The sequence below is a fragment of the Silene latifolia genome, chromosome 1, assembly GCF_048544455.1.
Source record: "Silene latifolia isolate original U9 population chromosome 1, ASM4854445v1, whole genome shotgun sequence".
In the NCBI taxonomy this organism is placed as follows: Eukaryota; Viridiplantae; Streptophyta; class Magnoliopsida; order Caryophyllales; family Caryophyllaceae; genus Silene; species Silene latifolia.
The window spans coordinates 172,549,830-172,621,918 of record NC_133526.1 but is presented as its reverse complement, the minus strand read 5'-3'; the positions used below and the strand labels follow the sequence as shown (position 1 = coordinate 172,621,918).

Sequence of the window (72,089 nt, the reverse complement as noted above, 5' to 3'; positions counted from 1 at the left end):
GGGTGTGGTGTGTGGTGGGGTGGTGGTGGGTCGGGTGTGGTGTTTGGAGGAGGGTTATTTTGGGTTTTTTTTTTTGTTTTTTTAGTTTGGTTTTTATTTTGTATGAGTTTGATTTCTTTTTTGTTTAGAGAGGGTGGGAGAAAATGAGAGAGAAAGAGTGAATGTGAGAAATGAGAGAGGATGAGTGAATGAGGAAGTGAGTTGGGAGATTAGAATGATGGTAGAGTTGTACAAAATTAGGTAGAGTTATACATAATTAGGGAAGGAGATTAGGGAGGGAGAATTGTGACCCTTCAATGAGATGTAATCTCATCCCTCCATCCCTTCCATCCAAGGGCTCTTATAAGGACTTAGGGCCTTATTAGATGTAGGAACCCTTCTCTCTCTCTATATATATATATATATATATATATATATATATATATATATATATATATATATATAGAGAGAGAGAGAGAAGGGTTCTTATAAGGTCTTCATACCTTATAAGGCCCTAAGTCTTTATACAATAAGTCTTGCTTGTGACGGATCGGATCTTGCGACGGGTATTTTGTGAGTGGAAATGGGTAGAGGGGACAAGGTGGGCACCCACCCCATGTGCTCCTTCTCTCACCCCCTATGGGTTTTTTGTGAGACAATATGGTACCCGTCTCTTGTTTGTGACGGATACCCTCCGTCACAAATAAGAATTTGTGGTCTTTATAAGAGCCCTTGGATGAAGGGATTGAAGGGATGAGATGAGGAGAGAGGGCGTGTTTTTCAGAGCAAAAAAAAAAAAAGAAAATGCTGATTGTGTGAGAGAGGGACCACTTCCACTGTTTATGTACTGCCACCATATCAAATCCCGCGGACATTATGAATAAACAAAGCCTCCTATATCATTTTGCATGCTTCTCTCCACTTTTCACCATTCAAAACCTCTGAACAAGCAAAAACCCATAAAAATCCCCAGAAAAACGATCCTAAATCCTGTAAAATACAATATAAATCATCAAAATAATAAGAAAAATGTCAGCGCTAATGGAAAACTACGTCAGTGATCGTCGGATAAAAAAATTGTTATGAGATAAAGTACGTTATTGTTCATCCGTTAAAAAAATTGTCATTCTTCATCAGAGAAACAAGCAGGAAATGACAATCAGTGTTTGTGAAGTGGATCATATGCAGATTGAAGTTGCCGTCGAAGGTGAGTTGTTTACTTTCTTATTTGTGTCTAGGTTATTATTCTTAATACTGTTGTACTTTCATGATGTTCATCAGAATTGTTATTTCATTTTGGTAGCTTGTTGTTGATGGAAAAAAATGATCGAAATTTAAAAGCTTGATCAAGTAGGAATTATAACTCCAGTGGGTTTTTGTAAAACTCTGGCCCAAAATATGTATAACTTCAATAATACAGTGTACACATGCAGTTCTTATTTTCATCGTGTTATAACTCCAGAGGTTTTTAGTAAAACTCTTTGAAGATTTCCTGCAGCTTCAGGTAACAGGGTAATTCAAAACCTAAATTGTGCGTAAAAATCTTACTAAAGAACCAATTTTGATATAGTTATTCATGTTATAGCTGAAGTTATAAATTCATTAAGTGAAGTTATAGGATGTGGATGGTTGTACATGATATGCCTGGAGTTATACATCGTATGAATAGAGTTATACATTGTATAGCTAGATTTATACATTGTATGACTAGAGTTATACATTGTATAGCTAGAGTTGTACATTGTATGATTAGAGTTATTCAGACTGTGTATGGAGTTGTACATTATATGCATAGAGTTATTCAGACTGTTTATAGAGTTATACATTATATGCATAGAGTTATACATGCTGTCTCTAGAGTTGTACATTGTATGATTAGAGTTATTCAGACTGTTTATAGAGTTATACATTATATGCCTGGAGTTATACATGTTGTAGCTAGAGTTATACATCGTATGAATAGAGTTATACAGACTGTTTATAGAGTTATACATTATATGCCTGGAGTTATACATGCTGTAGCTAGAGTTATACATCGTATGAATAGAGTTATACAGACTGTTTATAGAGTTATACATTATATGCTAAGAGTTTTACATTGTATAGCTAGAGTTATACATTGTATGACTAGGGTTATACGTTGTGTACCTAGAGTTATACATCGTATATGACTAGAGTTATACAGACTGTGCCTAGATTATACATTAAATGCATAGAGTTATACATGCTGTCTCTAGAGTTGTACATTGTATGATTAGAGTTATTCAGACTGTGTATGGAGTTGTACATTGTATGATTAGAGTTATTCAGACTGTTTATAGAGTTATACATTATATGCATAGAGTTATACATGCTGTCTCTAGAGTTATACATCGTATGACTAGAGTTATACAGACTGTGCCTTGATTATACATTAAAAGCATAGAGTTATACATGCTGTCTCTAGGGTTATACGGACTGTGTCTAGAGTTGTACATTGTATGTTCTTTGCTTGTGTTTTTCTCCGTCATGGTTTTGTCTGTAATTATTAGTCGCTTAGTTTTTCTGAGTTTGTTAGCAAAACAAATTAAATAAAATAAAACAAAGAAGATGATGGCCAGGATAGTAAAACAAATCCACATTTAACATAGATGAACTTAATTAATAGATATATAGATACATAAACTTAATGCATTGCTAAAAATACAGTTCTTAGATGTTCATATAGGGATGCAGTCTCTTCTATAATATTCATCCTCTCCTCCTTTGCTATTTGGAGGTTTCGTTCCGCAGATGCAATATCTTCTAACAAGCTGCAGATTCACGCCGCTCCGACAAGCCATTTTCTTTGGCGTCCTTGAGTGCGATCCGAGCATCCTCAAGGAATTCCCTGTACTTCCTCTCGATTTCCCTCAAGCGGCTTATGAAACTTTTGTTGTACTCGGTCATAATGCATGTTAAACGAATGGTATCATTCATTCTTGAAGGAAGTTTGGAGTTTATTAGGTTTTAAGAATTTAGGTTTTTGAGTTTAGGGTGGAGATAGGGAAATAATGGACTGGTTATTGAGATAGTGGAATGAATTTATAGTTAGTAATGTGTCCTTTGAGTTGTTTTTTAATTAATATGTTTGGTGGTTGATGCTTAAATTAATATGAATTTTGTTTAGGAAGTTGTGCCATATCCCTGCTTCAAATCTTATAACCCTTCGCATTCCAGATATTGTGCCGTTTAATTCAAATCTTATAACCCTTAGAATATAAAGTATGCATAGAGTTATGCATTATATACCTAGAGTTATACATTATATGGACAGAGTTATACATTGTGTAGAATGAGTTATACATCAAATGGACTCGAGTTATACATCAAATGACTAGAGTTATACATTGTATGTCTAGAGTTATACAGATTGTGACTAGAGTTTTACATCTTTTGACTAGAATTATAAATACTGTGATTAGAGTTATACATTATCAGCCTAAAGTTTTACAGACTGGCCAGACTTATACATTGTGTAGCTCGAGTTATGCATCATATGACTAGAGTTATACAGACTGTGCCTAGAGTTATACAGTGTGACTAGAGTTATACATCAAATGACTAAAGTTTTACATTCTGTGCCCAGAGTTCTACAGTGTGACTAGAGTTATAGATCAAATGCCAAGAGTTATACATTGTATGTCTAGAGTTATACAGATTGTGACTAGAGTTTTACATCTTTTGACTAGAATTATAAATACTGTGACTAGAGTTATACATTATCTGCGTACAGTTTTACATTCTGTGCCCAGAGTTCTACAGTGTGACTAGAGTTATACATTAAATGACTAGAGTTATACATTGAATGACTAGGGTTATACATTGTATGACTAGAGTTTTACATTGAATGACTAGGGTTATACAGAGTTTGACTAGAGTTATACATTGAATGGTAAGAGTTATACATTATATACCCAAAGTTATACACTCTGTGCCCAGAGTTATACAGTCTGTGCATAGAGTTATATAGTATATGCGTAGAGTTTTGTATTTCTTAATCATTTCATGGATGTTTGATTCTGCTCAGATGGTCGTAAGGCAAATGGAAACCGAGTATTGTAAGCATTTGGCGCGGAGTTTACACCTTGTGTAGGGCAACAATTTTTTGAAATCGACGAGGCAGTGACATTCTATAAAGTTTATGCATTGGCGTCCGGGTTTGATGTTCGGAAGTACTCGACGAAAAAATGGCGCGACGGTGAAATAAAGACAAAGTTCTTTGGTTTGCAACAGAGAGAGGATTCACATATGTCCCAAAAGGAGAGGCGGTAATTAAAAAAAATGAGACCGGGATTAGGGAAGAAGAAATGCAATGGGGAAGAAGAATCGCAAACCGTAAGAAATATACAACGATCAAGAGGGTAGGGTGTAAAGCACATGTCGAGGCTATTTATGAAGAATGGAGTACTAGTAATTGACCGATTCCACAAGGGGCATAATCACGAGCTTGTATCGAGTGAGGATCGTCAGTTTCAAAAGATGTCGCGGAACATAGAAGATTTTCACAAGTACTTGATAATGTACAACTCAAGGGTTAGTTTACTATTAAACAAACATCCACTAATTGAATGGCAAACTTCTAAAGTTATTCACCGAGATGATAGAGTTATGTAACCTAAGAGTTAAAAATAATAAGTAGGTGCACAATAAATCAATGGAGTTATGCATATGTTTCATGAAAATATAAGAATAGCTGAAAGGGTTATAGTTGAGGAATTCTTGGTTATTAATAAGCACTGATAAGGATTTGTTGTCCACTGCAGTTGAGGATAGGAGCAACTAGGACGTACAACATGTGTAAGGAGTTCGTAAACGGGTTCGAGAACATTGGTGCATCCTTAACTGATTTTAAGAACTTCCACAGAGATGTGAAGTGCTTCATCCATAAACGGGACGGTCAATTGTTCATTGACCGGTTCAAGAATATGGCATTGAGAATAGGCAGGAGTTTTATTTTGATTATGAAGTTGACAAGGATAACAGACCTTGGTGCGCAATATGGGCCGACAAAACCGCTAGGAGGAACTACTCCGTATTTGGAGATGCAGTGTCGTACGACCCAACATACTCAACAAACAAGTACGATATGATTTTCACGCCATTCATTGGCATAGATCACCATAAGCGATCGGTGACATTCGTGGGGGCGTTGATTGCCCATGAAGACCATGAATACTTCCAGTGGGTTTTCAACAGGTTTTTGAATGCTATGGGAGGAAAGGAACCCAAGTACATTATCACAGATCGGGATCCGGCATTATTAAGGCCGTACCCTTGCCTTCAAGATCGCACGCCACCGATTTTGCATGTGGCATATAATGAACAAGGTGCCATCAAAGGTCGGGGTGACAAGGGAGGATTATAAGGAGTTCGTTCATAAATTGAACAACATTATATGGGACGACAACATAGAAGCAGACGACTTTGACGCTAGGTGGGCAGAAATAATGGACGCGCATGGTCTTGTGAACAATGAGTGGTTTACAGAGGCGTTCGATAAAAGGAGACAATGAGTGATGGCACATTGCAGGGACTTGAACATGGGTGGTGTAATGAGAACAACCCGAGAGATCGAGAGAGCATAATAGTTTTTTAAGAAGTTCGAGCAGAATTCAGCACGTTAGTGGAGTTTTGGATGCGTTTTGAAAGCGCTATGGACCATCGACGGCATACGCAGAAGAGACTTGACCATGAAAACCGACACTCAACACGCACCGGCACGCATTTACCCATAGAGGAATATGCGGCAGATGTTTATACCCGTGAGGTTTTCAAGGAATTCCAACTAGAGGTCATTTGCTCAATCGATACATGTAAGACCGGGGCTATCTTTGAAGTAGATGGGGTTGAAGTGACCGCCGTAAAGGATTCAATCGATTAAAAGTTTCAACGTAGAGTACAACCAGGTAACAACATTTTGGCATCAACTTTATGTGGTAGTTGACTAAAGTTGGTAGATATTGTGCCAAAAAGTTACATTGTCGAACATAGAAGTTATACAATTGTTCGTTGAACTGCAGATTATCTATTGTATAAATCGACAACATTTTGAATAACTAAAGTTTTCTGAATGTATAACTTTTCTTATTATATGCATAACTCTAGTTCCATAATGTATAACTCTTGTTGCCATATGTATAACTCTTGTTGCCATTAGGAGTTATTCAATTTTTCATCGAATCGTTGTCATTTGCAGTATGACTCACGATTACATATTGAATAACTTTAGCTTTAGAATGTATAACTCTACTTCGAGAATAACATTAGAAATTCAATTTTTAATCGAATCAGACTATTTGTAGTATAACTCTGATTAGAGTTTGAATAACTGTAGCTTTCAGAGTGTATAACTCTTGTTGCCATATGTATAACTCTACGTGATAATGTTTAACTGTTATTATATGTATAAGACTACTGACGGCATAATTTAATTGGATTACAGGGACACAGACTACACAGTGCAGCTGTATGATGTTTGAAAGAATGGGATTTCTGTGCCGACATATAGTATGGATTTTGTCGGCTAACGGCATGAAGACAATTCCGGTTGATTACGTTTCTACAAGATGGAGAAAGGATGCATTGCAATTGATTATCGAATGTGATGGTGAACAAATGGAAACAAATAGTAGCGCTGATGCAAAAGAAGTTGCGATGGTGAAGTTGTGGTCGGAAGTTCATGCAACCATTGGTTTACTTCGTGGCACGAGTGAGATTGAAGTTGTGAACTTAAGCTCGTTAATTAGAGAGTTCAAGGAGAAACTTTTACCGTACAAGAAAGATTTAACAAAAAACAGGAATTTGAGCGAATCCTTGGTTGCTCCGCCAAAGTGACGAGGTAACAATACTTCCACCAAAACAATCGAAAAACAAAGGCGGCGGTAAAAGAATGGTGTCAGCTAAGGCTAAAGCCATTGCCTTGGCTTCTAAGCCAAAGCGCATGTGTAATAATTGTAAACAAATGGCACACCACGATAAACGGAATCGCCCTAACCCATTCTCTCGAGCATCCACCGTCTTCACCAAAGATCCAAGCAAAGAGAAGAAGAAGAAGAGAAGAAGAAGAAGAGAAAAAGAAGAAGAAGAAGAAGAAGAAGAAGACGAAGGCGACGAAGAAGAAGAATAGAGAAACTTAACATGTCAGTAGTAGTAGGCGGTAGAAAAATACCCCGTCTCAACAAATTATTTACAATCTTTTTTTCTTTAAAAGGTAAAAAATCTGGTGAGACGGAAGGGGTCTTTAATAGCTAGCTTTTGTCTATTTTGAAGGGGGGTTGCACCTTCCAGTTTGTATAACTTCAGTAATATGGTCTGTGAAGTTTCAAGCTAATGTTGTATAACTCTTTTACATTATTTTGACGACTTCTGTTCATGGCAACATATCCGATATTGAAAAGTGGCTTTAAGAATGAATTATAATTTCAGTGGCTTTAAGTACAACTCTTACCCATATATGGATAAATGTACTTCACAGAGTGTATAACTCTTGTTCACAATTTGTATAACTGTTGTTATTTTTTGTAAAACTCATAACTGTCTAATAACAATTGCCTTTTACATAACTGCCGTCATATGTTGTATAACTCTGGTACACAGTTTGTATAACTCTTGATGTTTTTTCTATAACTCTTAGCTGTCTGATAAATTTTGCCTTTTTTTCACAACTGCAGTCATGTGATGTATAACTCCTGCACATAATTTGTATAACTTTACTTCACAGAGTGTATAACTCTAACACTTATCTGTAAAACTTGGATTTTAATTATGACTGACCAAGATGATATAGTAACAATCTATTCCAACAAGTTGTCTAAGTTGTTAAGGAGTTTCTTGACAACATTCTAGAGTAGACAAAAAAAGGGAATGCAGAATCAAAGGTATACATTCTATTTTTTCGCAGGTTTTTTATCTCCTCTCCGCGCTGTTCTCCGTCTGTTTTCGACTTGCTTCAGGATCTGTAATTTCTCGTCAATGAAACCATTGACCTTGGTCAGAACTCCTTCCCTGATGATGTTCATGTCAGCTAGGAGAAGCGTCGCTGCCAACTGGATCACCAAATATCGACGGTTCACCTTCCTCTCGAGATCAACGTGACCAAAACTCTCACCCTCGTACATTAACATGTGCATCATGCAGAACAAGCCAGTCTCGGTGTCGTTTATCGTTTGCGGATGCCAGGTAAACGGGATCTGACGGAACTGGAACGACGGTATGTCTTTCGCTCTGCTCTTCGCGTCGTCCCTAGCCTCCACGTAGTCGCTCATGAGGCTCGCCTGGTAGGGACAAGAACGTCAAAAAGTGAGAAAGCGGTGAGAACACTTTTTAGGTGAACATAATTACAATTTAATTCCACTTACAATAACGTTACATGCTTGGCATATCTCCGATTGCCGCGGACTTGAATAGTACTTACTGTCCAGGAGATCAATCGTCCTAGAATTAAAGTTGATACACACACATGCATAATGCGCTTCAATCTTAATGGGTACGAAGATTAAATCAGCCTTCAAGCTGAAATCTTTGCCACAGTCGGTTCGGAAGACGTCCCACGTATGGTACAACCTCTCGGTGTCCGGTGTTTGTTGGACAGGGTTTCGTACAAGGCTCAAGATTATTTCTTGTTCAAGTAGCAGTATATGTGTGAGGATACCAGTGGAGTTATAGGGGTTGTGCATTGGAGTTTCACAAAGAACTCTTACAAAGATAATGAAGAATGCCTAAGTATATACTGGTTGTTAATAACTTCTCAAAACAAAATGTTTAACTCCAGGGAGGGTATGTATAACTTTATACTTACTTTCCACTGTGAAAGTTTTAAAGAGGGTATGTGCAACTCTTAAAACATATTAAAGGATTGATTAGGACCATACCATATGACGGATACCGAAGAAAGACGAACGAAAAATCGCGCAATCCTCTGCCTCCAACCGATTAAGCAACAAGGACCAACACTCAATAACTTTTTCATCCATTGGCGTCTCAGGGAGCATAGACAACATTTTCAACCTATTAATTGTTCCGTGTCGGTACCGTAACTCACAAGTGGTTCACCGTAGTTCGGGACAGCAGTGTTAATCGAGCTATGACGTATACTAAATGGGAAGGTAAATCGCTATTAAAATGATCGCATAACTTCATCGCCGTAACGTATAATCATAGATTTAGGAATGTGTAACTCCATTAACGATATATATAACTTCAGTGATGAAACATATAACTCCATGTATTACTCTAGATATAACTCCAGTCCTCTAATGTATAACTCCAAACTATAAATTGTACAACTCTGAGCATATTATGTATAACTCTACGAAAAAAACGGTAGAGTTCCAGTATGGAAATGTGTCTATATTGATATAGCTTAATATGATAAAACATTAGGATTTTAGACAGCTTACTCATTTGGATATTTGTAGTCATCAAGCAAAACGTAATCAGCCACTTGTTTGCGATACACCGGGATATCCCTAGTTAATGCCTTGTTCATCTTCAACATCTTGGCGACCACGGTAAGGTTGGCGCCTGGTTCCCGCAATATTTGGTGCAACCAAGGCCGTCGCCTTACCCCGGAGCGGCTATTAACTGTTGAGAGGGCCCGACCGACGGCGCCCGCCCCAGGGCTACTTTGGAAGGTGGAGTCCGGAAGGTTGAACTGACCTTAGAGCAAGGTCGTTTAGCGTAATCGTTTCTCTCCGGCGTTTCCAACACCTCTCTTCCTTCCACTTGTGTTGCCGGGTGTCCTGAGTTTATCACGCACCTCCTCCAATTCACGGTCTTTAAGCTCCTTAAAAGCTGATACCCTGGATAACACATCTTCCATGTCCAAGTTAATGTCGCCGAGGACAAGGGTTGCAGCAATTTCCGCCGCATGAGGTCATTGCTTTCCTCGATCCCTAGGGTACAAATCGAATGGCTCTCCACGGACAAAGAACATATGAACCATGACGTACGGACCACGTCATTGGCGTATGTCCCGCTCCCCGCCGATTGAATTTAATGTTGACAAAAGGGAACCCTTCAACTTTCTTGCCTTTGTCGAGCCCTTTGTAGGCCATATACTTTCCCATTGCATCACCGCGGAAGTTAGGCAAGGCGTTTAAAAGGGGAAGACGTATTAACAAAACAAATGGAGCTGGTAATTAATCTAGTCACCAGTTTTATAAGTCTTACAAAGAATACGCGCAATCCCTCCGTATGGTAATTTGGAAGATCCTCATCGTAAGAACGATTGTCAAGATACTCGATCCGCTCGAGAGAGGAAATTTATGCAAATGCAAGAGTAATGATCTTCATCGCCAGTGCTTACCGGGACGAAAACCTACAAACATGCACCAAAAATCTAAGAGTTTTAAAACATAATTAGCAGATTAGAGGCATACATATGGTGCGTAGTTGGAGTTATACATTCTATGGTTAGAGTTATACATTATATGTGTAGAGTTGTACATTCAATTTCTAGAGTTATACAAAGATATTCTTGCATTTGTACATTATGTGCAAGAAGAGATGCCTGGAGTTATACATTATATCGTATATGCTTACAAGTTGTACTTTATGTGCAAAGTGAGTTATACATTCTATGGTTAAAGTTATACATTATATGCCTAGAGTTATGGAGTGAAGTTAGCCACTCATCAAAACTCTAAGCATATACTGTATAACTCTAGACAAATAATGTATAACTTCAGCCCTAGAACGTATAACTCTAGTAATTCTGAAAGCTAAAGTTATATACTGTATAACTCTTGCCATAGGATGTATAACTCTAGCCATAAAATCTATAACTGTAAGCATATACAGTGTAGTGTATAACTCCAGGTATTCCTCTAAGTAAAACTCCATGCCTAACTCTAAAGCATATATTGTACACCTCTAAGCATATACTGTTAAACTCTAGGAAAATAATGCATAATTCCAGTATGTAAATGTCTCTATATTGATATCTGAGCTCACCATATCGGAGTCCAGTTGGAATGGACTAGGACACGACTCTTGCCACATGTCCCACGAGTAACAAAAGCCTTCAGAATGATCAACAACCAAGTTTTTCTTCCTGCCTTGCCAAATTGCAATTGCTAGGGCCTATAAAAATGATAGACGGGGGTTGGCATTATGTATCACAAGTTACGTACAGTTTGTCACAAAATAACTTGCGGAGTTCGAGCACACTTACAGCGTGAGATAGGCCAAAGAAACAGCGCGAACTTGAAACAGCTGCGGTGTTCGCGTGCGTAAGCTGATTGAGTAGTCAGACCAAAGATCGATGACATTTCCCTTAATCATCTCCGGGCATCAACGACTGGAGATCAATACGCGTTATGCAGTTTGGACAGGGATATGTGACCAATTGTTCCCTACAAAGGATTAGCAAAATTGAGACACGCAGCAAGGGAATGCATTCATGGCCTGTTTGTCTGTCGTATTGAAATATAGGTCAACCTTATCTTTTACTTACGATTTCTTATGGTCGTGGAATTCATCAAAGACATAATCCATTACATCCTTCCTCACCCTGAACACCGTCCTGAAACGTTCCTTGTTAAATCGCAACCACTGTGAGCATACGTGCTGGTCAGGTTCGGGTGCCCCGCAATCCCGAGAACAACCTAGGTTCTCAGGTACAATGTCCATACACGGAAGGGGGGCAGTTGAATGCAGTAAGAATGGATGGTGGATCATGTCACATCGCGGCACATAAATAGGGGGTGGGAGTGGTGCAACCGGCTCAACCCTAGCACCAGCGATTTCAACTACCAAACCTTCTTTGGTTGCACCGATCGTTCGCTCCTCAACCCCGGCAAATGCCTCATTCACCTCTGCCGTGCTCATGAAAGTCAGAGGGATTTCATTTCCAATACATTCAGTTGAAGGATTCCCCGGGGTGATCTCCGCACCCTCGACAACATCTACGTTTACACCCCCATTGTTAGAATGTTGTTCAACATTCTCAATTACATCCTTTTTAACAGTAGCCTGAATGAAAAAATAACAAAATTAAACGCCAAACGTATAACTCTGGCCATATAATGTATAACTGTAAGCATAGAATGTATAACTCTGGCCATATAATGTATAACTGTAAGCATATACACTATAATGTATAACTCTACTGTATAACTCTAGATATACCTCCAGCTATCTAATGTATAACTCCAAAGCATATATTGTATAACTCTAGTCATATACTGTATAACTGTAGTCATATACTGGTTAAGAGTTGTACCAACCGGCCATTGCAGTGGCACTACAGTTACAAGGCCTCAACATTTGTTTCAACAAGGTTATACTATATCAACTTAGAGTTATACACGACCAATAACAAAAAAAAACGATTGTATAAAAAGTATTTATCGCAAATTAACAAACTTACCTCGCCACCAGGACCACTCCCGTACTCTGGAAGTCCACATGCAGCTTCCTTCATTTCAAAAGAGAAAAGACACTCCATCAATTCTTGTGTGTCCAAACCCATTCGGGACCATAGATTTTTCCATCGCCTTATCCGACGGTTGATTGTCCGACAATCTTTCAACATTTTCTTGCAATCCCTCCCCATGAACTTGCTCATGCACCTCATCACCTACCACGGTCCGAGATTCAGCATTCTCTGACCGTCCGTCAGCTTGGCCTACAATGTCTGCTGCTCTTTCATGGTCAGTGTCTGACAAACTTCCAACATTTTCAGCATTTTCATTCAATCCGTCCCCATGAACGTGCTCATGCCTCTCATCACCTGCCCAGAGGCGAGCCTCATCGTCCTTTGACGGACCGATAGTTTCGTCAATTTCCTCCTCGGTGTAACGAGCCTCCAACAACAGTTGTCTGACAGTTGGGACGGGGGTGCACACAACTTGATCCTCTAACCCTGGGCTAGCAGGTGACAACGGCCTAGAAACGACTGTATCACCTCCCACTTCCTCCATAATCTTTGACCATGAAACTGCAACTGATTTCGTTGGCGTGTCGGCTTTGTCTGACTCTCGACGCGGCTCAACACGGGGGTTACCACCCCTGCCACCCCCATCATTGGCAAGACTAGACAGAACTTCACTTATTTGACGCGTAGATGCATCGATTCCGTCAGATGTTTTGGGAGGCTCAGGAACTACCTCTCCAAATGCGGGAGCGTTACCCACGTAAACCTTGACCTTTTCTCGCAACTGCTGCCTTCAAACGACGTACTTTTGAATCTTTTCACCCTCAAAGAATTCTTTAGAGGCCTGACTAGGATTTAGGCCCGTCGGATCACTAGTTACAGCTTTGATCCGTGCAGTGGCATCTGCGTACCATGAATAGAACACAATAGCGTTCCTTTGCATTTACAGATAAAGCTCGTGAGTACCCTGCATCCAAGAAGTACAGTAAGTTAGTTATATTATAATATATGGGTACGTTCAGATGAAACAGAATCCATCTGCAGAAATATATAATAGTTTGCACTTACATCGTGACCCTCTAGCTTTCAATTCCCGGTCATCCTCGACACCGCAGTAGTTCTATCCGAATGAACTTCTTCTCGAAGTTGGGCGGGAGAGAGAGGGGTGGGGGCCTGATAAGAAAGAGTTTGGGTTCACGCGGATCGCTGAGGCTGCTACTATCCACACTCCTTCCATAAGAGGGGTCTTGAAGGCACCTCGGATACCTGGTCTTAGACAAGGTTAAAGTACCCAATCCCCCTTGACCCACCTCAAATTTTACCCTCTCTACAAGCGAAGCTTCATCCCAATGTTTAATCAAAGGAAGATCATGCTTACAAGGCACCCCCTTGTAATCATATCGCTGAAAGTAGCTTATCATGAGGAAGGGGATACACCCGTTCAACATTGTTATCCCCTTTTTACAGTCTGACCCCGCTTTCACCGTCATGTCCAAAATATAAGAGCACCAGTCAAAATGCGGAATGGCTTTAGGATCTTCTACAGCCCTTAACAGCTTCCAATCTATCCCGTTGTTTGGTGTGGGTGCGAGGAATGAAGACATACAGAACAAAACAAATAGCCGGCAAAATTGATCGTCCGCCTCCTCGTACTCTTGAAGTTGCTTGTGAACTTTCCCTAAGGGTATTGCACTATTGCCTTTGGCCACCCCGTACGCTTCCCGCCATTTGTCCTTCAGCTCCTTATTCTCAGGGTCGGTGGACCCCTTCTGCGAGCTCACAGGCACCAAAGGGAGAGGGTTGGGTCCGAAAGGTAACAAGAAACAGTCATGCACGTCATGCTTATCGATCATAAACTCCTTCTTCCGCGAAGCCCCGAACACATATGACCCGTCGAGAAGGACTCCAAGAGTGGCGAACGTGTGCAAGTGGGAAGTCGCTAATCTTGAGTTCCAAAAGGCCACCAAACCCAATCTTCTTAACAGCGGACACCTGATCCTCGTTAAGCTTTTCAATGAGAGAGACAAGTCTTTGAGGTCGACACGAAACCGTGATTTCATGCACCCTCTTTACCCTTGGCTTGGCCACAACCATCTGGGGAAAAGCAAGGACAACACACACAATTAGAGATATTTGGAACAAAGAAATAGACATACTGTGAATTAAAGTAATACAATAGATAGTCAGAGTTATACAAAATATAAGTAAAGTTATACATTCTGATAATAGAGTTAATCCGAAAATATCAAGAGTTATACATTTCCGACAAAGAAAGGTTATTCAAAATGTAATCGAGTTATACAACTAATGACAACGATTATAAAAGGGTCAAACTCGAACCGGGTATCACTCCCTTCTCGCATTTTTCGCATCATCCATCTATAGTCGACAAACAAAAAGGGATTGATTAACGAAGACAGTTATACTTATAATAACAAAAGTGGACAATCTGAAACTAAAATTATCTAATGTGTAACTCTAGGCATATCTTTGTATAACTCTAGGCATATATTGTATAACTCCGTAAATAAAATGTACAACTCTAAGCAAATATTGTATAACTCCAGTTATACATTATGACAAAGCAGGTTATTCAACGTGTAATCGAGTTATACAACAAATGACCGCAATAGAAAGTATAACTCGGCCATGTAATGTATAACTCTAGCCATAGAATGTCTAACTCTGGCCATACATTGTATAACTCAGGTTATGCATTATGACAAACAGGTTATTCAACATGTAATCGAGTTATACAACAAATGATGCGATAAAATGTCTAACTCTAGCAATAGAAAGAATAACTCTGGCCATGTCATGTATAACTCTAGTCATAGAATGTATAACTCTGGCCATACAATGTATAACTGTAAGCATATAAAGTATAATGAATAACTCCAGGAATAACTCCAGGTATAAGTCCAGGCATCTAATGTATAACTCCAAAGTATAAATTGTATAACTCTAGCTATATATTGTATATATCCAGGTATAAATTGTATAACTGTAGGCATATATTGTATAACTCTATGTATGGAAACTAATTAGAAGTATAATCATACATATAACAATTGGAGTTTGACATTATGAAGAAGGAGTTGGTCACAGAATCAGAAGAGCTATACATCTAGAACCCAGAGTTATACATCTAGGAACCAGAGTTATACATATTGCGTACTAAAGTTATACATCTATTAACCAGAGTTTTACATTAATTAACCAGAGTTATACATATTGAGTACTAAAGTTATACATCTAGTAAGCAGAGTTAGACATCTAGTAACGTATAAATCAAAATCAAAACTTTTAACCTGGATATCAATTCCCGTGTCAATACTTTCTACAACATCCATCTGTAGATGACAAACAATTGGGATTAGAGTTATACAGATATTTAATTGAAGTTACAAATCATTCTATAAGAGTTATACCAACAAGACGAGATTTTTTACCTTCGATTCAGATTTCTTGGAAGATTTCTTGGCATTTTTCTTGGCAAAAACCATTGTTAATTATCAAATGACCTCGAATTTGTTCTGCACAACCATAATTAACAATTGAACAAATAAACATCAGCAAACCCATAATTGAAGATTGAAAAATCAAATGAACTCTTTTTATGATAGTTTAACAAAGGCAATAATTAACAAAAAACAAACTACAAATCACTAAATAAGGAATGGAGAAAATACCTTATAAAAAAATGGAGACAGGCGAGTTTGCACGCGAGTTGGTATTAATTTGTTGTGATGAAAATGGCGTATGTTAGGATGGAGTTAATTGGTAATTATGAAAATGCAGTTATCAGAATTGTGAAGAAAGAAAAGGAAGACGAAATGACAGGAAATAGAGGGAAAACACAAATACCCGCAAGTTGTTTTGAATTGTCTAGAAAATGAGGAGGAAATGATCATGGTGATGGACAAACAGTGTAGCATGCATGGGTTAGTGGGTAAGAGGAGAGAGGTAAATCAAAAATATTAGTTTAATGGGGTTTAGTGGGGTTTGACTGCGAAATCTTGGCCATTGGTTTGATTGATCCAACCGTCCACATTAGGACTTATGGACTTATTATATCTAAGGACCTTAGTTGATCCTTCCTCTATATATATATATATATATATATATATATATATATATATTAATTATGTTTATCTTGCTTATTCATCTTGCTTCTTCATTGTTTTACTAACTAATTATGCGAACAATACTTAAACAAATAACATAATGGTCGATAAAAACACATACATGCAAAAGAAACAAATAGAAAAAGAAAATAATGACGATGAAACTAACAGTGACGGCGAGATTTACCTGATAAATACAGAACGTAAGAGACGATGAAATCAACAAAGGATGTGAGCGAGAAGATAAAGCGACGATGAGAAAGAGAGAAAGAGAAAGTGTGTGTTTTGTGTTTGTTTGTCTGCTGTGTTTGTGTTTGTGTTTGTGTTTGTGTATTAAGGGTTGTGTTTTGTGGCTGCAGCAGACTTGTGTTTGTGTGGTTTATAGTATGGAAGGTATTGACAACGGTTATTAAACAACAACCGTTGTGAAATATGTTTTAACAACGGTTGTAAAAAACACCCGTTGTCAAATATGTTTTAACAACGGGTTACAAAAGTAACCGTTGTGATTACTTTTCACTAACTTTGCGCCAAATTATTAACAACGGTTGTGCATGTGTGACCCGTTGTTAAAACTAATAACAACGGTTTTTATAACCATACCCGTTGTAATTAATTTTAGTAAAATTCGCGCCATACATTCTACAACGTCTATTGTGATTTTCGTGAATAATCGTTGTTAAAGGGGCGTTGTAGTTGCCTGGATTTGTAGTAGTGTATTTTAGCTTTTTCAAAGTAATTTTATAGAAATAAACGTCCACCAAAATATTTCTAAAAATGTTTAACCTCCTCTCATTTCCGTAAGTTTGATTTCAATACTAATCAAATGAAGGAGATAACATTTTTAAGTAAATAATAATCAAAAACAAGAAAAACAAAAAGATATACCATAATTATAAGCGGATTCTTGGCCGAATAGCCCGGTGAGTGGTGACTGGTGTATGTGATTTATAGGCTACCATGTCACTTGTCTGTTTTTTAGACTTCGAACTTGTCACTCAAGGGTGGTTCTCGAGGTTTACCCAATGTGCACCAAAGATTTAAAAAAAAAAAACCTGAAATTTAAGTTGTTATATCCAAACCGCTTTAAATTTAAGAGGGAATATCATCTTAACAAGTGTACTCCTTCCTTCCCGGTCATTTGTTTATTTTTGGTTTGGCACAGACCAATGAAGGATATGGGGTCAATTATTAGAAGACGTGTGGACCATCTGGGTGTGAATGATCAAATTGTTTATCAAAAGCATCCTTAAGGTAGATTAGTAACCAATTGATTGAGACATAAAAAAAAAGGAATAAGTAAACAAATGATCGGGACAGAGTAGATTAGTAACCAAGTGCCTGAGACATTCAAAGATGGAATAGGTAAACAAATGATCGGTACGGAAAGATTAACTTAAGAAAAATTCTTGTGTTTCTGGAGGATCGTACCTCTCCCACCTAAACCTTTTTAATATTCCCTTAGGTGAAAAAATTTCTGAAAATGCACGCGGTGTACTTGAAGTTTGACATTTTTTATTCGGAAAACTTTAAGAGTCATAACTCGTGTTTACGAGTTCAGAAAGTAATAATTTTATTTTTCAAATCGATCATCTTTCCGATAACTACGCTTTTGAAAAATAAATATTGTCGTATTTGGATTCCGTGACTAGTAGTTATTGTATGTCAAAAATTTTTTTGACCGAACAAACTTTGAGTGACTATTTTTAAGTAGTAGATCACTAGATCCCGGAAAGATGATCAATTCGAAAAGAAAAAAAAAATCGACACTTTATGAGTTCGTAACCACGGATTATGACCTCTTAAAATTTCTCGGGATCAAAAAATTGAATATTTCAAGTAAAATATTAAATCTCAAAAGACCGCGTGCATTTTCCGAAAAATTTTTACCCATTTTTTTTCGTAATTTAATGGGTATTATGCGGAATTTAGTTAGACAAACCTGAAAAACATCCAAGGTGGCACTGATCGTACCTGCGGTTGCTGCCTTGCTGGTATCTTTTACGACTTTTCTTCACAATTTTAATATTTCCTTCTTTCACCCTTAATCCAATCCCTAAATCACCCTAACATAAAGTTGGTACTCTCAAATTGCAACACAATAATACTCATATGCTTATAAAGTTATAATTATTACATCATGACATTACAGTAAAATTATGTTGATAATCTAGAATTTAGGGGAAGGAAAAAACATGGATCAATTTGATGCATATTTTAAAAGGGCAGATTTAGATCATGATGGTCGGATTAGTGGAGCTGAAGCTGTCTCTTTCTTCCAAGGATCCGGTTTATCTAAACAAGTTCTTGCCCAGGTTCTTAATTTTTTTGTACATTTCTATGTTTGTTGATTTTATTGTAATATCATTTTGGTTGTTTTTAGGTTAAAAGATGTAATCTTTTTGTGTAATTTGAAATGGGTTTTGAATTTGATGATTTAATATATATAATGGGTAGCTTTTATTTTGATGTAAATTGTGTATAATTCAGTTTTAGGTTGATGGGTTTCTGTAATTGAATTTTGGTCGTTTTCAGGTGAAAGATGTGATATTTTTGGGTACTTTGAAGTGGGTTTTGAACTTGATGAAATAGTAGTATATAATGGGTTGCATTTAATTGTGATGTAAATTGTGTATAATTCAGTGGGGGTGGAGATTATGTGTTACTACTTACTATTGATCGGGACGGAGGGAGTATTACATAATGTTGTATTCTCCGGTTTTGGTGTATGAGATTATGGGTTGGGAGCATAGTTGTTTTGGAATTTGTAAAAAAAACTGTGGTATTAGATGTGTGATTTGAGAATTGAGATGATTATCCATGTCTTTGTGCTCTCTTGTAGTTGTGTGGGATGGCCACCATTAATAAGGAATCGTCTGAATGATTAGTTGTGCAATCCGAGGTTGAATAAACTGGAAAAATATTGATGGGTTCTGCCTTTCCAGTTGCCTTTTCTGTGCCAATGTCGCTTAGTTGAGAGATCGTTAATTAAACTGATTTTAGACATTTGCGAGGAGTTCTTACGTTCTAGCACATATGAGTTAGGGCACCAGTGTTTCAAATTTAACCCTAGTGCTACAAGGGCTCCCGTAAATGGTATTGATAAATGGTCAGATTTACACACCATTACATCTGAGTTAACAACAGTATCGAGAAACTGTTTGTGGATGACCACATTCCACAAGGGCTCCGTTGTAGGCAGGGTAAAGTGCAACCAGTGTTTCAAGTTTATGTGAACAGCTTGCTATTGACTTGTTCTTTGCCACCACAGCTGATATGGAGTATAATTTATTGAGGTTACCCACTTATTGCTACTGATGTGTGCATTCGATCTTTCACAGGTATGGATGCATGCCGATCAGAATCGTGCTGGTTTCCTTGGTCGCCAGGAGTTTTATAATGCGCTAAAGCTCGTAACGGTAGCACAAAGTAAGCGGGACCTTACCCCTGAGATTGTTAAGGCGGCACTGTATGGACCAGCTTCAGCTAAGATCCCTCCTCCTCAAATCAATCTTTCGCTCACTCCAGCACCTCAGCCAATTTCTGTGCCTAGTTCACCAGCAGTACATATGGGTTCAATGGCACCTACACCATCACAAAATCTAGGCTATAGAGGACCTGTACCTCCTAACCAGAATATGAACCAACAATACTATCCACCTCAAGCAAATCAGTTGGTCAGACCTTCCCAAGGTCCTGGACTCCCAAATGCAGGTATTGGCGTTTCCGCACCTGGGTTTGCAAACTCAGGCATGCGCCCTAACTTAGGTTTGGTGAATCCTGCCCTTTCTAGCTCTGGCTTGTCGACTCCTGGTCTTCCTAGCTCAGGCATTTCCACTCTTGGTCTTCCAAACCCAAGCATGTCTACACCTGGTCTCCCTAGCTCAGGCATGCCAACTCCAGCACAATCAAGCACCGGTATGAGCGGTATCTCAACAGACTGGTTGGGTGGAAGGACTAGTGGTGCTCCTTCTCGACCACCATCCCAGCTTCCAAGTAGTGGGACAGTTCCCTCTACGCCTCTGGATGTACTTATGGCATCCCAAGGCGCAAGCAAAGGTCCTAATGGAAATCTGGTTTCTGGAAATGGGTTTTCTTCCAACTCAATTGGCGGCGGAGATCCGTTTGCTTCATTTCAAATGACCAAGTCGGTTTCTTCACCCTCAATACCTTCCATGGGAAGTATTCCTAATTCTTCAGCCATTGTTCCAGCATCTGCTCCTCCTCCAGCATCCACAGGGCCTTCTTCATCAGCCATTGTTCCTGTATCATCTATGCCAGCTCAGTCTCCGTCAATGTCACGGTCACTCGACTCTTTACAGGGGGCTTTCAAGAAACAGCCTTCGGGTGGCCAGCTACAGCCACCACAGATTTACTCAAACCCATCACAACCTGTAACTCAACTTACCTCTCCCGCCTCTGGTGCTCAAGCTGGAGCTGGGATTGCTTCATCAGACCCGTCACAACCTCCATGGCCAAAGATGACTACTCCTGGTATTCAGAAATACACTAAAGTTTTCACGGAGGTTGACACGGACAGAGATGGGAAAATTACGGGTGAGCAGGCCCGTAATTTGTTCCTCAGCTGGAGGCTGCCAAGAGGTAAGGTCTTATTATCCTTGTTGTATAGTTGCGATGGCCGATGTGTACATTGGTAGATTTTAATGATTGTCCCATTATCATTATTTCTCAAATTAAATTGTTTGCTTTCACAGAGCTGAATTCTTGTTGTCCATAGTTCCTTTTTACTCATTGTAGTGTTTACTTGTTTTCTCAGAGGTCTTGAAGCAAGTGTGGGATCTATCTGACCAGGATAGTGATAGCATGCTTTCATTGAGAGAGTTCTGCATAGCTCTCTACTTGATGGAGCGCTATAGAGAAGGGCGTACCCTTCCACCTTTACTTCCTGACAGCGTTAAGTTTGATGAAACACTCATGAGGTTGACTGGTCTTTCTTATTCATCTCATGGTAATACAGGATGGGGTCCTACATCTGGTTCAGGTGTGTTCATATTCTCTGATAAATAATATTTAGTGCAGCCCCACATATTTTTGTGGATGATTCCAATAACTATGGCTGCCTTTTATGTTCTTCCCCGATAATAATAGCCTCATTATTCTTTGGTTCTATGTTACAATGAAATAAACAAAATGGTTCACTATACTAGTTATGCCTTCTTTTAAAAAATTGTGAAAAGTAATTGCCATTAGACGCAATTCTCCATGCAATTTGTATTATGGCTCATTTGGAAACAGCCAAATTCTATTTACTGGAGCCTTTCGAACACTGGGGTTATGTGGTTATGCTTCGCTCCCTTCGTTCCTTACCTTGTATTATAATTTTCTTAGATGTTTCCTTTTTTTAAAACTAGGGGTTAGGCCAGTACAGGGAATGCCTGCTTCTCAACCTATGGCTCCTCCATCTGGTTTGAAGCCAGTCGCACAGTCCCCTGAGGCTGATGAGTCAATGCAATTCCATCAACCAAAATCAAGAACGTCAGTATTAAACAATCCCCAAGGAAACCTTCGAAATGATGGTGAGCAGAATTTATTGCAGCCAAATCAACCAGAAACAAATGAAGCAGAGAAAAAGGTACTCCTTCTCCACTATGGTATTGGTGGCATTCAATGTACATTATTTGAGTATCGACGCCTGTTTTGCCAAGATATGATGGGCCCATGTCCACACTTCAGAAGTCATACTGACTTGACCAGGAATCAAGTTGGGCTCCATGACACTGGTCTCAACTTGATGCGTCAGCTTTATTCACATGTTCAAACTGCTACTCTCTTCCTTTTCTTAGCCTGTATAAAGTCAAACATTTACCCATCAAAAGCAAGGCTCTGTGTGTTTTGATTCTGGGTCATGAAACAATTTCTATGGTAAAGCTTCGTACACCCATCCCCTTTACTCCACTTCTGGTGAGAACCTTTGAGGCATTGGCATAATGATGAACATGATGAGGCTATGTGATTGATAATCATGTGGTATGTGGGTCACCTTCATTGGTTATCGGCAAAAAATGACGAGCTTAACTATTAGCCTTTTCACCTGTATCTAAGGAAGAGGGGAGATCTAAACGAGATTATTTGGCTTTTGACTCCCTTGTTATGTACTCAAAAGTCTCTTCCTAATGCATAATGCATATCCATAAAAATCCCCCCGACAAAATAGTGACTAATTTAACTTCACTTATAGATAACTTGAATTGATTGGGCTGTGAATTATTGATTCTTAAATTCAAACTTCTGTTGATGCCGCAACTTACCTTAAAGACTGCCAACACATGCTACACCATCTGTACTCTTTCTCGTCCCCAAATTGTTCTGACGATTTAAATGCTCTCCAAAGTATTGAAACTTCTTTCTTTTAACCATTTCAAGGCTGAAAAGGTGGAGAAAGTATACCTAGATTCCAGGGAGAAGCTCGAATACTACCGTACAAAGATGCAAGAACTTGTAAGTACTTTCTCTGTTTGTTGCTTTTTATCGTCCTTTTAGAGTAATGCCTCAACTGCATTAGGTACCGCCACAGGATGCTCATTTCTTTTGTGTTTATGAATGTGTGATGTTCCAAATTTGTTGCTCTGCAAAATGAATTATCCAAAGCTTAATAATTCTCGATGAAAGAGTATAACGTCAGTACAGCTGTTATTGGTTGTACCTTTTGTGTTCCTTGTGTGTTCTTCTGTTACTTCTTTTTTTGGTAGGTCTGAAGTTATTTCACGGTCTGCCCGTTTTTATATATTTTCTAGTGCTAATGCACAATAATTTATGAAATGGTTGAGTGTGAACCATGAAACCTCCCAGGTGTCGTATTCATATAGTAGGTGTCGCAATTGCTAATTTGCTATTGTTACCCACTGTGTGGATGAGTAAGCGAATTGACACCTATACTAAACAACACAATACAATTCATGCATTAAATGTGGAATAACCTAATAAGGATGGCAAAAGTCAGTATAAATTATCAAATGTCATATTTTTCTAACAAGTTCCCATTTGTGGAATAACCTAATAAGGTTTGGAAAGAAGTTTTTGGGTGAGAAAGCTAGAGTGCAAAACTACTGGACCGGAACATAATTTTTTGTCTTTAACTATTCGACCTGAACATAATTATACGTCATTGACAAAACAATTCATGTTTTAATGCCGATTTCGACTATTTTTCTAGGGAAATTCATGTTTTTGGCTGAATTGAAGTGTCACTTGTCCGTAGTATGTACCCAAACCCATGTCAGAGTGTCAATGTATGACATTAGGACTTTAGTAAATTTGAAGAGTTTGAGCTACATAGCTATTTTTCTCTAGATATGTTGCATCTTTAACCCTTATTTAGCGCTCTTAAGTATTGTCCGGTAGAAGTCTGCCTTGCAGAGACAACATTGCAAACTATGCAGGCAAAGTGTCAAATTTGAAATGTGCTTTTGTATTATCATGGTAGAATGATGCTAATTCAAGTGTAGTCCATCTTAGTTTGTTCCACGCTCTTTCCATTTTGGGAGGTTATGGTGGTCAAATTACCAAAGAGTCATGATGTCCAGTGCATAACACTTTATGTCACTGCAAAGTCATTCTCGAATTTCTACACATTAAAAGATATCAAATATCTGGACTTCGACTGTCAGTGACGTGGTGTCATTGGTGTGCTGAGAGGAGAACATTCATCATGAAAAAAAATCTCCTTTCAATTTGTGGTCCTCGGGGCCTAGCAAAGTAACATCTCTATATGCGCATAGTTGAATTCCCCGTCGTCCGTACCAATCTTTTAAATGGATTTGATAACGCACTAACAGGGAAGCTGCAGTTTGGTGTTGATGTATGTTTAGATTTAGTAAAGTTGATTACATGTGCTGTGTGTCGATATCATATTATATAAGCAGCATTGACATCTATTCCTTTTCTCCCTATTTGTTTGTATAAATCTTCTTATTATGTTGTAGGTTCTGTACAAGAGCAGATGTGATAATCGACTTAATGAAATTATTGAGCGTGCTTCTGCTGACAAGCGTGAGGTATCCTATTTTTCGGGTCTGCCGTACAATATTGAATTGCGAAGTCACCTTGTGTAGAGTCTAAAGAATGAGTTTTCAGGCTGAGCTTCTGGGAAAGAAATATGAAGAAAAATATAAGCAAGTTGCAGAAATAGCTTCAAAGTTAACGATCGAAGAGGCCAAATTCCGAGAATATCAGGTATTGCGATTGTGCTTATAGAAACTTTTGATTGTTGTTAAACACGTAGAATTGTTGGTTTCAATGACATGTGAAATTGTGAACAAAGCATTTACTTTCTTGGTAAATCTATTGATGAGACTTTTTGAAAGTTGACTGCTGAAGTTCTCATGGTGAAAATATTTGCTCTATACATTCTGAGATTTTGAACAGCATAATTGCTACTCTGGAGCTAATAATTTTTAGGCTGTTCTCTGTTACTAAACTGAGTCCGTTATGTGCCGTAAAAAATATTACTTTGCCAGGAGCGGAAAATGGAGTTGCAACAAGCAATTACTAACATGGAACAAGGTGGAAGTTCTGATGGTATTCTTCAGGTAGACTTCGATCCATCCCTTTTTGGGTCTAATGATGTCTTCGAAGAAAATAGTAACTTCTACTGATGAGTTGCTTTATATCCAGGTACGTGCTGATAGAATACAGTCAGATTTTGAGGAGCTATTGAAGGCTTTGTCTGAACGCTGTAAGAAACATGGTTTAGAAATTAAGTCGGAAGCATTAATTGAGCTCCCCAAAGGTAACTCTTGAAATTATTCTTGGTGCTTCTCTCTTGTTCCTTGACCATTTGTGTTTCTTGTTTTAGTGTATTTTTTCCATAGAATATATATTCATCACTCTGGATTATGGCGTCATACTTTTATTTGCCAGAGTGACCAGATAGGGTAGGAGAATGCATTAGATGTTTAGATTCTCTTTGTTATCTGACTTTTATGCTTTGGTTATGTTAAAGGCTGGCAGCCCGGGATTCAAGAAGGAGCTGCGGTTTGGGATGAAGAATGGGACAAGTTTGAAGATGAAGGTAACGGGAAAAAAACCCTTTCTTTCCAGTGTTCGCTTTTAGCCCTCTGTTCTCCCTCAGTGGAGAGGGCACTACAGGATTTCTTCACAATTATCTTTTATATAGCCATATATAGTGGCTGAACATTGTGCCGTTTCCAATAGCTTGAGTTATGACAATTGATTTGTAGCACCTTGTATAGTTTTCATTTCCAATGGAGCCAAAGCCTCAGTACTCGGTTCTAGATTATGACGGAACAAGGAAAATAGTTCACTAAACTGGTTACACCCCTTTTTACGATAAAATAGTCATCATTGCATGCAGTTCTCGACGCAATTTTCATTATGGGTCATCCGGAAACTGCCTCTTTTTGGTGTTAAGGTTGTATATAGCCAACCCTTCTTATCCTCCTATTTGTGGGAGCCCTCGAGGCACTGGGGTAATGTTATAATAATGTTGTACTATTGCATGGTAGATTGGTATCTGATTGGTTATTTCCAGGTTTACAATTTGACAAGGAAATTTCTTCGGGCACTCCAAATGCCAAAACCTCTCCAAATTCTACATTGTACGAGAATGGTACATATCCTCATGATGATTTATTTGACCCTGATTCACCATCAAACGCTGATACCAAGTCAGAGAAGCAATCGAGTAGAGGCGAGCGGGCTCTTGATAGTGAATCTGGATACACTCACAGTGAAGATGATTCAGTAAGAAGCCCTCGTGGAAGCCCGTCGCATCGAACTACATCAGAAAGCCAGTCACAAGATTTTTCAGATGTATTTGCAAGGAGCTCCGAGGCAGACACAGATCTTCACCGGTATGGTTTACTAATTTTTGCCCATCTTCTCCTCTATCACAGTATCTTATGAGTCCTAATATGATCTCCCTTGTTCTCTCACAGAAGCTTTGATGATCAAGGTTGGGGTAACTTTGATGGCACCGACGATGTGGATTCCGTCTGGGGATTTAACTCCAAGGTAAGCCAGCCCAGCTATCATCTACCTATATTACTCAGGCAGAACCATTTTGCAAAATTGCAAGTTTCGGACCCATGTATGTGTCTGAATAACAGACACGGCCTTTCATCTTATAAACAGTCAGGCTTTTACCTAAAATTATCAAGTGTCGTGTCATGTTGTGCTGGAAGGAATATCGCGTCGACTCTCACCAATACAGCCAAAGTAACATAGTTTGTCAACTATAGCTATGGAGCGAGAACATGTTTCCAACTCCCGAATTCTGTTTGCCAATTTTCACGCATTGTTTATAGACCTGTCATTCATTCAAGTCTGGCCAATGGCCATTACAGATTTACAGGTTGTGGTTATTTCGGGTATGGGTCAGTTCCTGCTTGGGTCGTTTGGGTCATTTTATGTTCAGGTTGGGTCAATCGAGTCATTTATGGATTGTGCCTTTTAAGTTTTTGGAATTAAATGGTCATTTTAGTCGGGTCTGTTTTGTCAGGTCTAATCGTTTCTTCTTCAACTGTTACAGGACCAGCAAGTAGATCGACTATTTGATTCCAGCGGTTTCGGTTCAAGTCCTAGAAATGATTCTCCACAAGGGGACAACTCATACAACAAAACGAGCCCCTTCAATTTTGCTGACTCTGTCCCAGCAACACCGTCATTCTCAAAGTCAGGTAACTCTCCAAGATACAGTGAAGCTGGAGACGGGTTCTTTGATAATTATTCAAGGTTTGATTCTTTCAATATGAATGAAAGCGCCCGATTTTCACCACCACGTGAGACCCTTACAAGGTTTGATTCCATTAGCAGCAGTAGAAGTGGCTTCGGTGGTCATAGTCGAGGATTCTCGTCTTTTGATGATTCTGATCCCTTTGGTTCCACCGGACCTTTCAAGGTTTCCTCGGAAACACCTAAAAAAAGTTCGGATAATTGGAGTTCATTTTAGCTCATTGAGCCTTTGCTCCATGGGTTTTCCGCTTAATCCAATTTAGTAGCCTATATTTTTGCGTGAGTGTACAGTAATTTTTTTTCCTGCTGGTACAAAATGTGGTGATGTTTTCCCTCGGTAATATTGTCAGTTATTCCGCCTGTTTAGGAATGACAATAGAATCACTATGATACTTGGCATTGCATTTGTAATATTCACTGGTTTTGATAGAAATTTGTTTTTCATAATGTAAATTAGTAGATTTTAATCGCTTGAATAATAGAGTTGATCCCGGATTGTTATCCTCAGGAGGATATCGTCAAGTCAAGTGACAATCATTGCTTCGTAGCAACATTTTTTTTTTGTTTTTTTGGTTCACTTTTAAGGTATTTCGGGCCCTTCAATTTTACTTCGGTTTTCAAACTTGCTTTACTCTCCCTTTGATTTTTCATTTTTCCTTTCTTTTTTGTTCGTATTTTGAGATGTGCGATCACCCATGTACGGTTCTAAAGGATGATTCATGTCAGCCGACCCCAAAACAGGATTAAGGCTCTGATGTTGTTGTTGGGTGACGATCCCTTGAAGCAACTAGAGAAAGGGAGGAACAACTTTCAGTAAGGGTTGTCAATAAGGCAGGTAAACATGGATGTCGATGTCGTATCACATCCGACCCGGGAAATCTTTCGTGTGTGGTGGAGTGGTTATGGATTTAAAACATCATACCGCCACAAGCGGTGTGCCGGGTTGCGTTTTACTCCGTACTTGTTTAATATACGCATATTCGTAATTTTGATATGTAATATTCATAATATCATTATGCTTATTCATATTGTGTACGAGAGCGAGTAATAAGCGGGAGGAGCTCATTTGATCTTTTTTGGCCTTTTGTTGGTAGAAGTGGTAACCGTAAATTCGAGTTATGGAGATTGAGTTGGTGACGATGATTCCTTGATTTACAACCCGAAAAATGAGTTGCAAAATTACATTACTCATAACTCATGATTCACGGCACACAAGAGAGTATATTCGCGTATATCTCCTAATTATAAGGTGCAGTCGATCAATTTCTTATTGTTTGATCGTCGTTTATTTGTTTGGATTATATGTATGGATGTAATCTAATCTTCATGACTTAGTAAAATGTACGTACGTACATTCTCATAACTTTAATCATTATTTTAAGGAATCTCATAGAAGAAAAAGGAATGATGCAGTGATGGAGACTAAATTATTCTTTTATTCTCCCATCGGCTGTACAACAGTGTGCATTGCAGATACATTTGTATTTCTTGAATTGTTTATCAAATTAGTCAATCTTTTATCTTCTACTAACTTTTAATCGTATTTGTATATCCAAAACATAACCGAACCTGATTTAACCGTAGCTGAAATGACTCTTATTATCCAAGTTAGAAATGAACACGACCATGCATATCAAAAGTGAAAACCAAATAACAAAATACATCTAAAGTGACTTTATCTAAACTGAAGTGATGAACCCGACCCAAATGAACCGTTTGCGACAACCAATAGGAAATATTATCCATTACTGCTGTCCATGTTGATAGAGTAGTTAGTATGTAAGTTGTTACCCAAAAACTTATCCAGGCCAAGTCATTGCTTACTAGTTGCTGACTGGGTTGTAAATTTGTAATAGTAAACAGTCCGCCAATCAAATTAAAGAGACATACTCATTTGTTTTGTATTGGTTTGGAATTAGGAGACTAATTATAATAATGTAATGCCTTAATGAGACGGGTACAGGTACAGATTTCCTAAATCTATAACATGAACATGCTGTTGCACGTACCATTTTGTAATGCAAACATGCTTACATTCCCCCTTTATGCTTGCATCATATCGTCTTCATGTTTTCAATTTTCTTAATTTGTTAACCGACAAAACTCATTCCATCTATAATTCCTCGAATTTTTGGCTTTATTTTATAAGATCGTTATACAAGTATAAAATAACTATTATTGGCTGTTATACAACATATAACATACAACTATTATGGCCCTATATCTACACAGGACTGTTCACATGTGAGGTCACCTTTTTTAACCTGATTTAGTAGACGGAAACGTTGTCGCTTTTCAGACGTATCAATTAATTATGGCCCAAGTTTTGTTTCACAATCAAGGTCAAATAACACATGGACTCAGATACGATATTAGATTCGAACATGTGCTTGAACCGCGTCCGTCTAGAAGAAAAGAGTGTTCACTTCACCATTCAAGGTCAATGAGATTTCATTCCAAATTTAATTGGCAATAAGTGAAGTAACTCCTTAATTACTTTATAAAATAGATTACACTTTCTTCTTTTTCTTATGAAAGATCAGCATGTGATATATTTTGACATTTGTTACTAAGATATTTTAGAAATAACAAATTAAGTCTAATTAAGATCATTCCATGCTAATATTATATTAGTAAGATTAAGATCTTGTTTTTTTCGGTTGAAAAGAGATTTAATTGAATTGAGCTAAAGTAAGAGTGTTGGACTGAACTAAATGAAGCTAAAGTGAGCTAGACTGAACTGAATAGAACTAATCTGAACTGAACTCAAATGAGCTAAAATTAAGAACATGCTCTAATTAATGTAGTTTGTGAACTCATTTATACACAATTGAATGAATTGACCCACTAAAAACAAATAACTATCTTATCTAAACCATTAAGAACTATGGATAATCTTCTTTTTGAGGGAAAAACAATGGATAATCTTACTATAATCTCATCATAGAACTTTCTTAATCTTCTAGACTTCTACTAATTTATGTTCAAAAAAAACTTCATCCAAAATTAGAATTCAAACTATTGTTGTCCTGAATTGATGGATACGACTAGTATCCTTGAAGACATGCATGGTGTCCAAATCTCGATACTATTACACAAGATATGTATGTATGTCTTGTGCAACTATGCATTTGCCAACTAGATCACACATCATTTTTGAAAGTTCTCTAAATGTCTTTTGTCTTCAATTTGTGTTTTTAGATACTTACCACCCCAATTAATTCTCATAGAATCATAACTTTCAAAATATTGTAGAATTTTCCCTCTTAGGAAAAGAGGCTAAAAACTAAATATAACTCTTCATTTCCTTATTTTGTCTCTTCAAGATTTTTAAATTTCAATATGACATTCGTAGTGAATAAAACCGCCTTGTCCTTAAATTATATCCTACTAATAATATCAATTCTTACTAAATAAGGTGCATTATATAGGTTAAGCTGAGATATTTCACTAGCAAAATTAGGAGAAATTTCTAGTTACACCGACATCTACACTCTACCCAATAAAAATATTAGAATTTGCTACAATCTCCATGAATAATAACGGACAATCTTAACAGAATAAATTTAAAACTTCTCATCGATTAGAGTGTACAATAATGTTATGCGATGTACCTTAAAATTTTGCTAAAATTTGTACGATATTTCACCATATTACAGAATCTCAACACATTGGTGATCGATATTCTTCTTTCTTTAGAGCAATAGCAATAGTGGTTCTTACTCTTGGGTGATCACTAAGAACCTAAAATAAAAAGTTCTTCTATTGCAAGTAAAATGTTGTTCTTAATTTTAAGAATTGAGTTCCAAAATAAGAACTTGGTTGTTCATACATGAGAATTTGAGAACCAATAAGCATGCTTTGAAAAATGTGGAAAACCAATTACTTATTTTTTATTTAACAACTTTATACAAATGTCATCTATTGTGGGTAAAAGTTCTTAAACATTAGAACTAATCTTATCTTTATTAATTCAGAAGACAATACTCAATCCAGAACGTGCCACCTCATTAATTCAGCCTTTTTTTCTTTTTCTTTTTTTGATATTCATGTTATGGTGGGACCTGTTAGTGTGCAAATGAGCATATTTCTTCAGAATTCCGCCAATACAAATATCCTACAAATTCCGTCGTAGAAAAAATACTATAAAATAATACTATGAAATAATTTTATACATCAGAATAAATGAAATTAATGGCATATAAGCGGTATGAATTACAAATCGGAATAAATGAAAATAATACTATGAAATAATTTTGTACATTCCGAATAATTTGATAAAACTATATTTATACATATGCAATAAATTTACTGACAACAAGTCCAAAGCGATAATAGCCCAAGCTTTACACTTTGATTTTATTTGTATACGGATTATTAATTTTATTTTAACAATTCAAAATTTTATGATAAATACGGCATCTTTGAATTTGTTAGTTAAAAATAAGAAATATTTAATTATCAAAACAAAATACGAAGTATTATTATGCACTTCATTGTATATGGGCTTACTAGCACACGCTAATTTCACCAATAAATCATATAAGCTTTGACATTCTGATGTTACACTAAGCTGTGTTAAAGTAGATTATTAAACTATTTTCTTTATTCGGGGTGTAAAGTTTTTTATGTATGCAAATTTTATTTACAATAGTATATTACGTTATTTCCTCTTAAACCATTGTATTTGAACACGTATTTGAAACAAATGTAAACATTAATTATGTAGATCGTTGATTTAGACCAACTAGATAATTATAATAGAAATGCAAAAAAAAAAAAAAAAAAAAAAGTCATCCAAAATCATTAATACCGGCCCAAATATATACCCGTGCAATTTTGCACGGGTTTAAAACTAGTAAAATATGATATGACATAAGAAGAATTTAAACATTAGAACTAATAAAGTTCTTCTATTGTTATTGCTCTTAGATGATTCAAATTGCTTTATTTATGTTACTCTATAATCTTGTCTCCGTACTTCTAGAGTTCTATCCTTTATTTCCAATAATCAACTTAATTTCATTTCCTTATATGAATCAATTCTGAACTAAACTTATTGATGGGGCATATTCTGCACCCGCTGACCGAGTCAACATATTGAGCAAGGTCAAAGCTAAAAAGACAGCAAGTCAATATATTAACAGCCTAACCGATAAAGCCTGTCGGCCTGTCACTTGGGTCTCGGCTCGGCAACTAGTCGGCCGAGAGGCATATCCGCGTACTCACATCCAGTCCCCTCGGCATGGAGTCAACCAGGCCTGCCGGCCTGCCGGCCTGTCATGGGTCCCTCGGTCGAGGGTAAAACAGTCTTTTCACCTGCTACGCCACTTGGCCACTTGGCCACTACGTGACAAAAGGTGAAAGTTTATAAATACTCATCATCTCTCATTGAGAAACTAACTGAATAATCTGGTATAAACTCTCTTATCTCTCTACAATATACTTTGCCAAGTTCAACACACAACTTATCTCTCTAAGTTTACTGACTTGAGCGTCGGAGTGAGTACGCTCGGTACCAAGCCGAGCCCTCAGTTTGTTCATCTTTACAGGAAGGAGTAAAAGGAAGAGACAAGCAACGACATCATTCTACAAGCTCAAGTGGTCACAATCCTGCTCCGGAATTACACCCGGAACAATTGGCGCCGTCTGTGGGAAGTAGATACTAAAAGCTAGTCACCTACATTTAAAAAAAAAAAAAAAAAAAAAAAAAAAAAAAAAAATCATTCAGCGAGCTAAGAAGATGTCAAAGCAACAAGAAACTGTGAGTGAAGGAATGTCATTCTACCAGGATGACACATTCCGTAATTCTGAGATCGGGCAGTCCCCCACCGGCCGAGTCACTGACACGGCCGGCGTACGGGATAGGGATGTCAATTTCACCCGAATCCGCTCTAAACCGATCCACCCGAAAAATTTTAATGGATGAAAACGCGAAGTAAATGGATAAAAAGCGGGTGACGGGTGAGTCGGGTGACGGGTGAGTCGGGTGACGGATCGGGTCGGGTTCGGGTGGAGAAATTTCATCCGTCACCCGATCCATCCACCCGATTATAATTAAAAAAAATAAAAATAAAAAAAATAAAAAACACCTTTATATACATAATATACTCCCTGTTTTCTTTCCAAACCCTAAATAAATTATCTAACACTTTCTCTCCCATTACTCTCTCTGCCGCCCTCTTCTACGGTTCTACCATCTCTCTTAATTTTCGACCGCCGCAAATACCACCTCAACCATCAACCAAAAACACCGCTCTCCTTCAACCTCCAACCACCATCAACAGCCACAGAAATTCAAACTTCCCCGACCACCGCCAAATCGCCAATAAATTATCTCTGCGAACCGTCAACTGTAAGTCGTTCAAGATCTAAACTCTCAAGGAGGTTGTCATAAGGGTGACGCAATGGTGTTGGCATCGACACTATAGTAATACTCCGTATATGTAATAGATAATGCATTTTGTGGTTATGTATTTGTAAAAATTGTAATGTTAATTTAGAATTGAACATAGTTGTAGATTTAATAATGGCTGAAATGTATGGATTGATCTTTCATGCATAATTTGTTGAGTTTTAGTGGCTTATTTTACTTTTACTTTTATATATTTTATCACCCGTTTAATCACCCGATCCACCCGATTCACCCGCGGATGATGGATGGGTTGGATTCGGGTGGTGAGTTAGTCGGGTGACGGGTGGGTCGGGTGGGTTGGATGGAGTCGGGTGATGGATTCTGGTGAGGCTCCACCCGATCCGAAATCGACCCGTTGACATCCCTAGTACGGGATGCCGGAAGAGCCAGAAACACCGCTGCCTACCGACCAAATCACTGTCATGGGACATGTGGTCGATGCGGCCAAATTAAAGCTATTCCTGAACCTGATGGGTAGCACGCCGATTACCCCTGTCACGACGACGGTGACGGCAGCGCATCCACAGGTGACCAGGGCCCATAAAGTGACCCCGAACAACTTGTCCGGGGCGATACAAGGAGCTGGGCATGCTAGAACGCCGGCAGAGCCCGTGGTGCCAGTGGCAGACCTGAGTCCTTCCCCCACTCGCGGGAGGACAGCGTCGCCGCGGCAACAACGAGGCCAGCCCCGAAGGAATGAAAGAAGTCTGACTCACCAAAGTCGGACAACAAGCCCTTCCCGCCAGAGGGAGAGAAGCCGGACTAAGGTTGCGAGGAGCCGATCGCCGCGTGTCATTCGACACGTGGTCAGACAGCCCCTCAGTACCTATGTCCTCGAGATCCCTGTGCCGACTAAGCTGAAGCTGCCGCCCTTATCATACAAAGGGGATAGCGACCCAACCGACCATGCCGAGGCTTTCGAGTCGTACATGTCGGTATGGGAGATGGCTGATGAGGTGTGGTGTCGAGTCTTCCCAACGACCCGCATGGGATGGCTCGAGTTGGTACAAGGGGCTACCTAATGGCTCGGTATCTTTGTTATGCCGACCGAGAGACAATTTCATAGCCCAGTATGCTTGCAACAAGAGAAGGGCCGTGGAAACATCAGATCTCCTAACTATCCGACAGGGGGAGGACGAGTCCCTCCGAAGCTACGTGAAAAGGTTCGACGCTAAGGTTCAGCAGATCCGTGAGCTGAACACCGAACTGGCGGCCTTCGCACTGATGAAAGGCCTCCCGAAAGGCGAGTTCAAAAACGAGCTGATCAAGTGTGAAGACCTCAACTTAGACTCCGCCAGAAAGATGGCCGACCGAGTCGTAAAGGTGGAAGACTACCACAAAACCTGGGTAGGCCACAGTGAAGCTGGGCACCCAGAGAGGAAGAGCCGCCGGGACAACATAGATGAAGGTCGTCGTGACTGGAATAGGTCACGGCCTGAGAGATTTAATAGGAAACAGCACTCGGCGGGCGCCGGGGGGCAGTTCGGGACCATACAACCAGAAGCGGTACAGTAATCTCACCCCCCTGGTCGCATCTCCAGCCGAGGTCTTTACCCTAAGCAAGAATGATGGACAGAAGTGGGCAAGACCCCCCAAGGCGAGGGGGGACGGTGACACAAGCCAGTTTTGCGAGTACCATGGCCACACCGGCCATAATACTGACAACTGTCGACACCTAAGGAACGCCATCGAAGAGCTAATCCGAAAGGGGAGCCTCAGCAAGTATGTAGCCGGAGGCCCAGGAACAAGCGCCAACGGGGCGAATAGAAAATCAGTTTTCCAACGGATGAGAGTAATCCAGGTTGTCATCGGGGGAAACGAGAACGGTGGGTCAGCTAATGGGCACAAACGGCACCTAAATGAGTTGTACCAAGCCATTAACTTTGTGCCCAAAACAGCGATCCCCGCTTCCACCATCCCCGATATAACCATTGAAAAGAAGGACTACGAGGGAGTCGTCGCCCCGCACAGCGACCCGCTTGTAGTCCACCTGGATATAGCCAACCACTTGGTCAAAAGGTGCCTGATTGACACAAGCGCCTACACGAACATCATGTTCAGGGAGTGCTTTCTTAATCTCGGCCTCAAGATTGGAGACGAGCCCCGCGCTAACCCGCTATCTGACTTCTCCTGGGGCCCTGGTACCCCGGGGTCAATCGGGATCACGGTGATGTTCGGTCAAGCGGATGCGGCTAAAAATGTTTTATCTGAGTTCGTGGTTATCGACGGTTCGTCTGCCTACAATGTTCTCATAGGCCGAGTCACTTTGAGCGAGGCCGATGCAGTGATGTCCATCCGGGCCCTGGACATTGATTTACGTCTCGGACCGGGGGAAGCACAAAAGCTCGTCTCAAAGGACGAGAGAGATGAAATAGTCAATATCCAAGTGTCTGTCAGGGGGTGCAACATGCAATCCCTCAAAGTGGCGAAGAAGTCGGAGAAAGGGAAGAGCCCATCCTTGCAGCAGGAGGGCGACCCGATGAATACTAATGTCGGCATGGTCGAAGGAGCCGAGACCGAGGAAGTGGAAATTGACTCAGGGCGCACCGTAACTGTCGGTGTCGACCTGGAGCCAAAATTCAGAGCTGTTCTCCTAGACCTACTGAGGAAGAACAAAGATGTTTTCGCATACTCAGCTGCCGAGATGCCAGGCGTGAGCCGGGAGGTGATCGTTCACAAGTTGAACGTACTCTCCACCGCTCGGCCGTTCAAGCAGAAGATGAGGAACTCCTCGGCCGAGAAGGATGAAGCCATCAAAGTTGAAGTAGACAAATTATTAGCGGCGGGTTTATCATGCCTTGTGCTTACCCTGAGTGGCTAGCAAATGTTGTAATGGTGAGGAAATCGTCAGGGGCGTGGAGGATGTGTGTTGATTTTACCAATCTTAATAAAGCGCGCCCTAAAGATTGTTATCCCTTGCCTCGAATAGATAGTTTAATTGACACCACGGCAGGCTACACTATGCTAAGCCTGCTAGACGCCTTCTCAGGGTATCATCAGGTATTTATGGCCGAGGAAGATATGCCTAAGTGCGCATTCATCACCATTCACGGCACATTCATGTATAAAATGATGCCGTTCGGTTTGAAGAACGCTGGCGCAACTTACACTAGGCTGGTGGACAAAGTGTTCCAAAATCAAAAAGGGCGAAACATCGAGGCTTACGTCGACGATGCTATTGTAAAAAGCAAGTCTGACAGCGAGCACTTAGCCGATTTGAGCGAGACATTTTGTTCACTAAGGAAATATGAAATGAAGCTTAACCCAAAGAAATGTAACTTCGGTGTCCGTGCCGGCAAGTTCCTCGGCGTGCTTGTCAGCGCCAGGGGAATTGATGCCAATCCGGAGAAAGTCCAAGCAATACTAGACGTACCGGAGCCGAGAAATCGAAAAGAGGTTATGACGCTGACTGGCAGGATGACGGCTCTCGTCCGCTTCATCTCTCGGTCGGCCGACAAGAGCACTCAGTTCTTTAAAGTGTTGAAAGGGAATAAAAACTTTAGCTGGGGGGAGGAACAGAGCACGACTTTCAGGCAACTGAAAGCCCACCTTCTGACACTATCGACCCTGTCCAGGCCGATTATTTGGGGAGACGCTATATCTATACTTAGCGATTACCTCGGCCACGGTCGGTCCGTAATCGTCGGGGAAGAAAATAAGCAGCAATGCCCAATTTACTTTATCAGCCATACACTGCTGGCCGCCGAAAGAAATTACCCACTAATCGAAAAGGCAGCCCTCGCCGTCGTCGTTGCCGCAAGGAAGCTGAAACCCTACTTCGACGCACATCCCGTGACGGTCTTAACCGACCAGCCATTGGAGAAAGCATTAGAAAAATTCGAAAAATCCGGCAGACTTATCAAATGGGCAGTGGAGCTCTTCGGCTTTGGCATTCGGACAAGCCGAGGCCTTCGATAAAGGGCAAGCGCTTGCAGACTTTCTGGCCGAGTGCACGTATCAAGAAGAATCACATCCCGGCGTGTGGGAAGTGTATACCGACGGGTCCTCCACGGCGAACACTCGGGGAGTCGGCATCCTTATCATCAGCCCTAACGGAAACGAGTTTGAGTACGCCTTGAAGTTTACCTTGTCGGCCTCAAATAACGAATCCGAATATGAGGCGGTGATAACTGGAGTCGAGTTAACTAGTGCTGCCGGGGCGGAGCACATTGTGTTGAAAACAGACTTACTCTTAGTGACTAATCAAATCCGAGGAGAGTATGAGACTCGAGACGATGGGATGGTAAGGTACCTGGAGAGGGTAAAAGCTGACACCTCAAAATTGAAATCTTTCCAAATACGGTGCATCCCAGTGTCCGAGAACAACCGAGCCGACGCTCTCTCAAAACTTGCCGTTCAAGCATAAAAAATGCCGTCGAACCGTCTTGGTGGATATCGAAATGCTAAAAGTATCACCGAGACCGTCGGCATGGTGGGCGACATCGAAGCCGAGACGACGTGGATGACTCCGATAATGAAATACAAGCTGACAAAAGAGTTTCCGGAGGACCGCAGTCTGTCTCAGAAGATAAGAAGGATCGCTGCAAGGTACTTAGTGTTCGAAGGAGAATTATACAGAAGGTTCGTAATAAGACCACTCTTGAAATGTGTCGGCCCAACCGACGCGGAGCTTATACTGACAGAGATTCACGAAGGCATCTGCGGACATTACATGGGGGCGAGAACGCTAGCCCACAAAACTCTCCGAGCCGGCTACTTCTGGCCTACCATGCTGAAAGATTCCAGGGCAAAAACCAAGAAGTGCAAGAATTGTCAGATGCATGCTCCGGTAATACATGCACCTTCCCGAGACCTGCAACCGGTACTTAGTCCCCTACCATTTGCACAGTGGGGGATGGATTTATTAGAACCATTTCCAACGGCCTCCGGAGGAAGGAAGTACCTGATCGTCGCCGTTGACTACTTCACCAAATGGGTCGAGGCTGTCGCGGTACCTGCCAAGACCACGGCGGCCGTAAGAAAGGTGATTTGGGAGAACATCATAACTCGTTTTGGGTTACTCCAAGTCATTGTATTTGACCACGGCCGAGAGTTTTGGAGCGACATGGTGATAAATTGGTTGGAAGAGCTCGGTATCAAATTTGCATACTCCTCCGTCTGCCACCCTCAGAGCAACGGGCAGGCGGGGGCAGCTAATAAAACAATACTAAACGGGTTGAAGAAGAAGGTTGAAGATCTAAAGGGAATATGGGCTGATGAACTACCCGGCGTCCTGTGGTCCAATCGAACCACGGAGAAAGAAGCAACAGGGTACAGTCCATTCCACCTAGTCTATGGGTTTGAGGCCGTCCTGCCAATTGAAGCAGCGGTGCCAACATTCAGAACGCAAACCTTTAACCCAGTCGATAATGAAGAAGGCCTAAGAGCCTCCCTAGACCTGGTCGAAGAAAGTCGAGATACGGCACGGCTCAACTTGGCAGTATATCAAAACCGAATGAGAAAAGCATACAACCGTAGGGTCCACAAAAGGGACTTAAGAGTAGGAGACCTAGTCCTGAGAAAGTCGGCCGCAACCAACAAAGGAAACATCCATGGTAAGATGACGGCCAACTGGGAGGGACCTTACAGGGTGGTTGAAGAAATGAGGCCGGGGACATACCGGCTGACAGACATGGAGGGTGTGCCTCTAATGAGCCACTGGAACACAAACAACCTTAGGAAATATTTCATATAGCGGCGGAGGTGTCCGAGAGCGTTGTGGGCACCCGAACGCGTGATTATATCTAATGAAGAGTGATCCAAGTTTTCCATCGAAATGCTTGTCCCCTCCGTAGTAGTACCAAAGTAGACGCCACGGCCAAAGCCGGGCAGTCACTACAAATACAGTTGATACTCGCGAAAGCGACCAACATGCTTAAGAACGTATAAGTACAGTTGAGAACGCAAATCTGACTGCCTCGGCCAATCCGGGAGTGGCAGAGGAAGCGATCAATATGTCTATAGATACGAATGCAGTCGAGCCGTAACCTCTATTGCCTCGGCCAAAGCCGGGAGTGACGGGGAAACGACCGATATGCTAAACATGTTTACAACAGCAGTTGGGAAGCGCAAATCTGACCGCCTCGGCCAAAGCCGGGAGTGGAGGAGGAAGCGACCGACATGCCAACATGTTGCTGAGCAAATTGGGAAACGTGAATCTTACTACCTCGGCCTGTTCAAGTGCAGCAAAGGACGCGACCAATATGCTAAAAACGTTTAAGTACAGTTGAGATACGCAATCTAATTGTCTCGGCCAAGCCGAAGGTAAAACGAAAAAGCACTCAATATGTTTAAAAACGTAAGAAGACAACTGAAGGGAGGATGAGATCAGAGCCTCGGCCAAGCCAAAGGCAAACAAACAAACTTCATTAAAAATGTTTACAAGTGAGACAAAATAAAGTCGACGGCCATCCCCATAGGGGTAGCCTAAGCTCAACCTACCAAAGTTTAAAAAAAAGAAGAAGGAACAACAAAAATTACAACATTCAGACTTGAAGCGCCAAAAGGATGGCAGGGAGGAAAGGCTCAAAAGTTGGCCCCCGAACAGCTGAAACTGTCCGAAAGGCCAGGTGAGTCTGGTGACGACCGCCCGTCTCCCTATGCTTGTTGCTGCTCGCCACCGGCAGCAGCAGCAGCGTCACCGTCGGTGGGCGGCCCAGAGGACGACTTGGTAGCTTCACATGCCCTTGCCCTCTCCGCCTCCTATTTAGCCTCCTTCACCTTAGCATCATAGGCCGCCTTGGCCGCTGCTTCCTGAGCAGCCTTCACCTCTGCCGCGGCCTTGGCCTCCTCCGCAGCCGCCTTCTCATCCAGAAGTCTGTCAAAATCTTGCCACGGAAAAGTGCCCTCAGGAAGGAGCTCCTTAATCGCATCCCTTGTAGCATCTTGACTTGGTCCGGTGCAGACGGCACACATTTCGAGAGATGATAACGGTTTTCAGCATCTCAATATCCTTCTCCCTCTGAGCAAGGATAGCCTTTGTGCCCTTATGCTCCTTCGCCTCGGCCAAATGCAGGGCCTTCCATCTTTCCCTCTGCTCAACCATGGCCTTGTAACCACCCTCAAGCTTGTTCCTCTCCTCCCGCAGCTTAGCGGCATCAGCCAACGCAGACTCAACCTTGGCTCTCTCGGCCAGGACCACCTTCTCAGCGTCTTCCTTAAGCTTTCGCTCAGCGAGGAAGTCCTTCATGGTGGCCAGGAAGTCCCGCTTCGTCTTCTCGGCCTCCTTCCTAGAAGCGGCAAGCTCAAGCCTAAGCCGTTCGAGCGTAGGGGCAGTTTGAGCCACGAGCTTTTCTTGCTCGATAAGATGAGTGTCGGCAACTTCAGCCCACTTCACCATCCTTTTGGCCAACCTTATGCCGTCCGCCTTGAGCTGAACGAAGGAAGCCTTCTTGGACGAGGAGTCGGCGGCGACATTTTTGTCGCCCGTCTGCACAGGCTGCTTCTCCAATTGTCGTTCGGTGAGAACAACAGCTGGCGACGGCTGATCTATAAAAAACCCAGACAAAGCGTCCATGTCAACATTCATTGACATATCGTAAAGCTTGTCATCGAATGCATAAGGAACCGCTAAATCCGAGTCATGGGTTAGATCCGTACCAGTCCCTGGCCTTCTTGGATTGAGGGCCGGTACCGACCCCTCCCTCTTTTCCTGCCTCGGTAACAGCAGCAGCAGCAGGCGTTGCTTCTTTCCTCTTATTTGAAGGAGGAGGACGCTCCAGAACGGTGACGTCCTCGTCAACATTGACGACCACCTTATCCTTTTGGACTACGGGGATTGGAGATCGAGTTGGAGTTGACGTCGTAGCCGCCGTAGACGTTGTTTTTGGTCTCCGGCGCAGCACGTTACTGCCAATCTCTGCTTGAGTCGCCCCCACATCCATTGCCTTCAACGCCTGCTCCATGAGTTCGTGCGGGGCCTGCTTGCGATCACGCGGCGCGGCCTTAGGGTGCAGCTCAACAACTCTCCCGTCCTGGTCAAGTCCCAACTTGTTTAGGATGGAGACAGACAGATCCCGGCCAAATCGATCTGCAAGAAACAAAGCAGGAGTTAAGCAAAACAAGTAAACCTAGGCTCAAATATCGAAGCATAAAAGCAAAGGTGGGCCTCATACCGACCCCACTCACCCTGGCTGAGGGCCGGTATGAGGCCGACGTGACAAAGCGGCTCATCTTGAAGGACGATCTGCGTCGGAGGCATCCATCCCTTCGGCGTGCCATCCCTCTCAGCCTCGAACATGCTCATTGCCCGCACTTCGTCGTCCTTAAGATAGACTTTCTTGGCGTCCATCTTAATCTTATTACGGGAGACATATCTTTCATGCTCCCCCGACTCTCGCAACACAAGCAAATTGACGTGGCAATTTGGAAGGACCGGCGGTGGGTAGTCCTCCGGAACCTCGACATATACCCACCGCCCCTTCCAGTCTTTGCAAGATGTCAGCTTGGAGACGGTCACGTAACCCGGCTCGGTCTGCACGCTGTACCACCCCGTGCCGCCTAGGGTAGACAGCCGAAGATGGTGGAGCCGGCGAAAAAGGTTCACCGTTGGGGTCACCCCCTTAAAGAGACAAAACCATACGAAGCCAATAATCGTCCTAATGGCCAACGGGTGCAGTTGTGCCACGGCGACATTCATGGCTTTGATTATGGCCGAGACACGTTCATGAAGAGGAAAACGGAGCCCATACTCCAGATGCCTAATATACACGCCTATACAGCCTTCGGGAGGGCAACAGACTGCCTGATCACCCTCAGGGACAATAATTCTATACCCCCTGCCGAAGGAGTAATGGTCTTCAAAAAGTTCAGGCCCGGAGACACTAGCGAACTTGTTCGTCCAAACACGATCAGGTTTAATCGAGCAGGTTTCGCCGTGCCACAAGTAATGCGGCCTCTCTGAACCAGATTGGGTCTTTTCCTCCTCATCATCATCAAAATCCTCCAAAAATTTCTCATCAATTTCAGGAGAAGGCGACTTGCGACCCCCGAACCCTACCAGGGTGACAACCAGTGGCTCCTGTTCATCAGGATGCGGCGGTTCGCCCCCCGGGGTAGAGGTACTGGCCGGAGCGTCAGCAGCAGACTTGGTGGCAAACAAATACTTAACAAATAAAAGTTGGGGGAAGAATTTGTTTGTTTACCTTGAAAGAAAGTGTTACGCCGAGTAACGCTTCGAAAATTAGAAAGAGAAAACGCTTCGAAAACTAGAGAGAGGAAATTTTTTAAGAAAAAGAAGTTTGCAGGTCAAAATGAGGGGCATACTGCTCTATTTATAGAGCAAAGCCCATTCAGTGGACCAATCATAGCAAAGCCCATGAAGCGTCCACCAATCAGCACCAGGCCACGTGTCAAGCATGCAGCCACAGAATGTCAATCGACATATAGTGACCAATCTTCTTCGACACGCTCCTTGGTATCTACTTGCCAACGGCCAGCTGATCAACCAAGCTTGGCAGCACCGGCCGGGGGCAATCAAAAGCACAAACGGCACTCTCAACCTTGGTCTCGGCCAACGCCATTTCCTTTTCCACATTCGATGTCCATTACACAACCATGTGGAGGGGGGATATATGGTACGGCCTGAACAGGACCAAGCCGAGGAAGAAGTTCGACATACGCAGAATACGCTCAACACGCATCGAAGGTCCATACCACGGCATAGACTACGCTGGGGGCAAATTGATGGGGCATATTCTGCACCCGCTGACCGAGTCAACATATTGAGCAAGGTCAAAGCTAAAAAGACAGCAAGTCAACATATTAACAGCCTAACCGACAAAGCCTGTCGGCCTGTCACTTTGGGTCTCGGCTCGGCAACTAGCCGGCCGAGATACATATCCGCTAATCCGCGTACTCACATCCAGTCCCCTCGACATGGAGTCAACCAGGCCGGCGCCTGCCGGCCTGTCATGGGTCCCTCGGCCGAGGGTAAAACAGTCTTTTCACCTGCTACGCCACTTGGCCACTACGTGACAAAAGGTGAAAGTCTATAAATACTCATCATCTCTCATTGAGAAACTAACTGAATAATCTGGTATAAACTCCCTTATCTCTCTACAATATACTTTGCCAAGTTCAACACACAACTTATCTCTCTAAGTTTACTGACTTGAGCGTCGGAGTGAGTACGCTCGGGTACCAAGCCGAGCCCTCAGTTTGTTCATCTTTACAGGAAGGAGTAAAAGGAAGAGACAAGCAACGACATCATTCTACAAGCTCAAGTGGTCACAATTCTACTCCGGAATTACACCCGGAACACTTATAAATAATAAAAAATTAAACTGAACTGAATCGACCTGCCTTAAATTGAATTGAATTTATAAAAACTGAAATTAAGTAAAAAATGAAAAGCAAGACAGTATTACCGACTTTCAATACCATCCTTTATATGGAGTATACAACATACGGATTAGAGAGTATACCGTATAATCTATTCAAATGATGGACCCGACATAAGGGATACTCCCAGAAGTCCGAGCCCACTCCCTCCCTCGTCGTGTCGTTCCTCCGTCCCTAGTCCATGACTCCCCCCAACACAAAGTGCACTATTTATCTCATCATGTCATCTCCATCAATTCTTCACCATTTCTGTAACGAATAACAAGTAGTTGACCCCACGACCATGATTCATTCAATCTCTCAATTTTCTTAAAACTATATATACCCACATTTTTTCTCCACTTTTCTTAAGTTTTTACCACATTTGTGCATTTGTTCAATCCACATTGATCAAATTGCACAAATTTTCCCTACAATTTCACACCATTTGTGCAATTTTTAGTTCTTGAACATATAATTTGATTAAATTTTGAATTATATTTGTATTCTTGCTCACCCCAGTTCAAAAGCAACTGGGGGAGCTAAGAACTTTGGACTTTTTTAGGTAATTGACATAAATTGTTGATTTTGTTGAATGGTGGTTGGTCTCCTTTGTGTTTAAACCTCAATAAATTCACCAAACAAATATACCCTTTTGCTCTAAAATTCCCATATGAGGTGTGTTTAATTATTTATTTTATTGAATTTTAGTAAATGGGCAAGTGTTTAATTCTTGTTTTTTAAGTAAAGAATTGATTTTTATACCTGTATTTATGATTAGAAATTTGAATTTGGTTTGTTATTTTGTTTCAGGAAAGTCTTTGAATGGTAATTTTGGTTTGAAATCAAGGTGTATGCACAAGGGTCATCTTCTTCCTTTTTAATAAGCCTCTTGTTCAACCCTTTTGCTCTTTTTTTGCTTGTTAAAAAGGTAATATAATCTCTCTATATGAGTATAGTTTTATAATCTAGTATCTTAGGCTGCGTACATCCGACCCTTCTTACCCCGCACTTTGTGGGTGCCATTGAGGCACCTGGGTATCTTTTCTTTTTGTGTCGCTAATACAAGTGTAAGACTGTGTACATCAGACCCTTTTTACCCCGCACTTTGCGGGAGCCATTGAGCCAGTTGGGTATCTTTTAATTTTGACATTTTTTTGGTTTGATAGTTTTGGTGAATCCAAGTTCATATTTTGTGTTACTAAAAAGGTGAAAAGGTTGGAACTTTATTAGTTGTATGTGTTCCTCTAAAGTCATAATCTGTTGATGCTGATAGATCATTGTTATAAACTTATAGTTGTCTTTTAATTGGATCTATTGAATTATTTGTCTGTGTTTTTATGTAAATTGAAACAAAAATCCAATTTTTTTTACAGGTCAAAAAGGTTTCTTTGATGTTGTAGAATGTGGGACTGTACTTTTTTTTTTGCTGGATCTGTACTCTATATTTTGTGTTTTTTTTTGGGGGGGTTTGAATTTAGGGTTGACTTACTTTTGTTTTTGTTTTTAAATTTGTGACATGGGTGTATCAGGTAAAGGTTTGGTTGATTTGGAGTGCATACATTTTTGATAAGATGAAGGGTGCTGTGTATGTTGCTTTGGCTGCTACAATTGGTAATTTCATACAGGGCTGGGACAATGCGACGATTGCTGGTAACCTCCTTTTTTTATTTCTTTTAGCTGTACGCAAATTTTGTATTCAACTACGACATTAAACATCTACATTTGGAGATTTAATTTATGGTTTTTGTATGTTCCTCGGCTCTAGTCACGGGTTAACAGTTTCCATTGTTTGTGCTAAAAAATATTATGAATGTTAAAGGTTGCATGGTTTCTTTACATGATTATTTATGTAGGGTCTATTCTTTACATCAAGAAAGAACTGAATCTGTCGACTTCTGCGGAGGGACTTGTGGTGGCAATGTCGCTTATTGGAGCAACAGCTATTACATTTTGTTCAGGAGCCGTTGCAGATATTGTCGGTCGTCGTCCTCTGCTTATACTCTCATCATCACTCTATTTTGTCAGCAGTTTGGTGATGCTGTGGTCACCCAATGTGTATATTCTGCTTTTGGCGAGATTGTTGGATGGATTTGCAATTGGGTTGGCTGTGACCCTTGTTCCTGTCTATATCTCTGAGACGGCCCCTCCGGAGATTAGGGGATTGTTAAACACACTCCCTCAATTCACGGGATCTGGGGGGATGTTCCTATCATACTGTGTACTGTTTGGAATGTCATTGATGCCATCGCCAAGCTGGAGGGTAATGCTGGGTATATTGGCTATCCCTTCTGTCTTTTACCTTTTATTTGCGTTCTTCTACTTGCCTGAATCACCAAGGTGGCTTGTAAGTAAAGGGAGGATGGCGGAGGCGAAAAAGGTTCTTCAGAGACTACGTGGCACTGAAGATGTCTCAGGTTGATTCTTCTTCGGATATTACCTTATTATTATTGTGATATTCTGTGTTTTCCCTTATTTAAAATTTAAACCCTTATTGGCATGCAGTAATTCACCGATATTCTTCCTCCTGATAAGATGTCACTTAATAAAGAAACTGAATAGATGAACTGTTAACTATTACGAATCAAAACATATCTTTAATTGCATGATTTATGCTGTTTAATGATCATGTACCCCCGTAGGCCGTAGTTATTACAGACCTGCATCTTAAGCAAACTTTGTTTTGAAAAATTTGGTTGATGACTGTGTGGTCCTGTCATTACAACTTAGTTGCTCTATGAATTTTTCCTGATTTGATTGCATTCGTTTTCAATTTGCTAGACCGTTTCTTCAGAAACCTAGTGCCTTATTTTTAATCTCATTATAGTATCAATCAGGATCCAGGTCTTATCAGATATGACAAAAATGTGCTGAATTGTTCGTACATCCGAAACATCTTTAGTGAGTTGGATTAGTGTTGAAATGGCAACCTATGATACTGTATTTCCATGTAGCATTTTCCTTTTTAACTATCGTGTATTTAGACAAAGTGTTTCATTAAACAACCTTGTAGCACTGGTGAGGTTTCTGTTATTTGAACTTAGTTGTGTAAAGAGTGCCTGCTACCAGTAGTTCATCAACAGGAACAACACATGCGTTAAGCTAGGTAATTTAGTCTTTAGTTCTATAGAAAACTAAAAAAACACCCTTTCATGAAAATCGACTTTATGGTTTAATATTCTGTATGACTCTTGATAGGTCAAACTGCAAAAGGTCAGCATAGCATGCGAAAAACTCTTGGTAGTAAAGACTTCTCAAAAAATGATTTGTCGTAAAGTTCCAATGCTATTTTGATGAGGTGTATTGGCTAGAACTTGCAAAGATGTGTCTTTTGAGGGTAAAACAATACCAAAACACACATGGTTCAGTTCCGTCACCAAACCACTCGTGTCAATTTTCACATGCACTGACTTTGCTTAGGAATGCATTTGATTGCACAAACTAAATGTTTCCAATTTCACACACTAACAATGAATGAAAACACAACCATAAATTCGTAACTAATAAACATAGGCATTGCATGTATCTGGAAGTCTTTCTACAGGATTGGTTTAGGTTCGCAAGCTTGAGCCATGAACCAACCCCTTAAGTCCAGTGCTGAAAAACATCATGAACATGTGCTCTCAGAAAGTTTGTTCTATGTACTCTTTACGCGCAATGCATGCGAGTGATGGGAGCTTGAGATACACTTGTCCTACTTCCTTGTGCGCTTCACGTGTGACATTTACTGCTTGAATTAATATATTTTCTGTTTGAAGGTTCTTTGATTTTACCAAAAGTATCTGATTTCTTTCCATATACCATCATAGCCAGCGATGGAATGTTTGGCATTCATATGATGAAATATGAATGTTGTCTCTATCCATAGTCCATACTTTCTACATTATTTCTCTTCTATGAATATGTACTAATCTGTTTACGATAATTTTGTACTCCATACTTTATGCGATATGCAGTTAACTTTCAACAGTAATCATGTATTACACAACATTATTGGATTTAATTATACATGGCATATGCTGATAGTTGAACAAAAAGTATGCCCTTCCATAACTGAACATGTTACGACTTGTATGAACTTTTTTGTTTCTTTAGGGTCCATTTGGATTGAAGGAATTGGAGAGAAGGGGAGGGGAGGGAAATGGAGGGATTTAATTTTCTTTGTTTGGATAAAAAATATGAGAGAAAGGAAATGGTAGGGGAGAGAAATGAGAGGACTTATTTTTCCTCCTATAGAACAAACTATAATCTTTCCAAGGGTGGCAAGATTTGGAAAGAAAACATTATTTGGACTCTAATTATACCACCAACATCCTTCAATCCTCCATCCATTCTTCATCTCCCTCCTTCCTCCCCTTCCATTTCCCTTTATAATTTTTGTTATCCAAACACCCACATCCCATTTGCCCTCCCCTTCTCTCCCCTCCCTTCACCTCCCCTCACTCCCCCTCCCCTCCCCTTCCCTCCTAAAATTGTATCCAAACGGACCCTTAGTGTATTGCGATCATCCTCAAGTTTGGATGTAAGAAAGAGAGCTAAAAACTTTTTTTTTCCTACCACCATTTCCTCATTCCACAACCTGCCATTACTTGTTTGCCATCATTTATGTCTGGTAGATTACTTGCTGACACAAGAGGTTATGTTTTCAGGTGAATTAGCTTTGCTGGTTGAAGGCCTTGGTGTTGGAGGTGAAACCTCAATAGAAGAGTATATCGTCGAACCAGCACTAGAGGATCAGGATGTGGGCGTTGATAATGAAAAAATCAAGATCTTTGGATCAACTGAAAAACTTTCCTGGACTGCAAAAGCTACCACTGGGCAGAGTGCTCTTGGTATTACGACCCGCCATGGAAGCATGGTGGCACCAGACTCTATCGTGACTCTCTTCGACAGTGTCCATGAAAAGCTTCCTGGTCAAGGAAGCATGATAGGTGCATTCTTGCCAAATTTTGGCAGCATGTTAAGTACAGCTGATGCTCACGCTCATAAAGATGAGTCGGACGAAGAAAGCCAGCTAAGGGAAGCTGAGGACTACCCGGCTGATCCTGAAGAGGACGATTTCGATGGTGATTTGCATGCTCCTTTAATTTCAAATCGTGGAAGCATTATCCAAGGTGCTGGTGAAACTGTGAGTAGCACTGACATTGGCGGTGGATGGCATTTAGCGTATACATTAGAAGAGAAAGAAGATCAAGATGGAAATAAAACTACAGAATATAGAAGAATGTATCTTCATCCCGAAGGGGGGGCGCCATCCATTCGTGGTTCTATTATGTCACTTACTGGCGGTGAGGGAAATATTCAGGCTCTTCTGAGTAGTCCTGCTCTCTACCCAAAGGAGCTGTTGGATCAAAATCCAGTTGGGCCTGCTGTGATGCATCCATCAGAAAAGTCTACCCAATCGACATGGAAGGCCCTTCTCGAACCTGGTGTCAAGCGAGCTTTGATAGTCGGAGTTGGAATTCAGTTACTTCAGCAGGTTAGATATCTCATCTCTGTTAATTTCTTCTGTCTTGAGACTACATCAAGTCATTAATAGTATGATAGAATCGACCAATATGACTCACTAAATTGGTTACGCTTCTTTATTATATTATGAAGTCATTCGATTCAATTCTTGACACATTTTGGTCATCAGCACGCAAACATGAAAAATAAAACAAATATAGAATGAATTTATTATTAAAAAAGGGACAACTGAAAAAGACTACAAACTGCGAGGAAATAAAATTATTGTGCCAACTGAAAATGTGTTGATTACAGTGTCGTAATGAGTAACAAATCTACAATTTCTAATATTTTGGCTCGCGACCTTAAGCGCCTTAAAAACTCATTTACGCCTACACCATATTATTCATGAAAATGTGTTGATTACAGTGTTGTAGTGACTAGTGAGTAACAATTCTACAATATCTGACTTGGCTTCCGAGTTTCCACCTTGAGTGCCTTAAAAACTCATTTATGCCTACACTATTATTCATGAAAATGTCGCTAATTCTTTCAAATTACAAATTTAATCAGTGTACATTGTTGGCGAAATCAAAATATAGTATAACAGAATTCTAAACTAAACTGTATTATGCTCAGTTATCATCGGTATAAGCTACAATGTACATATCTATATGGTATTTCTCTTATGCGTCACATCACGTCTTGGCAGTTTGCTGGTATAAATGGGGTCTTGTATTATACCCCCCAAATTCTGGAAGAGGCAGGAGTGGAAGTTCTTCTTTCAGATTTAGGGATCAGTTCTACGTCCGCCTCTTTCCTTATCAGTGCATTGACAACTTTCTTGATGCTTCCTTGCATTGCCGTTGCTATGAGGCTCATGGATGTCTCTGGTAGAAGGTATTTGTTCTTGTGACCTTGTCATCTTTCCTTTTACCGTCTTTTCATTATGCTCCCTAGGGAAAACATTTGAGGTCACCTGCATTTCATTAAAATTTATTCCGTATATGAGACAATCTTACATGTGAAAGAAATGCACTAACCGTATAATCAAATGAGGAATACATATGTAGACTTATTGTCTACGTAGTACATTTTACCTTCTTAATCTCTTACGAAAAGATACCCCATTATTAGGGGTCGTTGTATTGGTATCATTATGGGATAAGGCTCTGTTATTGTAGTGGTAGTCTCGTACTAAAAAATCGTTGTTACAGGTCACTGCTGCTTGCTACCATTCCCGTGCTGATCGCTTCACTCGTTACCCTAGTGATCAGCTCCACCGTTAGTATGGGCTCAGTACTTCATGCCGTTATTTCAACAACCTGTGTAATTGTCTACTTCTGCACCTTTGTCATGGGTTACGGACCCATCCCGAACATTTTGTGTTCCGAGATTTTCCCAACTCGGGTCCGTGGTATATGTATCGCGATATGTGCCTTGGTTTTCTGGATCTGTGACATAATCGTGACCTACTCTTTGCCCGTGATGCTCACTTCCATTGGTCTGGCGGGTATATTTTCAATATATGCAGCGGTTTGTGTCGTCTCTTTCTTTTTCGTGTACTTCAAGGTCCCAGAAACGAAGGGTATGCCGCTTGAAGTCATCACCGAGTTCTTTGCTTTTGGTTCGAGACAGATTGAAGAGACTAAGGCAGAGTGAGGAAAGTTGTTGCTGAAGAAAACGTTTTGTTCAACATAACCCACCGCCGAAAAAACAAGTTTGTGTTCTTGTTTGGAGAGACATTTTGATTTTGATTGTTCTGATTATATTCGCCGAGAATAGTTTCTATTTAAACAAGTTATTTATGTTATATATGAAATATGAAAAGAGGGGCTTCCTCATGTCATATACTCGTATTCTTAATATTCATTCGAGTTGTATAAGCAAAATAAGCTAACTCTATTTTGAAATGTGATTTGTGTATTTTTCTCTGATTCCTTTTTTATCCGAAAAATAGGATACTAAGGCTAAAAGCCAAAGAGCTGTAAAAAACACCGGACGTCAGAAACCCTTGCTCCGAGAGAGAGCAACAAATGTAGTGTATCGACTGAAGAATACAAACGAAGGTCACAAATTTAAAACAAAAACAACATTGTTCGAAAAAAAGTAGGAAAAAAAAAAGTAATTCGTCACCGAACCCGGCAAAACTATACAATGGGAAGGGCACTGTACTGGTTGATCATATATTGTGGTTTACTGGTTGATCATATACTGTTTTTTTCTGAATCTGTTTTCATTCCTTGTATCTTTTTTCTCCATCATGTATCGTTGACAGGAATTCCCTGCATTTTCTCTATATTCACAGTTTTCTCTCCTCCGGTAGCTTCGCCAGATTCGAAACTGGCACCCAAGGCATTTTCTGCTCACATTGGCTCAGTGTAGGTACAAAATCTTGGAAGTACACAAAGGGATTTTGAACATTAACTTTTTCAACCCCCCCTAAATTATCTATTTATATACTTCATACCGACTTCCATGACCGTCGATATAATTTTATACTCGGTGAGCATGAATACATGATAATAATATTGGTTTTTGTTTGATCTGAAAAATCAGGTGCCGCATCCTAATTTCGGCCGTTGCACAAAAGATTGATGTTAGACTACCCCAAAATCCGGCATGGTGACCTTCAAACCTTTACAAAAAAAACGTTGCAATAACATGATTCTGATAATCAAAGCACCATTAGGAACAATGACATAGGGAATCCTGAGTGTAGGCTCAGAGGAGCGAGATTTAAAATGTCCTCTCAATTTGTAGTCAAATAGGCACACAGAATCTGCTAAATTTTGCGAGACAATCATTGAAGGGTGGTGTTTTTTACACACCCAAATTTGATTTGCAAACATTTCCTTGTGAGAGAATTATCTGGCTTCGACCACGGAGCAATACAAACTGCCATTATTGGTCAGGTAGCCACCCCAAGTCCAAAGCCAATTGCGAGTGAGACCAGTATGAAAAATTACAGCCATTGAACAACTTAAAATTATGGTGTTTCTATACATTCCTGTGTAAAGTATTTAACTGCTTTAACACCAAGATCGAGAGACACATGTAAGGACCTGGGTCAGAAGCTGTGTTGCCATCTGAGCTCTCAATTGATTGATCTGCCTTGGGAGATTTAGGATCATTCACTTGCCCATTGTTAGGGCCTTCTCCTCGGTCAATGGATTTAGATTGTGTCTTGAATGCTCTTTCAAAATCTTTGGCATTAGCGGGATCAATGCCTAGCTTGTTGAGTTTTTGTTCCTGCTATTAAAGAACGTGTCAATTGAGCAGGAAAAAAATCAGAGCTACAAACTAAAAGATGCCAATTGTAGTATGAAAGATTACATATGATAGAGATCTATAATTCGCAAAATCGCAAGAGGCTTCTTTTCATTTGGGTACTCAAAGCGAAAAAGCTAGTACATAGCGGTTCAAGAAAGTGCAATAAGCTAAGTAACTACGTTGGATAGCATAGATAGAAAAATCAGTCAACTTCACCAAACATTCCCTTTGTGCAATTGTATTATGAAATTATACCTCTAATGTATGAAAACAAAATGAACAACCGCCACCTGGTTGGTCTACGAATTTACCAAAATAGACATGAAAGCTACACGTACTTCTCAGGCTTAATTTAAACATGAATGCATGAATATTGCTCAACGTATGTCGAAATGACAACTACTTCTAATTCTTACTTTCATAAATCTATGAATTAGAATTGCTACATTCTTTTGATGGGTAAACAAACGACCGTTAAGCTTGAATGCAAGAATATTGCTCATAACTGTCAGGCTGATAAACGTTCACTCAAGTTTTTGTAAAGATCACACCTTTTAGGGAAGTATACTTCTTTTACAGATATCTTTAGCCACTTTTCAGCACGGCTGGTATACACCACTCAAACTTCATTCCATTCATCCCAAACAAAAAATATGCTATACGGAGACACGGCTTTAAGCTCAAAAACTAAAGCGCACACATACAAAATAGTATACACCTGAAAGAAGATAAAATCTAATCCTTTGAACATGAAGAATTGTATGTCAAAGATGAATGCATGAATCACTAGCATGCGTCAGTCAGCAAAATCATACTCGTATATGATACTTCCACCATTTATGTGAATTCAGGACATTAATTTTGGATTAACGGGGAGTGTTTTGTGGAGTTATTTATTATCGAAAGTGAAAATGTAGAGATCGGATTTGAATCTCCTAAAAGGATAAATCATAAATGTAGTGAATAAAAAAGAAATATATATATTCAAATTCATGTTAAGACATGGTTAAAAGATTTCTTACACTCTGCAATGCTTCCAGCTTTTTCTGCAGTGCCTCGTGCTCAGCCTGAATACGGAACGGAACGCCATGAGTCTGGTAAACATTGGTCTGTGCAAAGTCTTCATCAATATCACTGGCAGTCGTTGCAAAAGGATGATTTGCTGGGATCCACCTAATTGATTCAGGATCCACATCGGGTGGAATTGGATCTCCTTCCTTGAGGAATACCTTTGGTCGTTGCCACTGATATGCCCGTGACCTCCTCTTCTGATGAATTGCCCGTTGTTCTTCTGAAAGAGTAACAGGAGCCATTCGATAAACTTTCCCGCACATCTCTACCGTAGAGTTACCATTTCCGGCCTTGACCAAAGGATTATTGAATGGGTCTTCATATTTGAGAGGTTTTGATCTATTAATTGCAGTTGAAGAAACATGTTGTCAGTATCATGCACATGCCTATATGAAACACTAAACGAACAGAAACAAAATCTCAAGAGAAAGTGTTGTTTAAGGATGGTGAGAGTGGTCTTTTAACCACACCTGAAGGTATTACATCTAGATGGTAGTGATCTAATCGTCAGTCTTAAATCAATGAAGTTCAGATGGAAAGGAAATGCTATAGTAGAGATCAGAGTCGTACATGCCTCTTCTATCTGATCTGAGCTGGCCACGTCTAACAAGATCAGCCACTGAACCAGGACGCTTATTGCTCTGCTTTCTAACCACATTAATCCTTATGGCAATTACCAGGCACGCTATTGCGACGCATAATCCAATTATTAAATTACCACCTGATTGCTTTTTAAACTGAATGCATGCCAAGACAATGGAAATGTCAGGCTAATAACACATTATCAATACCAAATACCAAAGTACACGCTATAAAAAGGATATCTTATTATTAGTCAAAAGGGAAAATGCAGAGTGACAAAGCAAAGTTCTGCATTAAGTTAAGGGCTTGCTGAGATACCGAGTTAGAAGGAAAAGGGAGGGGAGTGGGGAAGGAGGAAAGGAAATGGAGGGGAGAGAAGGGGAGGAGGAATGGAGTATAAGTGCTTGGATACAATTTCCCTCCAAATCTTTCCTAATTCCTATGGTGGATGGATTTTGGTTTGCCTTGGAGGGAAAATTCCCTCCAAATCCCTCCCCCTCCATTTTCCTCAACACTCATTTGCTAACCAAACAGAGAGTTTATATTCCTTGCTCCCCCCTCACCTTCCCTTCCTTTCAAATCCCCCAATCCAAACAAGCCCTAAATGAATTGCCTATGAGAGAACAGATAAGTCTTGCTTATATAGATGTATTCGTGTATATACAAACTACTTGACATGCCATTCAATCTCTGTGTCCCTAACATATTAGTCATAATGGTGAGGGCATACGATGATTGAGAGATAGGGGTCCCAATTCGCAAGATACGACTGAATATAACAGACAAAAGGTAAAAAGGTAATTGATCATTTGACTGAGGTATACGAGTAAGAAGATTAACGTTTGAAGGCAAAGAACATATAAATCCACACAATCCTCGCTCATATGGTTCCCTTACTTGATGCTCCATCCTATTCATTGGAAAATCCTCCTCACATAGTAAGTAGCTGGTCAGAACTCAGAAGAAGAAACTGATTTCAGATCTGAAACACCTTCACAATTACATCAGACTAATTCTACTCAACCGGATTAGCGGCATGAAGTAAGGCTTTGACGCTTTGTCACAATATGCTTCCTATGGGTCTTATTTCTTGACTCAAACAGAACATTCTCAATACCTGGTCCACTACAAGTTTGACCTAAATAATACTTTGTGAACCAATCTCAAGCTGAAAAAGCCAAGAGCATAAGGTGTTCACATAGACTAGAGTCATTTGCTCTCTCAATAATACATACTCAAAGCTTATTTTATAGTTCCATCCTAAAAAGCTTTTTGAACTCCATAAAAACTATCATGAAGCTCCAATTGTAAAATTCCGTGTTCAGGAGTAACATATGTGCGAACACAACATACATCCACAAACACCATGTTTGCACACCTGTAATAAGTTCCCTATTACTCCAAAGAAAAGAAACAAGAAGCTTGAAGTAACTGGAAAGTTGTTGAGCACTAACTACACTTCTATTGTTAGTTAACTCTCTCGGCATTCAGCAAAGAATGCGTCAAAGACCGTCATATTGCAAACACAAACTCGCATCATACAACCTATGGTAACTGCATCTAACTGACTAGCACTCCAAACAATTCCGTTCCTTCTCACTCCCTACAATGCCAGGTACCATACATTATACCGCCTAAGAAATCTTTACTCCCTCTGCCCAAGATGACACATTATACCGCCTAAGGAAATAGCATATGATTAACAATCTAATATCACACTACCTACCTGACTAATAGTCGAATATTAAAAACAATTCCGTTCCTATTCACTCCCTACAATCCTACAAAACACATTTTATCTACATATTCATTTCTGAAAATCGTAACTGGTACTTCAGAATTAACAACACTAGTGAGAAACCCTAGTCTACAAAATTAAAGCAATGTCCGCCACTGGACAAACAAAAATACCTAAAAAATTCAATAAAAATTCAAATTTATTCGAGCCGGAAACTAACCACAACAACGACAGGAGGAAGAGAAGCAACAACTTGATGAAATGCATCCTGTGATTTCTTCACATTGAAATAATTAACGTCAGAATTAATTCTTCGAAATCACAAACAATTGAACATGTAATTGAACAATTAGCACAAGAAACTAACCACAACAACAATAGGAGGAAGAGACTTAGCAATTCGTTGAAATTCCACCATTGATTTCTTCAAATTGAAGCGATTATTCGAATTAAGGTCAGAATCATCGCTGCTAGATTGAATTCGCACAGTAGAATCATCGGTAGTACAAGCAGTAAAAAAGAGGTGTTTGCGGTGATTTTTATGTTGATTGAGCTTCAATGGTGTGTATTGTAATCCGAGTTGAATTCCGACGCCATTGATGAACATACAATGCTGAAAACATACACATGCATTTTGGAAGAACAATTCAGAAGTGAGCGAAAGTTGTTGATTGAGATTACGAAGAAAAAAGTGAGAAAATGTGAGTACCTGAGGAGAGAAAGAATGGAGGTGGAAGCAGCATGAAGATGCCATTTTTGGTTGCGAGTAGAAGAAAATACCGGAGGATAGCCAAAAAATTCGAGATTGTGAAATTATAGTAAGAACAGCGCACCCCTCACGTGTACCCGTACACGGCATATTAGAATCAGACATATACATTAGAGATGACAGTACTTTTGATATTTATTAATAAAATTTCGTCATTGCTCATTTATGTACAACTTTTATTCATTCATTTATTTTTTATCATTATTTTTTCAAATCTTGTCCTTCTAAAAAAAATACCAAATTCACTCCACTTCTCTTCCTCCCAAAACTCATCAAATTCCATTCAAATGATTCAATTATATACGGAGTAGATGATTATCTTTCATGTTGATTAAGTAAAAATAACAAATTCACTCCACTATGCATGAACAATAAGAGTATTAAATTAGGGAAATTTAATTAGTTACGGCTAAAGAAATTAGGGTTTGTAGAATTTTGAAAAATGTTAACAGAATTAGGGAACACAGGAAGGGCGGCTGCGGTGGGGAGGGGGCGGGGGTTTGATAGGACGTCGGAGAGCAACGACTTGTGGCCGGCGTCAGAAGGCGAGGGAGAGGAGCAGTAGGGAGGCAGTCTTAGGAATGCGACGGGAAGGGATTCAGGGACGGCAGGGAGACGATGTGGTTGTGGCGTGCAAGTATGCTGCGGGTTTGTGGGGTCGGGGGTGGTGCGGCGGTACTGAAGGGGGCCGATATGGCTGTGGTGGACGTTACTGGTGGGTGGAGGTGGTTGTATGTGGTGGTTTTTTGGTGGTTTTTTGGTGGTTTTGGATTGAGTAATTTGAGTGGTTTGACAAGGGTATAATGGTCATTTATGTCCATAATTAAGTAAATCATGTCCATGAATGAGCATGACCCTAAAATTTACTTGTTTATTTGTTTTGTATTTCAGTTATCGTAATACAAAATTTGTTGTTACAAATTTTGGTGAACCCGATGTGAAGGTCTCTACCTCTCATCTCTACTGCCGTTTTAATCAAGTTTGCCATAACAAGAAGATGTCTATCAAGCAGAGCATCTCCTCCAGTCCATCCAAGAAGAACTACGCAAATATCATGCAAGGTACCCCTAGTGCTGCTACCTCCTCAGCTGCGCAGTAATTTGGCATCTGCAAAGAGGAATGGCAAAGAAGGCTGCTGTTAACGCTGTTGTTGCCAGTCTACGCTCTGCAAGCGTCCCTACTAGGCTGCGCAAGATCTCTGTCGCCTCCATAGCTGTTGCCGCTACAGCGCTCCTGGCCGCCTCTTCTCCTTCACGCGAGGAGACTAGAAGTGTTAAGGTTGACAAGAAGGCTTCCCCTTGCAAACCCAAGGCGTCGCCAAAGAAGAAAGAAACCTCAACTCCTAACGCTGCTTCAGTCATGGTGATAAGTGGCGATACTTTTGAGGAGCAGAAATGGGTCGCCAAAGTCATTACACCTCTACCAAGTTCATCTCAAACGAAGATTGTGAGACCTCCTCCAACTGGTTTCGTCTGTTCATCCAGTCAATCATCAAATGAGGAAAACAAGGAGATATTTGATTCCAATGCTTACAAGCTACTGGCGAAGGCTGAATATGACTTTCAAATCCGACTCCTCTCGGCAAAGTTATAGAAGTTGAGCCGTATGGTCTTAACAAGGCGCAGCAAGAGCTATTCAAGCAAGAAGGGAGCTTCATAGTGACTAAGCCCGGGCTTGGATATGAGTCTCCTGCACCTGTGAAGATTGTTGCTCGTAGAAAAGGGGCTACTACGTCTTCTCAGCACATCACAGTGGAAGAGGTCGAAGAAAATGAAGAAGGAGAAGAAAAGATGCATTCATCTTCGGTCTTCGATCGAATAAGTCCACCCGTAGGAAAGTCTCGTCCTTTTGTATTTACAAGGATGGGAAGGCCAAGTCCTCCAATTAAACACACTTCTGTCTTCGCTAGGCTTGGCAATCAAGGTGAAAGTGAAGTCAAAACATCAACGCCTTCGTTGCGCACAAATAAGAAGGGCACAATACATGAAAGCTTGGGCGATCCATCAAAAACAGTCTTCAGTCGACTAGGGGCTCCCAAGAAGAATAGTGGTGAGGGTCGTCCTCTCTCAACTTCTTCAAAACAAAATGAAGAAGTAAGAGTAAGTGATGACTTGAGAAGCGCAATACCATCTCGCATAAAGCGTATGCAAGTAGTGGATATCATCCATCATGAGCCACTCAAAGCAAGAAGGCGCGTACTAGTTCTCACGGGCCAGTCAAAAAATGTTGAAGAGCCTGTTCCTTCATCTTCACGCCCATCTGGCGCAAAGAAGCCAAGAGACTTAGAAGTTACAACGTCGTCATATCACATCACAGGGGAAGAGGAATGGCGAAGAAGGTTGTTGTTAACGCTGCTGTTGCTGCTAGTCTACGCTTTGCAAGCGTCCCTATTAGGTCGCGCAAGATCTCTGTCGCCTCCATAGCTGCTGCCTCTACAGCGCTCATGGCCGCCTCTTCTCCTTCACGCGAGGAGACTAGAAGTGTTAAGGTTGACAAGAAGGCTTCCCCTTGCAAACCCAGGGCATCGCCAAAGAAGAAAGAAACCTCAACTCCTAACGCTGCTTCAGTCATGGTGATAAGTGGCGATACTCTTGAGGAGCACGTCTAAAACATGAATAAACTCCTTGAAAAGATGATGAAGGAGAATGAAGAAAAGAACAAGAAAATTGATGAGCTCCAAAAAGAGGTGGTGGCACTCCGTGACAGGAAGGCTGACAGCGAGCATGGTGACACCGACAAGGAGGTTGACAGTGATAAAGAAGTTTGCGAGGATGACAGGGGAAAGCCAAACAATGAAATCAGTGCCTTCACTGAAGAGAAGCTGCAGGAGTTAATAGCCAAGACGATCAAGTATTAGTTGGATGATAGCTCGACAAGCAGTGGACGCTACATCAAGCCTTACACTAAGAGGATTGACAGTCTGCGCATGCCATCTGGCTATCAGCCTCCAAAATTTCAACAGTTCAACGGGAAGGGGAACCCAAAGCAACACATCACCCACTTCGTCGAGACATGCAACAATGCTGGGACAGAAAGTGATTGTTTGGTGAAGCAGTTTGTGCGTTCGCTCAAAGGGATCGCGTTTGACTGGTACACAGATCTGGACTCTGAGTCAATTGACAGCTGGAGTCGTATGGAAGATGAATTCCTCAACAGATTCTATAGCATCAGACGCGTCGTCAACATGAGCGAGTTGACAAAAACAACTCAATGGAAAGATGAGCCTGTCGTCGATTACATCAACAGGTAACTTCTAAAAAAATGTAGTAATTAGATCCCATAACTTTGATAAAAAGTTCAAGTAAACTCAATTTTTTATTTTCAACCAAAATTGTACCAAAAAAAAAAATTAAATTTCATTCATCAATACAATTTATAAGTATATAATAAAACTTATTACAAAGTTCAGGCTCCATAACTTTGATAAAAAGTTAAATTCAACTCAATTTTTTATTTTCAACCAAAATTGCACCAAAAAAATTAAATTTCACTCATCAATACAATTTATAAGTGTTCCGGGTGTAATTCCGAAGCAGGATTGTGACCACGTAAGCTTGTAGAATGATGTCGTTGCTCGTCTCTTCCTTTCACTCTCTCCTGTAAAGATGAACAAATTGAGGGCTCGGCTTGGTACCGAGCGTACTCACTCCGACGCTCAAGTCAGTAAACTTAAAGAGATAAGTTGTGTGTTAACTTGGCAAAGTATATTGTAGAGAGATAAGTGAGTTTATACCAGATTAAGATGATATTTTGATAGTTTTTGGGATCGTTTTCTCAATGAGAGATGATGAGTATTTATAGACTTTCACCTTTTGTCACGTAGTGGCCAAGTGGCCAAGTGGTCATAGCAGGTGGAAAGACTGTCTTACCCTCGGCCGAGGGACCCATGGCAGGCTGGCAGGCCTGGTTGACTCCATGCCGAGGGGACTGGATGTGAGTACGCGGATATGCTTCTCGGCCGGCTAGTTGCCGAGCCGAGACCCAAGTGACAGGCCGACTGGCTGCGTCGGTTAGGCTGTTAATATGTTGACTTGCTGTCTTTTATCTTTGACCTTGCTCAAAATGTTGACTCGGTCAGCGGGTGCAGAATATGCTCCATCAATTTGCCCCCAGCGTAGTTTATGCCGTGGTATGGAACTTCGATGAGTGTTGAGCGTATTCTGCGCATGTTGAACTTCTTCCTCGGCTTGGTTCTGTTCAGGCCGTACCATATCCCCCCTCCACATGGTTGTGTAATGGACATCGAATGTGGAAAAGGAAACGGCGCTGGCCGAGACCAAGGTTGAGAGTGTCGTGTGCTTTTGATTGCCCCCGGCCGGTACTGCCAAGCTTGGTTGATCAGCTGGCCGTTGGCGAGTAGATACCAAGGAGCGTGTCAAAGAAGATTGGTTACTGTGTGTCGATTGACATTCCGTGGCTGCATGCTTGACACGTGGCCTGGTTTTGATTGGTGGACGCTTCATGGGCTTTGCTCTGATTGGTCCACTGAATGGGCTTTGCTTTATAAATAGAGCAGTGTGCCCCTCATTTTGACTTGCAAACTTCATTTTCTTCAAAAATTTTCTCTCTCTAGTTTTTCGAAGAGTTTCTTTCTCTCTCTAATGTTCGAAGCGTTATCCGGCGTAGCACTTTCTTTCAAGGTAAACAAACAAATTCTTCCCCAATATTTTATTTGTTAAGTAATTGTTTCACCATGTCTTCTGCTGATGCTCTGCCTAGTACCTCAACTCCGGGGGGCGAACCGTCGCATCCTGATGAACAGGAGCCACTGGTTGTCACCCCGATAGGGTTCGGGGGCCGCAAGTCGCCTTCTCCTGAAATTGATGAGAAATTTTTGGAGGGTTTTGAAGATGATGATGATGATGAAAAGACCCAATCTGATGGCGAGAGGCCGCAGTACTTGTGGCACGGCGAAGCCTGCTCGATCAAGCCCGATCGTGTTTGGACGAACAAGTTCGCTAGTGTCTCCGGGCCTGAACTTTTTGAAGATCATTACTCCTTCGGCAGGGGGTATAGAATCATTGTTCCTGAGGGTGATCAGGCAGTCTGTTGCCCTCCCGAAGGCTGTATCGGCGTGTACATCAGACATCTGGAGTATGGGCTCCGATTTCCTCTTAATGAACACGTCGCGGCCATAATTAAAGCCATGAATGTCACCGTGGCACAACTGCATCCGTTGGCCATCAGGACAATTATTGGCTTCGTATGGTTCTGTCTCTTTAAGGGGGAGGTCCCAACGGTGAACCTATTCCGCCGGCTCCACCATCTTCGGCAGACTACCCTAGGCGGCACGAGGTGGTACAGCGTGCAGACGGAGCCGGTTATGTGACCGTCACCAAGCTGACATCTTGCAAAGACTAGAAGGGGCGGTGGGTATACGTCGAGGTTCCGGAAGACTATCCATTGCCCCGGTCCTTCCAGAGCCGCGTCAATTTGCGGTGTGAGAGTCAGGGGGAGCATGATAGATATGTCTCCCGTAATAAGATTAAGATGGATGCCAAGAAGGTCTATCTTAAGGAGGACGAAACGCGGGCAATGAGCATGTTCGAGGCGACGAAGGATGGCACGCCGAAGGGATGGATGCCTCCGACGCAGATCGTCCTTCAAGACGAGCCGCTTTGCCACGTCGGCCTCATACCGGCCCTCGGCCAGGGTGAGTGGGGTCGGTATGAGGCCCACCTTTGCTTTTTTATGCTTCTGTATTTGAGCCTCGGTTTACTTCTTTTGCTTAACTCCTGCTTTGTTTCTTTTGCAGATCGATTTGGCCGGGATCTGTCTGTCTCCATCCTAAACAAGTTGGGACTTGACCAGGACGGGAGAGTTGTTGAGCTGCACCCTAGGGCCGCACCGCGTGATCGCAGACTGGCCCCGCACGAACTAATGGAGCAGGCGTTGAAAGCTATGGATGTGGGGGAGGCTCAGGCAGAGATTGGCGGACACGTGCCGCGCCGAAAACCAAGAGCAATGTCTTCGGCGGCTACGACGTCAACTCCGACCCGATCTCTAATCCCCGTAGTCCAAAAGGAGAAGGTGGTCGTCAATGTTGATGAGGACGTCACCGTTCTGGAGGCTCCTCCTCCCTCAAATAAGAGGAAGGAAGCAACGCCTGCTGCTGCTGCTGCTGTTACCGAGGTAGGGAAAGAGGAGGGGTCAGCCGACCCTCAATCCAAGAAGGCCAGGACTGGTACGGATCTAACCCATGGCTCGGATTTAGCAGGTTCCTTATGCATTCCTGATGACAGGCTTTCTGGTATGTCAATGAATGTTGACATGGATGCTTTGTCCGGGTTTTTATAGATCGCCGTCGTCGCGTCGTCGTTCTCACTGAACGGCAATTGGAGAAGCAGTCTGTGCAAACGGGCGATAAAAATGTCACCGCCGACTCCTCATCCGAGAAGGCTTCTTCCGTTCAGCTCAGGGCGGACGACATAAGGCTGGCCAAAAGGCTGGTGAAGTGGGCTGAAGCTGCCGGTGCTCATATTATTGAGCAAGAAAAGCTCATGGCTCAAGCAGCTCCTGCGCTCGAACGGCTTAGGCTTGGGCTTGCCGCTTCTAAGAAGGAGGCCGAGAGGACGAAGAAGGACTTCCTGGCCACCATGAAGGACTTCCTTGCTGAGCGGAAGCTTAAGGAGGACGCTGAGAAGGCGGTCCTGACCGAGAGAGCCAAGGTTGAGTCGGTGTTGGCTGATGTCGCCAAGCTGCGGGAGGAGAGAGACAAACTTCAGGGCGGTTATAATACCATGGTTGAGCAGAGGGAAAGATGGAAGTCCCTGCATCTGGCCGAGGCAAAGGAGCATAAGAACACAAAGGCTATCCTTGCTCAGAGAGAGAAGGACATTGAAACGCTGAAAACCGTCATCATCCCTGACATGTGTGCCCGGTACCGGGACCAAGCTGAAGATGCTACCAGGGATGCGATTAAGGAGCTCCTTCCTGAAGGAACCTTCCCGTGGCAAGATTTTGACAGGCTTCTGGATGAGAAGGTGGCTGCTGCGGAGGCGAAGGCCGCGGATGAGGCGAAGACGGCGAAGGCTGCTCAGGAAGCGGCGGCCAAGGCGGCCCATGCTGCAAAGGTGAAGGAGGCTGAGAGGGCAAAGGCAGGTGAAGCTGCCAAGTCGTCTTCTGGGCCGCCCACTGTTGGTAATGTATCGCTGCTCGCTGCCGGTGGCGAGCAGCAACAAGCATAGGGAGACGGGCGGTCGTCACCAGATTCACCCGGCCCTTCGGACAGCTTCAGCTGTTCGGGGGCCAACTATTGAGCTTTTCCTCCCTGCCACCCTTTTGGCGCTTCATGTCTTGATGTCTGTAACCTTTTGTTGTTCCTTCTTTTTTTGTTAAACATTGGTAGGTTGTGTTTAGGCTATCCCTATGGGGACGGCCGTCGACTTTGTCTCACTTGTAAACATTTTAATGAAGTTTTGTTTATTTGCCTTCGGCTTGGCCGAGGCTTTGATCTCATCCTCCATTCAGTTGTCTTCTTACGTTTTTAAACATATTGAGCGCTTTTTCGTTTTACCTTCGGCTTGGCCGAGGCAGTATCTCAACTGTACTTAAACGTTTTTAAACATGTTGGCATGTCGGTCGCTTCCTCCTCCACTCCCGGTCTTAGCCGAGGCGGTCAGATTTGCGCTTCCCAACTGCTGTTGTGAACATGTTAGCGTATCGGTCGTTTCCCCGTTACTCCCGGCTTTGGCCGAGGCAATCGAGGTTACGGCTCGACAGCGTTCGTATCTATAGACATATTGATCGCTTCCTCTGCCACTCCCGGATTGGCCGAGGCAGTCAGATTTGCGTTCTCAACTGTACTTATACGTTCTTAAGCATGTTGGTCGCTTTCGCAAGTATCAACTGCATTTGTAGTGACTGCCATTGCCCGGGCGTCTACTAAGCATGTTGGTCGCCATGCGAGTATCAATCGCCATTCGGTGATCGCCGTCTTTAGCCGTGGCGTCTACCTTGGTACGACTACGGAGGGGACAAGCATTTCGATGGAAAACTTGGATCACTCTTCATAAGATATAATCACGCGTTGGGGTGCCCACAACGGTCTCGGACACCTCCGCCGCTATACAAAGTATTTCCTAAGGTTGTCTGTGTTCCAGTGGCTCATTAGAGGCACACCCTCCATGTCTGTCAGCCGGTATGTCCCCGCCCTCATTTCTTCAACCACCTTGTAGGGTCTTTCCCAGTTGGCCGTCATCTTACCATGGATGTTTCCTTTATTGGTTGCGGCCGACTTTCTCAGGACTAGATCTCCTACTCTTAAGTCCCTTTTGTGGACCCTACGGTTGTATGCTCTTCTCATTCGGTTTTGATATACTGCCAAGTTGAGCCGTGCCGTATCTCGACTTTCTTCGACCAGGTCTAGGGAGGCTCTCAGGCCTTCCTCATTTTCGACTGGGTTAAAGGTTTGCGTTCAATGTCCGCACCGCCGCTTCAATTGGCGGGACGGCCTCAGATCCATAGACTAGGTGGAATGGACTGTACCCTGTTGCTTCTTTCTCTGTGGTCCGAAGGGACCACAGGACGCCGGGTAGTTCATCAGCCCATCTGCCCTTTAGATCTTCAACCTTCTTCTTCAACCCGTTTAGGATTGTTTTGTTAGCTGCTTCCGCCTGCCCGTTGCTCTGAGGGTGGCAGACGGAGGAGTATGCAAATTTGATACCGAGCTCTTCCAACCAATTCATCACCATGTCGCTCCAAAACTCTCGGTCGTGGTCAAATACAATGACTTGGGGTAACCCAAAACGGGTTATGACGTTCTCCCAAATCACCTTTCTTACGGCCGCCGTGGTCTTGGCAGGTACCGCGACAGCCTCGACCCATTTGATGAAGTAGTCAACGGCGACAATCAGGTACTTCCTTCCTCCGGGGGCCGTCGGAAATGGTCCTAGTAAATCCATCCCCCACTGTGCAAATGGAAGGGGACTAAGCACCGGTTGCAGGTCTCGGGAAGGTGCATGTATTACCGGAGCATGCATCTGACAATTCTTGCACTTCTTGGTTTTTGCTCTGGAATCTTTCAGCATGGTAGGCCAGAAGTAGCCGGCTCGGAGAGCTTTGTGGGCTAGCGTTCTCGCCCCCATGTGGTGTCCGCAGATGCCTTCGTGAATCTCTGTCACAAGATAAGCTCGCGTCTTACCGGGCCGACACATTTCAAGAGTGGTCTTATCACGGACCTTCTGTATAATTCTCCTTCGAACACCAAGTACCTTGCAGCGATCCTTCTTATCTTCTGAGAGAGACTGCGGTCCTCCGGTAACTCTTTTGTCAGCTTCTATTTCATTATCGGAGTCATCCACGTCATCTCGGCTTCGATGTCGCCCACCATGCCGACGGTCTCAGTGATGCTTTTAGCATTTCTGATATCCACTAGCACGGTTCGACTGACATTCTTGATGCTTGAACTGGCAAGTTTTGAGAGAGCGTCGGCTCGGTTGTTCTCGGCACACTGGGATGCCGTATTTGGAAAGATTTCAATTTTGAGGTGTCAGCTTTTACCCTTTCCAGGTACCTCACCATCCCATCGTCTCGAGTCTCATACTCTCCTCTGATTTGATTAGTCACTAAGAGCGAGTCTGTTTTCAACACAACATGCTCCGCCCCGGCAGCTCTAGCTAGCTCGACTCCAGTTATCACCGCCTCATATTCGGATTCGTTATTTGAGGCCGAGAAGGTAAACTTTATGGCGTACTCAAACTCGTCCCCGTTAGGGCTGATGATAAGGATGCCGGCTCGAGCCTGTTCGCGTGGAGGACCCGTCGGTATACACTTCCCACACACCGGGATGTGATTCTTCTTGATAAGTGCACTCGGCCGGAAGTCGCAAGCGCCGCTCCTTTATCGAAGGCCTCGGTTTGTACCGAATGCCGGCCGGAGAGCTCCACCGCCCATTTGATAAGTCGCCGGATTTTTCGAATTTTTCTAATGCTTTCTCCAATGGCTGGTCGGTTAAGACCGTCACGGGATGTGCGTCGAAGTAGGGTATCAGCTTCCTTGCGGCAACGACGACGGCGAGGGTCGCTTTTCGATTAGTGGATAATTCCTTTCGGCCTCCAGTGTATGGCGATAAAGTAAATTGGGTATTCGCTTATTTCTTCCCGACGATTATGGCATCGCCATGGCCGAGGTAATCGCTAAGTATAGATATAGCGTCTCCCCAAAGATCGGCCTGGACAGGTCGGCGGTGTCAAGGTGAGCTTTCATTGCCCGAAAGCCGTGCTCTGTTGCTCCCCTCAACTAAAGTTTTTATTCCCTTTCAGCACTGTAAAGAACGGAGTGCTCTTGTCGGCCGACCGAGAGATGAAGCGGGCAAGAGCCGCCATTCTCCCGGTCAGCGTCATAACCTCCTTTCGATTTCTCGGCTCCGGTAGGTCTAGTATTGCTTGGACTTTCTCTGGATTGGCATCAATTCCCCTGGCGCTGACAAGCACGCCGAGGAACTTGCCGGCCCGGACACCGGTTACATTTCTTTGGGTTGAGCTTCATTCTATATTTCCTTAGTGAACAAAATGTCTCGCTTAAATCGGCCAAGTACTCGCTGTCAGACTTGCTTTTTACAATAGCATCGTCGACGTAAGCCTCGATGTTTCGCCCTTTTTGATTTTGAAACATTTTGTCCACCAGCCTAGTGTAAGTTGCGCCAGCATTCTTCAAACCGAACGACATCATTTTATACATGTATGTGCCGTGTATGGTGATGAATGCGCATTTAGGCATGTCTTCCTCGGCCATGAATACCTGATGGTACCCTGAGAAGGCGTCTAGCAGGCTCAGCATAGTGTAGCCTGCTGTGGCGTCTATTAAACTATCTATTCGAGGCAAGGGATAGCAATCTTTAGTGTTGGGGCTGGTGTCCTCTACAGTTAGTGCAAAGACATATAAATCTCTAAAAGGATCAAAGGGTATACTTCTGTATTATTATCAGTTGGTCCACGTTTTTCAATAACGGTTGGCTTGCTAGATAAGTTTGACGTTACTGTCATACAGATGGCGGTGATCAACTGGTCCCTAAAAGTCACACCTATAGGATACGTTTGAGAGATGTGACGGTATGAAAATACAGTCATGTTGATGCCAAAGTTGACTAAGCCGGAGTCATTGACTAATAATTAGTCAAACGCGATGTTGAGATGATTATTTAATACGGATTAAATAATAATGGCTAAGACGAATTAAGCGGTTAATTCGTAAATTAAATATAAACGATTATATTTAATTGATGTATATTGAATTAATTATACAATATTGTCTTTGTCGGACATGTATTAATAATTCAACTAATCCGTGTTATTAGTTGATGCTTTAATAACCGATAACCGATGACGATTTATAATAAAACCGCGTCATATACATTTAGCATTTTTCGAGCCAGACCACGAGTTAAAATTAAGAGGAAGTGGAAGCCCACTTCCCATGAGGGCTCACGGTTTGGCCGAATAGAGCAAACAAAAGGAGAGCCTCTCCTCATTTGTAACCTAATCATTTTTCATTTGCAAAAATATTAGGGTTTTGGAGGCATTTTTCCTCTGAAATTTCTAGATCTCACATCGTAAAAATTCACAACAATTCTCTCAATATTGCAAGGCAATTAGAGAATACATTTCTAGCACAAGGGCATAGTCTCAGACGGTCTTGGGTGTATCGATTAGGAGGAAATCTACTTTGATTTCTGTTCTTAGGCCGCATCTCAAAGGACCCGAGGTTATTTCTTATGCTTTATCGTTTCTTTGTTGTTTTTCGTTTATGACAATAAATCGCATATTATATTTACGTTATAGTCCTATAATTTAAGGGTTTTATACGGATATGACCCCACAAGTGGTATCAGAGCGAGGCCACGTAAATTTTTCTATGTGATTTTCATCAAACGAATTTGAATCGATAATTTTTTCTCTTAAAAACCGTGCGGCAGCCTCTCGGCAGAAATTTTTTTTTTTTTTTTTTTTGCACTCGGCTGTTTGCGTTTTTGTCTTGGGAACCGTGCCCTGTTTACACGGTTGTAGTAGTTGTTGTTTTGTTTCTTGAAAACCGTGACAACCTTTTTCCGTCTGATCAGACGATGTTTTGTTTTCATTTTGTTCTTTGCATATTGTAATTTTAATCGATAATTATTGCAATATGTTAAAGTTGTATCAATTGTAGTTTCGTTTCTATACGGATTAGGTTAAATTGCAATTGGTTTTAACAAATCGATCTTGTTTTGTTTGTTGAGGCTCTCGTTTTTGTACCGCTGGAATTTTTTTTGCCTTTTGAGCTCTCGGCAATCAGCTTCAAAATAAAAAAAATAAAAAAAAAATTTTTTGGTACTGTTCACGGCCAGACGTGAAGAAAAAAAAAAAAATTGAGTTTTTTTTTTTTTTTGGCCTTAACATGTGCATAATACGGATCTTATGCATTCGCTTGATAGTGAAACGGTTCACTCATGTACCATTTAGTTATTTTAAAGCGATTTAAAGTAACGGATTGTAATGAATTAAAATTAAGTTGATTAAAGCGGTTTTATCACATAATTTTAATTGTCTTTGGTGGTTTGGATAAATTTAACATAATTACGGAATTATGTCACGAATAAATTTTATTTTAGTTGATGCATTTTATTTATCGTTATTTTGAATGTTTTGAATGCTTACATTACGTATTTATTTATTTTTACAAACGGTTGTAACTTAGTGTGGCCTTAGTAGAACGTGTTACCGTAATGATGGAACACGGTCTTGGTTGTATTTTGAGATCTCGTATCTCCATTTTGTTTTTTCCCTTGTAATTACAGTTTTTATTTAGAATGTAAATAGGTTTATTTTTGTAAATTTTAATTGTAATTTTGAGAAGACCAAAGATGGAGATCGGATGCTCACTCCCGCTACATGGACAAAGATGGAACATCAAGACAAGCTTCTCGGGTCCAACGGTGGATTCCAAAGTTGTATTATGTTCTTTTTACTAGGATAGGCCACACTAGGAATTTTTACTTACGTTTTGCATTCTTTTATTTATTTTATCGTAACGATAGATTGCATCATATTCCGCCTAAAACCAAACCACCTAATAATTGCATGAAAACTGACTCATATAGAGGTCACGCGTTAGTTTTCTTTGACATTCTTATGTCACACGATCAATTTTAAGCCATCACCTAAGTTAATTCATTCACGTAATGCTAGTTATTAGTTCACTTAAAATGAATTAAAACTAAGTTGATGGGATCTTCCTCGTATAACCAAAAATTGAGAATAGTCTTTATAGATCAAACTCCAATGACTCCCTTCTTCGTCGGTAGGCATAATATGACCCCTTCTACGTCGGGTAAGTTGGAACTGATTGACTTATTTTATCTCAACACTATGGTCACTCGTACGATCCTGTGATTATGGTGGACTATAGATAGGATTTACGGAAATCTATCGACCAAGAGTTCTTACGGAAGAACTAGCTAAACAGTTGGCTTATCAATTTACGGAAATTGAGTCTTGGGATCACTTGTATTATTCTTGAGGGAGATCAATTATGCAAGTGCAATGAGTCTACACGATTAAAATGAATTTTAATAGACTTAAATCACCTCGATGAGTTGCTTATTTCGTTTTTGTTTTTCTTCCTTTTTCAGTGTAGAACACGACCCTTTAAACTGCTAATAACAAAATGGTGACGTCGTCGACGACCCAATGCCAAGTGCCACATTGACCGTGAGTCCCGGCTTCGGATCTTCATGAATCGGATGAATCGGTCTACTCGATCAAGATCGATGGATCAAACTTCGCGGAATGGGAGGCGGCATTACGGAATGCTGCCATTTCTGACGGGAAGCTCAAATATCTGATTGAGCCCATCCCGCCAAGCCCAGGTCCCACGGCTGGAGCTAACGAGATCGCCAAGTATAGCGATTTCGTCATGGAAGCGGGTGCGATTAAAAACGTACTCATTTTTGCAATGGAACCCAATTTGCAGAAACGCTTCATAGCCCAAGGTGCAAACAAGATTTTCACCACACTCACTAGGGAATTCTCGAAAGCACCGAGAATCATAACCTATGAGCTTACCACTCGCTTCTTTGAGGCGAAACTCCAGAAGGGCCAACCGGTTAGCCCACACATTCTCAAAGATGATTGAGAATGTCGAGAACCGGAGACGCTTGATTGTAAAATCAGCGAGAACATTGTGATTGACCGCATGCTTCATTCACTCCACGATGGTTTTGCGCTCTTTAGAGCCAATTACTATATGAATGATTTGAAGAAAAGTCCTCACGCACTATACTCCCTTCTCGTACAGACCGAGAAGGACATGAAGTTTAGTGGGAGCCTTAAACAGGATGTTCTCGTTGTGTCCAACAAGGGCAAGGGTAAGGGCAAAGCTCAGGCAGACCTAGCAGTAGGTAAGGCGAAGTTTAAGAAGTCGGGTTCAGGTAAGAGTGGGCCTGGTGAGTCGAGCAACTCATCAGGTGCGACAAAGAGCAAGAATGATAACATGGAATGCCATCATTGCCACAAGACTGGGCATTGGAGGCGTACATGTCCTGTTTATCATGAGGACATAAAAGCAGGTCGCGTTAAACCTGTTGGTATGTCTTCTTCTTCTTCTTCTACTTTTATTCATATGATTGAGATTAACCACGCAAGTTACGGAACTTGGGTACTAGATCCTGGTTGTGGTTCTCATCTGTGTAATCATGTGCGGGGGCTCCGAAACATCGAACCCCTCGTAAAGGGTGAGGTGGACTGCGTGTCGGGAATGGAGCACGAGTGGGTCGCCGTCTCGAGGGGAACATACGTGATCCGACTTCCTAGCGGATTTGAGTTATTTTTATATAATCGCTATTATGTACCCATCTTTCTAAGAACATTATTTCGGTTTCGCACTTGACAAACTTGGTTTTTCATTTGTAATAGAGAATAATACTTGCATTTTCTCATTACACGATATGATTTATGGCAAGGCAGTCTCCATGAACGGAATTTATGTTTTAGATTAGACCACCGAAATATTACACGTAATGAATAAGAAGTTAAAGCTTGGTGACAAAGATCAAACATATCTGGCACCGCCGTATGGGACACATTAATGAGAAACGCGAAAAATACTCATAAAGAATGAAGCTATCTCGGCCTTTGATTTTCAATCATTTGGCACGTGTGAATCATGTCTCATCGGTAAGATGACTCGAATTTCCTTCAAAGGTGTTGGAAATGCTGCGCCGACCTATTAGGACTCATACATACGGATGTGTGTGGACCTATGTCAATCATCGCACGAGAAGG

At 41.4% G+C, this 72,089-nt stretch overlaps 3 protein-coding genes across 6 annotated transcripts; 2 read left to right on the top strand and 1 right to left on the bottom strand.

Moving 5' to 3' along the window:
• The first annotated feature begins 18,363 nt into the window (after nt 1-18,363).
• Nucleotides 18,364-27,687, top strand: LOC141611971 (uncharacterized). The gene is made up of 13 exons (XM_074430650.1): nt 18,364-18,818; nt 19,845-21,105; nt 21,281-21,505; nt 21,876-22,096; nt 22,888-22,962; nt 24,447-24,518; nt 24,598-24,696; nt 24,981-25,052; nt 25,138-25,252; nt 25,466-25,534; nt 26,015-26,336; nt 26,421-26,496; nt 27,014-27,687. The coding sequence occupies exons 1-13, from the start codon at nt 18,699-18,701 to the stop codon at nt 27,431-27,433; spliced, it is 3,147 nt and encodes a 1,048-aa protein (XP_074286751.1). The 5' UTR covers nt 18,364-18,698; the 3' UTR covers nt 27,434-27,687.
• A 16,389-nt stretch (nt 27,688-44,076) lies between these two features.
• LOC141611955 (monosaccharide-sensing protein 2-like) lies at nt 44,077-51,336 on the top strand. Of its 3 annotated transcripts, XM_074430621.1 has the most exons (7): nt 44,077-44,629; nt 44,765-44,882; nt 45,484-45,604; nt 45,808-46,368; nt 48,601-49,430; nt 50,112-50,299; nt 50,617-51,336. In XM_074430621.1, exons 3-7 carry the CDS (start codon nt 45,526-45,528, stop codon nt 51,059-51,061), a joined length of 2,103 nt encoding a protein of 700 aa, XP_074286722.1. In that variant the 5' UTR covers nt 44,077-44,629; nt 44,765-44,882; nt 45,484-45,525; the 3' UTR covers nt 51,062-51,336. The 3 variants fall into 3 exon arrangements, with proteins under 3 accessions (XP_074286722.1, XP_074286739.1, XP_074286730.1); XM_074430638.1 differs by lacking the exons at nt 44,077-44,629; nt 44,765-44,882 and adding an exon at nt 44,956-45,021; XM_074430629.1 differs by lacking the exons at nt 44,077-44,629; nt 44,765-44,882 and adding an exon at nt 45,146-45,168.
• An 866-nt stretch (nt 51,337-52,202) lies between these two features.
• LOC141611940 (protein MULTIPLE CHLOROPLAST DIVISION SITE 1) lies at nt 52,203-56,902 on the bottom strand. Of its 2 annotated transcripts, none has more exons than XM_074430611.1 (6): nt 56,773-56,902; nt 56,431-56,676; nt 56,284-56,340; nt 54,314-54,480; nt 53,695-54,082; nt 52,203-52,651 (listed from the first exon to the last, which is right to left on the bottom strand). In XM_074430611.1, the coding sequence occupies exons 1-6, from the start codon at nt 56,815-56,817 to the stop codon at nt 52,400-52,402; spliced, it is 1,155 nt and encodes a 384-aa protein (XP_074286712.1). In that variant the 5' UTR covers nt 56,818-56,902; the 3' UTR covers nt 52,203-52,399. The 2 variants fall into 2 exon arrangements, with proteins under 2 accessions (XP_074286712.1, XP_074286703.1); XM_074430602.1 differs by having other exon boundaries at nt 52,203-52,654; nt 56,773-56,901.
• Between the last annotated feature and the right edge of the window lie 15,187 nt (nt 56,903-72,089).

Bases quoted from the DNA above. Each gene is read 5' to 3' on its own strand.
- LOC141611955 (XM_074430621.1), top strand. From the start codon at position 45,526: ATGAAGGGTGCTGTGTATGTTGCTTTGGCTGCTACAATTGGTAATTTC. The intron at 49,431-50,111 runs GTTAGATATCTC...ACGTCTTGGCAG, and splicing joins GAATTCAGTTACTTCAGCAG to TTTGCTGGTATAAATGGGGT. The intron at 50,300-50,616 runs GTATTTGTTCTT...TCGTTGTTACAG, and splicing joins ATGGATGTCTCTGGTAGAAG to GTCACTGCTGCTTGCTACCA.
- LOC141611971 (XM_074430650.1), top strand. From the start codon at position 18,699: ATGGATCAATTTGATGCATATTTTAAAAGGGCAGATTTAGATCATGAT. The intron at 21,506-21,875 runs GTGTGTTCATAT...TTTTAAAACTAG, and splicing joins GGGTCCTACATCTGGTTCAG to GGGTTAGGCCAGTACAGGGA. The intron at 24,697-24,980 runs GTATTGCGATTG...TTACTTTGCCAG, and splicing joins CCAAATTCCGAGAATATCAG to GAGCGGAAAATGGAGTTGCA.
- LOC141611940 (XM_074430602.1), bottom strand. From the start codon at position 56,817: ATGGCATCTTCATGCTGCTTCCACCTCCATTCTTTCTCTCCTCAG. The intron at 56,677-56,772 runs GTACTCACATTT...GTATGTTTTCAG, and splicing joins TCCATTCTTTCTCTCCTCAG to CATTGTATGTTCATCAATGG. The intron at 52,655-53,694 runs GTAAGAAATCTT...GTTCTTTAATAG, and splicing joins AGCTGGAAGCATTGCAGAGT to CAGGAACAAAAACTCAACAA.